The sequence below is a fragment of the Agelaius phoeniceus genome, chromosome 1 (assembly GCF_051311805.1).
Source record: "Agelaius phoeniceus isolate bAgePho1 chromosome 1, bAgePho1.hap1, whole genome shotgun sequence".
Taxonomy (NCBI): Eukaryota; Metazoa; Chordata; class Aves; order Passeriformes; family Icteridae; genus Agelaius; species Agelaius phoeniceus.
In genome coordinates, this window is record NC_135265.1 from 40243635 (window position 1) to 40304582 (window position 60948).

The 60948-nt window shown below is 40.6% G+C and overlaps 1 protein-coding gene across 10 annotated transcripts; it reads left to right on the plus strand.

The window, feature by feature from the left end:
* The first annotated feature begins 12707 nt into the window (after positions 1–12707).
* On the plus strand, positions 12708–57810 carry LRRC3B (leucine rich repeat containing 3B). Of its 10 annotated transcripts, none has more exons than XM_077176912.1 (4): positions 12708–12850; positions 30579–30645; positions 34296–34426; positions 56549–57810. In XM_077176912.1, the coding sequence occupies exon 4, from the start codon at positions 56712–56714 to the stop codon at positions 57489–57491; it is 780 nt and encodes a 259-aa protein (XP_077033027.1). In that variant the 5' UTR covers positions 12708–12850; positions 30579–30645; positions 34296–34426; positions 56549–56711; the 3' UTR covers positions 57492–57810. The 10 variants fall into 10 exon arrangements, with proteins under 10 accessions (XP_077033027.1, XP_054495569.1, XP_054495561.1 ...); XM_077176919.1 differs by lacking the exon at positions 12708–12850 and adding an exon at positions 13457–13599; XM_054639594.2 differs by lacking the exon at positions 34296–34426.
* The last annotated feature ends 3138 nt before the right edge of the window (positions 57811–60948 follow it).

Consider the following 60948-nt stretch of genomic DNA (forward strand, 5'->3'; position numbering starts at 1 on the left):
ATGGGTAATTCCAAGTGTTCCTTCATTTATGCTGATTTTACTGAAACATAAGTTTCAAAAATATGGCATATACAAACCCAGTATTTAACGACAAGGCCACAAGTGCTTTTGGGGGTATCTATGTGGAGTCCACAGACAGCACAACACCTGTTAAATATGAGGAGTTGCCAATTTACAGGAGAAATTTTCAAAATGCAATAATCTTTGTTAAACTGGTGCAGGGTCACACTCTTCCAGGTGCCTTTTTAGATTTCATGTCATGTAAGATATTACAGCATAAGGGATCCCTTCCCAGGTAATACACTTGTTCCACACCTGTATCCCTGAGCTAGTATTTCTCAATCATTCTATCTTCTCTCCAATATTGCATTTTTCTTGTCCAACCACTCTCTGGTCTCCCATTCCCAAGAAACTGAAATATAGTCTGAGAGACTAAATTTGAGCAGAAACCATGCCTGGAAAATTCTCAAGGGTGACACCATCCATCTTGCAAGCATTGAAGTAGTAAGTCATGGCAATTAAAGTGTTGTTTCTTAATGAAAGTGATATATAGTATCCCTGGTTTTATTGCATCCCTTGCTGCTTTTTGAAGTGTGTTAGACAACTCTAAAAGTAGATATAATTGCCAGCAATTGCAAAGGAGCCTGTTTGTGAATGCCAAAGAGATTTAAAGGTAGATACAGTTTGAAAAAATTGAGTTGGAGTACTTTCTTTGTTGTTTGGGGGGATGCAAGAGTAGAGTGTGTCCACAAAGTGCAGTTCTGCCAGCAATCCACAGCAAAAGGGACAGTAAGGTCTGCAGACTGTAGAAATGGGGCTGTTTCATAAAACATATGCCACCTATTTCAATACACAATTTTCCTCCGAAACAACAAATGCAATGGTTTTGTGCATATATTTCAACACTTATGAAAGCTACCAGTTGCAGATACTCATAAAGACTGTCACCGTTTTCCTGAAGGTGGCAGAAATAAGAGAGTTTAATAATTCCCTATTTGTTCCTGAGAAGTGAAAGAAAATGTGCAGTCTCGCTACTTACGCTCCAACTTGATCCCAATCTTGAGAAGTCACCATCTTGTTCCAGAAAGACAAAATGCTTCCTTTGTCCCACTGTGCCTGCTGCCTTTGATGACAACCAGCCACTGATGACTTAGAGGCAGCAGACAGGGTTTGCTAGACACTGGGCATTAATGAAACTTGGGTGCTGTAGATGGATTGGAAGCCAGGGCAGCTACAGTGCAAAGTCTGCACAGGAATATTTAAGTTGTTAGCATGTGCATACTTTGTATTAGCCACAAATGATGTAGTTTGGAGGGTTGCATAAAGGAGCAAGGGGTAAGCATGGCTTATGACAGGGTCACCTGGTGCTCTTCACTGCTCTGCTTTTGATGGGACTGGGAAAATGATCATGCAATATCCCCCAGATGTGACCAGTCACTTGCAATGTGAGGAAGTTTACACTTGGTCCCCAGACTAGTGACTGCCCTGCAAGGCCTGTTTGATGACCTGAGACTTAAGACAGCTCTGAGCAAGAGTTTCACCACAATTGTGGCTAAGGAGCATATTACCTGTTGGCAATAACTAATGGCCTATTACCATTTTCATGAGTCATCTGATTATTTGATTCAAAGCCTATAATTCAAAGTTTTCAGTTGCAAGACTTTTAGCAGTACACCTCCAAATATACTTTTTTCTTAGTTCTGAAAATGTAGGGAATAACTGCCACAGGGAAAAAAAAATAAAAGAAAAAATGCATTCCCAGTCAAGTGTATGCAGTATATGATGCATTTCACATATATATATACACACTGCAACAGTTTTCAAATTCATCTTTCTTGAAATAATTTTAGGCACAAAGATTTTTTTCTTTGAAGACCTGTAATGGCCAAAAATGTGTAATTTTATACTGAATTTTATCTTTCTTAAACAATAACAACTGAATGTAGTTAGGTGAGAAACATGAGTTCTTTAACACTCAAAACACCTTACAAAGGAGCACAGAATGCAATTCATCATCATACCCCACCATGTCAAATGACTCATGTTGTTATCAACAGATATTTAAAAACCAAATTCCATGGAATTTCAACTGTTTACTGCACTATCTCTGAACATTATTTTTGTCAACTAGTATTGGGTATGCCAATATTGCAATGTTTCTTGCCTAATTTGGCCTGGGCATTACCTCAGATTATGAACTCCCATCTTCTTGAGCAGTTAGCTTTTAAAGACAAAGATGCCTTGTGAAATCTGAATGCCATTTCCAAAATCTGAGAACCTCCAGTAGCATTTTTGTTTGTCTTTGAGCTGGGTAAGAGTTGAGCTATTTAATTTTAGAAAACTGTCCAAATAAACCACTCTTGTGCTGGTGGAGTAGTGTGCCAAATACGAGCCTAGAGCAGAGCTGCTTGGCACTCAAACTCCTGAACTAATAGACTCATAATGAAAACAATTCAAACTGACCTGTAAGAAGTATGGAAAGGCCTATGCACCCCTCATTAAAATGAATCTGTTTCTTCATTGCCATTCTGTGGTAACAGGGGCCATGTTTTGACTCACCCTCCTAAGTGTGCTCAGTAATTGTGCACTAAATCTCTCCACAAGGAGATTCCTCAGTGCATATAAATGTAAGACGGGAAACAAGGAACCAGATGTAAATCAGTGCTTGACTTAGAAAAGATAAAGATCCCACTTCAGTTCTGTCTTGAAGGCTTAAATGGAAGAAGACTGCATAGGCCTCTTTCTGCATCATGCTGTTCTGAAACCTGGTGCTGTTTAGCATGCCCAACAGGGAAGAGAGGAATGCTGCATAAGAAATCTGCTTCTTTGTAGGTCAGATACAGATACATGTCTTGACTCAGTGATGACTAATAAGAACTTCAAATTCTTTGAATTCAATTCAAAGTTTTTTCTTTTCCAGTACACAGTTCCAAAAGAGTTAAAGAATTTCTTTCCACCCTGTTTTTTACAGAATCATATTATTTCCAAGATCATGATCTTCTGATCTCATGTATACACAGCGATCTTATGATCAAAATGACTTCAAGCACTCATTTTCCTCAAATTCATTTTTACACATATTTTCATAATGCTTCCATATGATCTACAGAATATTTGTTCTAAACTGGAAAACTGATGTACAGCTGACTCTTTCTTTACCTATTCTCCTTGACTTTTAAAAGGGATCTGTCTTTGGTTTTAGACAAACAATGCTATATCAGAAATGTCTCATTAGTAAAAACAATAATGTAGTTGATGTTTTTGTCCTGACAACGTAGCATCCTATATAAGATCCAATACTACTGTGCTCATGCTGCATTTCTGCAAGCACAAACAATGTATCATCACTGGACAATAATTTTGCCAGATGAAAGCTGTGACTTTGTCCTCTGAGGGTTGTCTGTAAGCAGATAATACTGTTGAACTAGACAGAGGGATTTACAATTAAATTATTTTAAGTTATCATGCATAAGTCCAGGGAGCTTCTGAAAATGGTCCCTCTTTGAGTAATTTTAATATGTTTCTAAAAGATTTAAAGTGATATAGGCTCTGTGTCAGAATTATATGTATGGCTGTTTTTAAATGGTAGTGTAAAACTCCAGCTGCACAGCTTTATCTGTGTTCATATTTTATTAATCAGTCTGTTTTAATGTCCTCACTTCTATCTCGCTCTCATTATCTTCCTTTAAGTCCCTGCCCAGCTATTTCCCAGAGAACATTTTAAAATTAATTCTAATCATTTTAGGCACTTTTAAGATGACTTTCATCATAAGACTATTCTCTTAGTGAACTAAGTTGTTAGCTGACAGCAGTATTATTTGGAGACCTTGCCTTACTGTTTCCCCCAAGCTAGCAAGAGTCAGGCCAAATCCTTGGCCTAATCCTGTTTACTTATTTACAATTTAAATCAATTTAAATGAATATGCCACAGAATAATTGACTCCCTTAAAATATAGTAGGAAAATAAAGAGGGTCCAAGCTCCAGCTGTTTTTCAGAGAGGAACACAGCTCAGACAAATGCTGTGACCAGGCTCATTTCCTGCAACCAGAAAAACCCTGAACTCATGGGGCATTTTCTCTGGCCTCTTGGGAATCTGGGGCAATTTGTTCCCTCTGATTAATGATCAGTATGGCTAACAGCTTCAGATACTCCACTGAATCTGAAAGAGCTCTTGGCAGACCACTGATTTAAAGTGGGATCTCATGTTTTTTTGGGTTAAACACTCTGGATGGCAACCTTTAGTGCCTTTTAACACAATAGTGAATGAGAAGGTTAGCCAGGACTTGTGTTAGTTAACTAGATTAGTTGAACAAGAGTGAAAATGTCTGATCTTATTGACATCCAGAAGAAATGAAGCAATTATGCTTCAAAGATTTCTGGTTACTTGAACATCTTTTCTTTTGTTTTACCATTGTTGTTGTGGATCACTGTGTATCTATCACGAGTCTGTAACTTCAGCTTTGGCAATTTGCCTAAGATCAGTGCCTTGTAACAAAAAAAATCCCTTAGTGGGCTTCTTTGCAGAAAGTCCTGCCTCTCCAATTTCCTAATAAACCAGAAAGACAGTGTTCATGCATTTTCTCTGGACCTCTAGCTCTTTTATGGTGCTTCTCCATCCTGGCTGTACTGGCAAAACTTAATTCAGTGGGAGTTCACACTGGACTTTCTGCAAAAGTCTCCAAATAGGAGACTGTTGAAAGGTGATAATAAGAATCACAAACTGTGTTGAATCTCCACCAGCTTCTTCTCAGAGTTTGATTTATTACTGTGGAGAAATCTCCTTAGGGTTTCAGTCTTGGTCCTCCCTAGTGTTTAGCACAAGAGAAGAGTAATAACAAGGGATGGCTCATATCTGAGAAGAGATGGAAATTTTTACACATAAGACACACACATATATATATATGCTACTTCAGATCATGTCATTTCCCCTGTAATACCTGTTATTACACCATAACATATTTGTCTATATCAGAACACACCTGTTATTACACCAAAACATAATTTTCTCGTGAGACAATTTCAAGGAAGATAAAAGCACTTTTTTCCAAAAACCATAGCTATCTCATAGTAATAACTGCTTTTATGGAGCATGTTTCATTTTGTGAGCAAGCTCTACCTTGATAGTAAATTGCATATACTTTCCCATTTTATCTAGGTGCCTAAGCATGAGGTATCATTTAACCTACATATTTTGTTCTCCTGGTGTTTCTGTAGGTATTGTTACAATTATTGTTATTGTTGTTGTGTTGTCATTCAACACAAAACTTAGACACATAGTTTACTTTAAAACCTTTAAAAGGCTCAATTGAAGTCAATATCAGTACTCTTAGTACTCTTGGCACATTATTATGAGCAGATGTATAAATGCCTGCAGGATCAGTACCTTAGGTTGGCAGCTTCTTTGGGGCACACCATGCTTCCATTATTATAAAAATACCACATAAAAATGTGGGAAAATATGCATTTTCTGTAAATATGCACAATATCCCAGCAAATTTGGCTAACAGTTTTGTACATAACAATAATATATATAATTTAAAAAATTTAACCTAAAACCAGTCAATCAAGCTAATTATTCTGAAAGACTCAAGACAGCACATCCTGGGCACCATGTGAATTTTACCAGAGCAATCAAGTTCTGTAAGTCCTCATGACACTGTACATAAAGAAAGACATATCTTCAATATCCTCTCAAATGTCCACATCTCAGATGACTGAAATGAATAGCTGTTATGCTACTGTCAGTTGTTGCTGGACTACATTTTAAAGTTGTTTTTTTTTTTTTTCTTTTCTGTTTAAGGAAGACAATAAATCCACCAAATTTCCTCATTCTCTGGCCAGACACCCTGCAATCTGCTTCTGGGATAGTGCTGGTTGTTTCTTATATGTCCCATCATAAACAACAATTCTTTATGGAAACATCTTTTCCATCCAGCTACTAAAAATGACAGCAAAGATTATGCAACAGAGGAGTTGCTTGGAAAACATCATTTGCAGTCTGTACATACACTCAATGACACAAGCTCATTTCTTAAATAAAACTGTAGTTTAAGAGAAACCTGTGATAAATCTAAACTGAGAAGAATGAATTGATGAGCTAAGGCTATTATGTGTCCTTTTCTCCTACCCTTCAGCAACAAAAAATATCCACTTTCTGAAATGATAAGCATTATATGAAGCTATACCTATTGTGATTTTTTAGGCTTCCAGGTGCAAACATCTTGGGGATCTATAATACCGTTTTTGTTTTAAATAATTTGCAGTGTCACACTATTCGTTGCACTTACTAGTGATACATATAATATATTTTACAAGTATATTTTTCAGAGGCAGTAAGTCATGGAGATGTGTTTCTACCTTGTTTCACCAGTCTGAGATGGTCTTCTCTCACTCCTTTTTATGACTCTTTGGGTAAGATGCTTCAAACAAGGTTTCCCTAATTATGTTAGTCTACACAGAGAAACAGCTAATCTATGTTTATTCAGTAATTCTTTTCCTGGATGCAACCGCTCACACCTTCCAACCACACCAAAACACCATGGTGTGTTTATAAATGTTTTGCCAGAGAAGGTGTTAAATATCCAAGTTTTCATGCAGGGATGCTGAGCACCCTCATGTCATGAAGATGGAGCACCTCCTAGTTCAAGGCTGGAAGTCTTCAGACACCTGCTTTCAATAGGGCTTTTCCACAACCAAGCTGCCACTCTGTCCTGCAGTTGTGTCTGTCAGCCTAGGGATGGGACTACTGATGGCAGAGGCTGTGAGGACAGGTCTCTTCTACTGCAGGCAGACACCTCTGATAACCTCTTCTGATGCTTGCAAGGCAAATACCTGCAAGCAACTGGCAATATTTTGTGCTTGTGTATTTTTAAATTCTGGTGGGAATTGCTTGATTTTTGAATTCTAACTGAGTTTTTCTATCTCTGATCGGGGCACTGGAGACTATTTGGTGCTTGTGGCTCATGGTGTAACCATGGTCTGAGAGCCCTGGAAATTGGAGGCTGTTGTTATGTACAAGTTTTAAATTTTCTTACAATTTAAGGCCAAGAGAGATCATCAGCCTGTCTGATCTGTCTTGCATATAGGTGCCTACTAAATGTTGTACATGTATGCCCAGGCTGAGAGAACCACCTTCATTAGCCCATAGTATTTTAGTCCTTGAGAAACCAATCTAAAACAGTACCTGAGCTTCCTATGATACTTGAGAACTAATTAGGCATGCCCAGACAACCACAGAAAAAAATACATGCAAAATATCCACCGTGCTTGCCAATCTGAGCTATTAAAATTTCTACTGCTTCTGGGCTTAATTCAAACCCAAGAATCAGATGTCTAAAATAATTTTCTGCATTGCTTTAATCTCTTCCTGGCTACAGCAAGATAAATAATACATGGTTCAAGGGAAGGCAAAAAGTTCTTCTGCAGAATATATGAGACCAAATATCTCTCAGAGGAGTGGAGAAGAGATTCTTCCTCTCTGCTGTAGGCAGCCAACTGGAGCTCTCAAGTATGGGATTTGATTATACTTATTACCTTAATGCCAGCCTGAAAATGTCTGAGTGGGCAGGGTGCAATTCAAGCCATCTTGTTCCAGCCATAATGGAAGAAGTTGCACAGATGCATTGTTCTAATGGATGGGACCAGAGGGATCATCAGGGGATGTAGCCTGATGTGACCCTCCTTCCCTCCCTGAGTCTGCTCTGTCCATTAGAAGTTCTCCCAGAAGATGAAGTAAAGCTGTATTTAAGAAAGACAGCCTTTTTTAGGACAAGATCAAACAATAGTGAGTGCACCACCTCCCTTCATAAGCTGTTACAGAGTTTAATTACCTTTACTGCTAGGAAATTGCATCTGATTTCAAGGTTGATTACATCTAACCTGAAACTTCCAGTCATTGGATTTAGTTGTGCTTTTGTCAGCAAGAGTGAAAAAGCTCACTGTTGTTATCTATTCCCTGCATTCTCTCACTCTTTTTTTAAGTAGAATATGTCCAGCTCTTTAAGCCTCCTATATCAAGACTTGTACTTGACATACAAAATATTTGGATTTTCTCCAACGTTTTCTCATCTTCTTTAAAGTGCAGGCACCAGAACTGTGCTTGATATCTTTGAAACATGCAAGGACTGTGCTGAATGCTTTCCTCACCAATGTACTCAGATCTCTCATGTAAGGGGTGATTAGGATAATCACTTTTTGAGTCTCTGCTCTCTGAGACAGTGTCCATTCCTACAAGCTTTTGGACTGTAGTGAAATTAATTTAGTGCACTGCCTGTTGGACAGTGATCATTTAGCCAAATCAAATTACTGCAGAAATAATATATCTTCTTTATTTATTGTGCTATATGCAAGCCTTTAAAGCAAAGATTCTATCTCATGGCCTGAAATGCTGAAAACAAAAGAAAACAGTATCAGGCAAGACTGTTTCTGATGCTTGGAAATCTCCTCACACTGAATGAAATCTCCCCATTAAAAGGCTACATTTTGAAATTTGTCAGTGAGACACTTCTTAATCCTCACAATAGGTGACCAGTTAATGCCATGTAATGCAAGACTTGAAATCAAAACGTCATGTGGTATTAACTGCCTTGCAGCAATCCAAGTACCTCCTATCAATACAGCTGCTTTTCTCCTGCAGACCTGTAATCTTTTATATAAATCTTCCAAATAACCAAAAATTCCACAAGTGTACGTGTTCAGAACTGCCACTAACCTGTTTTGACCAGGATTAAATAGATTTATTCTTTTTCTAATATTTAAGTATCCCAGAAACACATGCTATTTTGTGAGAAGACCAAAGCATCAGTTTCAGCTAATGGATGGCAGGCACATAGCAGAAAAGTATACTCCCCTACTTATATTGTTCTCTAAATCAGAGCTAGGTGGAGTATGAGCTGGACAAGTTGAGCTTGTTTACAACCACTGTTTGTCTCTCAGAGTTAATGAATTACTGACAGTCTAAGGATCTTCTGTTATTTAAAACAGAAACTTTCTCTTAAAAGTCACTTCATCTCTTTCCTATAAAGGGACTAAGTCAAAGAACAATGAAATGTTCTTTCAAATGATGGAATCTGCCAAATACAGGAAGAACAGAAACTACTGGTGCTTCTTGAAGGGAGTGTTTAATGCCCAGTCCTCAGAGCCTCGTGAGAGTAGCTGTGCTTAGATGGTCTGCACATTGCCAGCACAGAGCTTAAAAAGATTAAGAGACACAATGGATTTGTACTGGCCCTCTGTAGAGAGGCCTTTGATTCATCACTAATCTTCTCAGGGCAAAAGCTCATCACCTATATATGCAGTAGCAGTACCCATGGGCTGAGAGGAGAATGAGGACTGCTGGTACCATCAAGCCCTAGAGAGAGGGCAGAAACAGGTATACAATCTAGGAATGAAGCTATAGTGTAAACATTGTGGTTTGTGTTGCTTTTCATATTTCTAGGTTGCAAACTTCATGCTTTTTGCTGTTCTCCTGGCTCAACACAGCCTACTGCTCTGGGCTCTGCCCATGTCCTCCCTTGGAGTATGGAGTAATCCCAGGGAGAATGCGCCCCTGATATGTCTTTGCACTGCTCTCTACAAAAAAATATCATACTCTAGACCATGAACAGAATATTACCTCTAAACTCCTAAGCCTGTACTACTAGAGTTAAAAATGTTGTGAGATTTAGCTCTTTAATGTACCTACATCTAGAATATTAATTTCATACTACTCTTGGCTACGAAAAGAATTGATCCTGTAATGAAAGGAATATTAGTCAAGGGATAAAGAGAAGGTCACTCAATTTATCTCAGCACTGGAAGAAGTGGTATTCTTTGCTGATTTTGTAAAAAGCTATTAATGTCTCTGAAAATAAAGGCAATAGATGATACCAGATGATTCTTTAATTTAGCCATTGAAATATTTTGTTAATATTTATACATTTTTAAGGATCTAATCCTGTAAAGTCTTGTTTATATGAATACTCCTTACTCACAAACAGCCTTGCTGAATTATGTGGGGTTTTTTACGTTAGAAAAAAATAATTTGTGTAAAGATCAGTACTACTGGGCCCTTAAATATTTACAAACACTCATCAAAATTATTTTATGAGGGAAACCGAAGAACCATCTGCTATCTCCTGTTATTTAATGCTCCCTGATTTTCCTAACTATGTGTAGAAGTCAACAAATATTAACATTTTCTTTCTTATCTGAGGGAAGCCAAATTATCTTCTCCTTATCTTTTAAACTTACACTCCTTCCTAACAGAGGACTAATTCTTTCACTTTTACTTCTGTAAAATGGACAGGCAATGCCTATAAGCCAGTCAGCAAATCTGCTGCTGGGTTTGTTCAAGGAGCAAAGTTTCTTTCACCTAGAATGATAATATAATCTTTCTTCTGCACACAACCACTATGACATCAGCAGTATTTCAGTTCTTAAAAATCTGTGACATTTTTAACAGCAAGTACCTGTGCATCCCTTTACAGTAATTTTTCCCAGAAAAACTACTGTGTCCTTCTTTTCAGAGATTACTAAACAGCCTCTTTTCAACTGAAGTTGTTGATGCTTAGCTGCTCCCAGGAGTGAGTCTTTAAATACAACCCTGCAAACCAGCTACACATGTGCAGTTGGTCAAAAAACTTTTTATTAGGTGCAACTTCAACAACAACAAAAAAGTATTTCTATCTTTTTGTGAAGTTCTGTTTTCCTTGGCAATTGGACTAAAATCATTAGGATGAATGACATCATGGCTAATGCAGAAAGTTAAGTTACGTATGGTAAGATCAGTCTTCTCTTATATTGTTGTGATATTTAACAATGCAAACAGTTCATTCCATAAAGTACCACTAGAGGTTCAATTTTAAAGGGAAATTACTGAATTTTTATCTCTCTTTTTTTTTTTTTAATTTTATTTGGGGGGGGGGGGTGGGAGGGCAATGTGTCAAACCAAATGAAAAGATTTGCTAACTCTTTTTTTCATTAAAAATATTCAACAACAGCAAATCACTGCAAGGAAGTTTGCAATGCTGGTAATGTGGTGTACTGCAGCCAAGTGCATCCATTCTGGGTACTACACCTAGCTGCCATATATCTATATACCAAACAGTAAAAATATGAACACAAGCTGTATTTGCAGGAAGGGATGCTGCACATTAGATTTTGGATTTGGGTTCTCAACAATGATTAATATTTTTCCACTTCCTTAAAATGAATCTGAGCTGGTTTCAGCTAAAGGAATAAAACTCACGAAGCCTGAAAATTGTTTCCCATTGCAAATAATACAGGGCTGCTAATGCAGTCATGGCATCAGTCAGTTTCATCAGCTTTGTGACACAAACACACTACAAAGAGAAATGCATGCTCATGTACTAGGTTTTTAATTTTTAACTGATTGTGTCTTCAAAGCTGGGTTGAGTCAGTCAGTGTGAGTTGTGCAAGGAACTAATGAAAGTGATTTTTATCAAGTTGCTTTTTGTATTTGTTATTTTCTCTTTTACTAATAAGAATTTTAAATGATAGGCATACATATAAGTGTTCATGAACTAATTTGCAAATATTCCTAGGAGAAAACCAGCAAGTTTTGCTATAGTACAAAGGCTTGGTCCTGCATTATCTTGCTAATAAAATTCGGGTTACTCAGGGAGGTAAATATTTTTTAATATTTAAAACAGAAGTGAGGTTTAATGATGAAAATTGACATTTGGCAATGCATTTCTTTTGTCCCCCCCTTCCCTCAAAAGACCACCTCTCTGTGGCCATAGCACTGATCCTTCTGACCTAGAAGTTTCTTTTTGACAATGGCCGATATGGAGATAAAACAGTTTTGTATAGTTAGAGGCAAAAAAAACAAGCCCAGAGGAAATCAATGCCAATTCATTTTCTGTTCCATGCAGCAGCATCTTAGGCAGCTTTCACCTTAATGTAAACCAGCTAAGATGGATCTTTCTAAAACCCATCTGCTCAGGTGCTCTCAACTAGAGACAAGCAACAAAATTTTTGCTGCACAAAATGAATAGAAAGTTTTACTTTGCAGAGCCAGAGTAGAAAAGTGCACAACAGAGAAAGTGTTCGAATGAGAGAGGCAACCAATTGGTGATGTTTCTTAAAGTGTGGTTTATGACAGGCCATGCAACTGCTGCAACACAGCACATTCCACAGAAGCACCTCTTGGAGAATAAAGTCACCCTCGCAGGAACCGCGGTAAACCCGAAGCAGGATGTGAATAAATGGATCAGCACAAAAGGTTGGTGAGGCTGAGCATGGCATAAGTTCACCTATCGTAGCAAGTATTATACATTGGCAATGACAGCTGTTCCCTCAGATGAGGAAAACAATTAACCTTATTCGTATTTTGCTGGGGAACCTGGTGGGCACTGGGGGGAGCAGAAGCACCCTCTGAACGCACCCCAGGGTCCTCCCGACAGGCCGGGCTATCTCTCTCGGGCGGCCCCGGCCCTGCCCCTAAAGCTGGGGAGCGAGAGCCACAGTCAGCCCCGGGAGGCAGACGGGCAGCACCTCCCCGCCGTGCGCTGGGAGCGAGAGGGAGGTCTCCTCCTTCTCTCCCTCCCCGCCCCGCTCTCTCCTCCCTCCCTGCCCGCCTGCCTCCGTGCCTGCAGCCGCAGCGCAGGGCAGGGGAGCGGCGGCGCGGCAGGCACAGCAGGCACAGCCTCCCTGCCCGCGGGCGCCCGGCGGAGGAGCAGGGCGGGCGGGCGTTGGCTGCGCCCGGCCGCGCCGCCCCCGGCTCCGCCCGGCGCTCCCATGGCGCGGCGGCCCCGCGCCAGGTGAGCAGCGCTGCCTGTTGCGCCGAGCGGAGCGGAGCGGAGCCGCCGGGGCCACACGCCGAGAAGTTTTGCGGGAAGGCGCCGCGATGTGAGTTGCGGCGCCCCGCGGATGCACTGGGTGGGGGGCGGCAGCTCCGGGAGGAAACTCGACGGGCAGGGAGCGGGGGGAAGGCGATCAGCGCTGCTGCCTCCGAGGGGTACCGCCGTGCCGTGCCACCTTGCCCGGCAGCGATCGGCGAGGGCCACCGGCGATGCCCCCTCCCCCAGCCCGTGCTGGCGAACCTCCGGTGTCCGTGAGTCCTGGGGGGTGACGGGGTCGGGATTCCGCCGAGGCAGCGGGAGATGGGGAGGGAATCCAGAGGCGGAGGCTCTGGGAAGGGGGTTGACACTCTCTCGTTTGGGAGCAAACGAGGGATTTGAGACCCGCGGCCCCTGATCCCGTACCGGAGCAACATCAGAAAAAGGGGTGGAAAATCCAGCGCCCCTCCCATCCGTGTGTGTTCCCGGGCTCCCGGCCGCTGTCCCTGCCCGGTCGGGTGCGGGCGGGCTGCCGGAGCTCGGTCGCGCTGCTCAGCCTGCGGGCGGCGGCTGGGGCGCCAAGCGGGGCTGCCGGGGAAAGGGGGCGGCGGAGGCGGGGACGGGAGGGAAGACGCCTTGTGTGTTGCCGTAGGATTTTTCCACTTTGAGACCTATCAGGACCAGTCGCTACGGTTCGGGCGGCGGTGGCCGCGAGGCGGGGGGAGGGGGAAGAGGGCATCTCCGTCCGAACGCGAGCAACAAATGGCAGCGGGGGCGGCAGCCGGGCTGCAGGACAGCGGCGGTGCCTGCTGCGCCCAGGTGAGCTGCGACGCCACCGCTGCCCGGGGAGGCACCGGGTGGAACCGGAGCGGGAGGCGCTGGAGCTGCCCCGGGGGGCTGTGACGGGGTGCGGGGTGACCCCGGCCCGGGACAGGAACGGGGGTTCAGGGGTCCCGCGGCCGCGGGGGGCTCCGTGCGACCCGGCGCACCGAGAGGGGAACGGTCGCGACCTCTGAGCCCTCATAGAAATGTGGGGATCTCTTGCAGCAAGCGGGTACTGGGTACTGTGGGAACCGCGGGCTCTTCTCTCGCCTTTCTGGCAAGCTACACGTCCAGAATTTCCCTCGCCAAAAATTTGGAAAATGCCTCAGATGTGCCAGCGAGAATTCTTCTTTCCGTTTTTGCTTCTGCCTTCAAAAATTAGGAGATTTTAGAGTATCGGTTAGAAAATGTGAAAGTGGTTGAGGCTGCAGGTTATCATCCCATCTTTCTGATTGTCCCTAGACAGCAGAAATGGTGTAATTACAGAATGAAAACAGCCCAACAACTTGAAAAGCATAAATAGACCAACTACCTAAAGAGTCAGAATGAGAACCAGGAAAACAACATTTAGTGCTCTCCTCCAATAAGTAATTCTAGAGTTATTTACATAGATATGAAAATGACAGAATAAGCTAAATCTTTTGAGATTATTTGAATTAATTAAAATGTAATAGCCATGAGAAAACGTTACAGATTTAGTAAGGAAAGGAAAACAACCCTTCCTCAAGCTAAAAACTCTGACTGGGGTAGCCTTTTCTGAATGTTGAAAAGACCTGTCAAAAATTTCTTCTTATGGTAACCTAATAATTTGTAGGTTTAAACTGGAAGGTGTGCGTCCCACCCTCCTGAAAGTGGTAGCTTGAAGGCTTTGATATAGAGCACCACAGTGTTCATATAGCTTACCTATTGATATTATTCTTAGTAATTTAATTTAAAAGTATAAGGTCCTAGTTTGATTTAAAGGGAAAGAAGCTGTAGAATTAACTTAATTTGCAAAACCCTTGCTACGTTCAGAGTCTAATTTTCTAGTTTAGTTTCTAAATAGTAAAATTGCTCAGGATTAGATTGTGGCAGCCCTTACTTGTGCAAGTTGCCTGGATTTCTGTGGGATGACTTCTACAGGTAATATTCTGATGGCTCAAGATAGCAGGATCAGGCTCATGGTCAGAGAGTTCCACCGTGCAGCACCGTGTAGGGTTGTGCCCATTGGCGCTAATGAGATGATTTGGACTTTGGCAAGAGAAGAATGTGAGGTTAAGTCTGGATCTCTTGCATTTATTCAGCTATTGCTGGCTGGGTCACTGAACCCTGATCTTGCCATCCCCTGAGATTTGCTGTAAAATTTGCACTGACTTCAGTCCAGCCAAAACGAGCTCCTGTGTGATTGTAGTTTCCAGTTGCCTTAGGGCGGGTTGAAGCTGCTGAGTGTCTTGGACATCAGGGCCTGAGTGAATGAGGATTATACCTGCAGCTATCAAGAATCAATGTGTTTTGCCTCAAATGTGAGATTAATTGAAAGAGAAGTATCATTTAATAGGCATATAAGTCTGTGCTCTGGATCCAGTCCTGAGCTAATAAAGTCCATGAGAGCTTTGCTGTATATAAATGGAATAGCAAGACTTAAGGGTATAGGTGTGATTTGTCTTTTCCATGTGCTTTATGGACCTGTATTTCAAGTCTTTTGGGAGGTAGGAAATTCTTCCTGCTCACACTGAAACAGCATTACAGTAACTAGAGTAACAGAGCAAATGCATGATATGTCAGCTCAAGAAATATCCTCCCAGCAGGAGAACTGGAATTTATAAAATTCAGCTGTATTCAGAAGTGCTAACTCAAGTGTCTAAAGCCAGAGAAAAAATGTATTACTTAATTTCAAAAGCACCTTTAGATGTTCAGTTTAATAATAAGGTGCTTCTGAGTCTTGTTTTTAAGGATATTTCCTGTCACTTCACTAGGAATATTTATGTGAGTAGTGCAAAGGATACATGGCTCACTGGCAGGAAGATTTTAAACTTTTTAATGAAGTGGATGATTTAAACAAGAAGGAATATGGGTTGAAATATTTCTTGTTGCCACTTCAGTTAATCAGAAGATGAACTAAGGAAGGTACTTCCTCTCAGAGTGGAATACTGCATTTGTAATGACTTACAGGATTTGCATGTAGCTACTGTCCTTGTTGTTATCTGCATGCTTGGTCCTTTGATCAGTACTCATTAGAGAATGCAAATTAAATTAGTGTTCTGTGGCTAGCAAAATAATGCCTCTAATTTTGCCTCATTCAATAAACTTTGTTCATAAGCTTAGAGAAAACTCTTGTGAAGCAATTTAGAAACTTATAATAATGTTAAACAGAACCTTATTTCAAAATGATGGTATTTTGAGCCAAGAATAAATTATTTGAGTTCACAGAATATGTGGCATTTACATTGGCTTGTTTGGCCACACATTTTTAAGTTGATATTTTATTTACTAAAAGTAACCTCTAGAAAATGCAATTTTGATAGGGGCACTTCAATACTGGTATGAATCAAATGCCAAAATGCCAGTATGTCTACTGAAAGTACAAGCAGAAAGGATTTAGGAATTTCTCAGCACCTTCAATAAGTATTTTTAAAGGGATTACAGCCTGTGAATATATGGATGAACAAGGTATATCTTTTGCTCTTAAATCCAATGTGCTGTAGGTGAAGTAGCATCAAATTTAGAGATGTTTTGGTGAATTTAATCTCTGCTTCTAGTTTCAGTCCAGCACTTTTCATAAGTGGTTTCCGTGCTTCCGTCATTCTGGCGTGGTTTGATAGTCTGGATGCACAGCAGACCTGTGGGTGCATCCTAGGGGGAAAAGGAGAGTGATGTGGTATTGGCTTTACTCACTGCTTCATCAGAGCATCAGATAAACAGTTGCTGTAGAACTTGCTGTGGAGGAGGATGTCATTAGTTCACAATGCTTAAAGATGCATGATCCTGCTTCATGGGGATTTCTGTGGGTGACTGGTGCCTGTGTCTGTACTTGCCACTGATGACCTGCACTGCTTATCTCCATCAGCACCTGTATCCAGTGCTGGTTTGGCTTTACATGCTTACTTTGAGCTTGGAAATGCAAATGCAATGCTTACTGTTACCAAACAACAGAGCATCTTTTATTTCTCTCTCTGGGCTCCACTGAGATCCTTCACCAAGCAGATCTTTTTAAAAAACAGGCGTATTTCTGACTGATTTCTGCAGTGGATGTGGGGAAGTCCTTTTCATAAGGATCATCCCTGCTCCTGAGTTCTGTTTTCCATCAGCAAGGAAAAGGCAATGGTTGCTGAATTTAAATGGTGTTTCTTTCTCTGGAGAGTATGAACTTTTGTAGTGATGAAAAAAAGAGAGGTAGACAAATGGGAACAGATGAAGAAGGCCTGATGCCCACAAAACAAGAGAAGTAGATGACAACAGGGAGAAAGTAGTGGCTGATCTGAGTAGTTTGACTCTTGAAGTTGAGGTGATCTGGGCTGTACCATAGCCCTCTGGCTTGGCTCCGTGCTGTGCCATGGATTTGCCATGCCCCTGCCATGGGCCTTCAGAGAAGATGCGTTGGTTGATCTCAGTGGGACTAGAAGCCTTGCTGAGGAATTGAATTTGGCTTTTTGTATCTCAGCTCCACTGACAGAAAGGAGATAAAAATGCCTCTTGAGGAAATGGGACTGGTAAAAAGCCTTTTCAGAGATACATTGATCTGGATAATTGGACTTTTTACTTAAACAGAGATGAAAATTACCACTACAGATCTTGATATACTTGATTAAGGTTTACTTCTGCTTTTCAGCTAGCTAGAGTGTGTGTTTGAAATTAATTTGGCACTTCATTAATAGCCATTTCATAAAGCTGCTAACTTATCCTTTGAGAAGAAGAAAAAAGTTAACCTCTGCTTGCCAAATAGTACTATAAAGATTCGCTAATAGGAAAAAATGAAAAGTGATAGAAGTGAGTGACATACATAAATGGGATGCTACTCTGGCCTGGAAGCAGGAAAGCAAATGGACACTATTTAATTATTTAAGGAACAATAAATGAGAAGTCCGGTTCTCAAGTGACAGTAAAAGAAGAGATGAACAGAATTTTAAAAGGTTAGGAGCAGGAAACAATGTATAAAGAAAATAGAAGGTGGACTTGAAGGGAGCAAAGGGTCAAGTGATGGACTTAGGATTTCTATGGAGTTTTCAGTTGGAAAATATTACCTCTATATTGTGGTGCTTGCATAACAACCAGTATTTCTCTGAAATTGTGGAAGTTTTAGCACACAGTGTCCTCCTGGGAGGTCACTTCATGTTCCCACTTCATCCTCTGGATGCACAATCTCAGTTAATAGGGCATGTGCTTTTAAAGATGGCATGCCTTAGGTGTCGGGCTCTCTTAAGGGGCTTACTTCATGGATGTTGTTAGTTGTAGTGCTGCTGTCACTTCTGTCAAAGTTGCTTCCTCCACCAAACAATAGCATTGGTTTTAAACAAAGTATTTTTTGCAGTTCACCAAAATTGGGTTACACACGTTCACAACTTTACTCACTAAAGATACGTTGTATGTAACGATCATAAGTATTCAGCATTTCGTTACAAAAGTTCGCATTGGGAGTTAGTGGGATACATGAAAAGCATGTGAAGGCTGTTTCCCATATGTAGATTACAAATGTGTATTGTTCTGGTGGAATTTGCTTCATGCAAAATATTCTTGTAATGCTTACAAAGCGTACATTTTTGTGTGCTTGTGAATAATTTGCAGCAAAAGGGTGAAGCCTTTGGATGTGGAAATAAATCCATGGTGCTTGCCATTGTAAAGGCATTGCAATTAAAAGAAAAGGAAAAGCACTGGGTCAACAGTGTTGAATTCCTGCTAGTATTCCCTCACCTTTAAAAGCAGAGACAAATGCTTCTTCCTCTTTAAAGAGGATCTGCAACAAAAAATTTTTATGAAATTGCTTGTTAGGTCATATATGGTTAAGCAAGCAATAGTGGTTATATATCTTAGTGATGAAATGTCATCTTATCAGCATTAAAGCCAAAATAAATTTACGTTACCGGTGTTTTAATTCTTGATTTTTTAACCTGTTTCTAATCTGTGTTTGTAAATGAAAATAGGCACAATCTCTTTAGACTTCCACTTCAATTATTTTTATTTTTAATTCTTCACATAGTTTGTATATTGCTTTCTATACACTCTTTTATTAAAAAAAAAAAAAAGAAAAAACCCAGAAAGCCTTTTCTTACACTTGTGAAAATACTTCTGTAGTGCTTTTTTTCATGTGAAGATTTATTTGGAAATGTTGATATTCTGTTATAATTATCTCCATCTATGAAAAAAAAAAAAAAAAACAAAAAGGGCATTTGCCAGCAGCAAAAATTGTGGAATCAATAGGAGTTGCAGAAGAGGGAGGGCCCTCAACAACAGGAGACTGACTGTTTACACTGGAGGTTGGTAAATCTAGGGGTCAGTCTTTATAGTAAATCTTGCTAGAGCTGGATTTGGTTTTTTGGGTTTTTTTCCCTAGATGTACTGCAAATGGTCTTTAAAATTTATCTTGATTCTTACATTTTATTAATGCAATTATTGTTATAAATGTCAAAAGAGTGACCCTTAGTTCTTTTCTCCTAAAATGAAGATAACAGGCTAATTCTGCCATTGCAACCTTCAAATAGAGTGATAGTGTTTCTAAATGTTTTTTTGCCCTTGTTTTCAGCTTTGTTGACACCAAGTCATCGAGATGAGAATTGGTGACTTTTAAACAGTCTATTTTTAACAAAGTTTGTAATAGAGTATTACTGTTCATGAATGTGTGTCAGTCCCAGTTTGCACAAGCACTAAAAGGGAAGGCTTGTACCAGAGGAGATCTGCTTCTAAGTCCTCATTTTCAGTTTTGTTGTTCTCTGGGTGTTCCTGGTCCTGTTCTTCAGGTGGGAGTACCAGTTTTACTCTGCTGCTACAAGGACATCTCCTCTTTTTCAAAGCTGAAATATTTCAGACCGAAACCTTTTTCAAAGGAATGGTCTAAATCCTGTTATAAAATGAGATACAAGTGGGAAATTTTGGTTGCTAGGCTCTTCTAACTTAGAGTGAAATAACTCCTCAAACTTCAGATCACAGTATTTCTTAGACCTTTAGTTGTCACTTCAAACACACTGCATATAACCAAAGCACACAATTCAAATAGAATAAGAACATCTCAGCTTTGATTGAAAAGCAGCACATGGATGACAGCATGCAATCCAGGTAATCCTTTCTTTTCCTGTGTGTTTTGAGGCTGCAGAGCTGACACTGTCATGTCCCTATACACTGGATTTGTGATCCCTTCCTGGTTATAAGCAAGACCATTGTCATTGAAGGGTTAATATTTTCTGTTCAGAAAATGTATTGGTCATTTTCTCTTTCCAGAGTCTTTCACAGGTTTTGCCCTTTGACAGAAAACATTTAATCTGTATTCTGCTCATCACTTTCATCAGTTACTTGGTGTACTTATTGGCATCTCTGATGCATAGTGGGTGTTAGGAATAATTTCTTGACAGAAAGGGTTATCAAGCTTTGGAACAGGTGTTTGAGTCACCATCCTTGTAGGTGTTTGGAAGATGTATAGATAAGGCACTTAGGGACATGGTTTAGTGGTGGACTTGGCAGTGCCGAGTTAACAGTTGGACTCAAAGATCTTTTCTAACCTAAATGATTCTGTGATTCTATAAATACTTTATTTTGCTAGAGTAGGACTTGACAGGATTTAGACATGCAAGAAACCTAAATCTTTGGCTCAGGAAACAATCCTGATAGATACAAATGGTATTTCAATAACTTTCGATCCAAAAATGTTTCTTGCAAAGCGACAGGACTGTTCTTCTTGCCAGTCATGGCAGGTGCTCCATCTGTACAAATACCACCTAATTTGAACGAGTCAAGCTTAACAGTTTGGTTTTTTTTCCCACTATCTGCCACATTTTCAACAATTTTTTCTCTATTCCTTAAACAAGTGTGAGGCAAGGCAGCAGTGTGGAATGAAATGGACACAGGCCAACCAATTACTTAATTATAGTAGGTTTTTTTTCAACACATTGAAAAGCAACAGTCAGTGCAGTGTCAGTGGCATTGCAACTTCCCTTGGTTGTGGGCAAAAAAAAGGAAAAAAATTGCATGAATCTGTTAAAAATGGAAATGCATGCTGTTGTGTTGTCTAATGCCATCTCAGCCCTTCCCATTGTTATGCTGTGTGAATAACTGTGGACATATCAGCTGTGTGCTGTTTTTTCATTCTGGTTTGTGCAGCAATAATTGATGTACCCTCTTGAATTCAGGGTTTTTTTTCTGAGAACAGCCCTTTCTCACAAGCTTGCCATAAGGGATATTTGCTATTACACCTTTGCCACTGATTTCAGCTATAAATGCACATCTAATTTCACAGATGTGTATTTATTTTTTCCATGTAAAAAGCGGTCATGCTAGGGATCTTTCTGGAGGTGAAATCTGACCACAGGTCAGATGCAATAAAATATGTTTTACATTATTTTCAGGATTAGTTTGTATAAAAGTACCATTCCAATCTGGACATTCCATGACTGTGTTATCACCACAAACATACTTTTACAGACCCTGACCATTCTCCAAAGAACTTCCCTGAGAGAAACAATCTCTATGCTGTGTCAGCTCCATGCACTGTCATCTTAGTGGTTTTTTTCACTGTGGCATGCATGACTTGGCAGTCAATGCTTTGATGATAAGTAAGTGGATTTTAAAAGCTTATGGACGTTTGAATTAACTGGGAAATCATTAGAATAATGTAAAGTGAGTGAGGTTGTACAGGTCCTTTATTTTCCCCTTGCTGTGGGCTTGCAGAGTAGGTGTTCTGTGGGGTCCCAAAAGGTGTCTTGTTGACTGGAGTTAGTGTGTCTTGTTCCATTGCAGCAGTATTTTATCAGTGAGCTGAGACTGCTAGTTTTAAATTCTGATTCTTGAAGCTGTGGAGTGCAGCTTTGAATACCGAGTAAATGCTTGGGCATTTGCAAAGGGAGATTAAAAATATTATCAGGCTTGCAGAGCAGTTCTTCATTGATGTAAAGCATTGGTGGGCTAGGGGCTGATTCTGTGACCTCATGTGTTTTTCCATTCACTTGGCTGCTCCAAGTAGCCTCCTCCATTTCCTATGCATCCACCGTTTCCTCAAATTATTTTTTAAAGGTATTTTGTTGCCTTTCTTCTAAAAGTATGTAAGACCAGGAATTTCTTCTAAAAGTATGTAAGACCAGGAATTTATTAAATATCAGTATTGAAGTAGAATTGACATTTTTGTAAATGTAGATGTGATGTGTGTATGAGGAGTTAATGTGAATTTAAAAGCATTTGGTCTCAGCCCTTCCCACCTTGTTTCTGCATTTTGGACCAGCCACTTGCAGGTAAAGGGCACTGACAGGGTAACATTTTTGTGACTTTAAATACCACAGCTGACAGAGAAAGATTGAATTTTTAAGGATCAGCTATCAGGGAAATGCACTTCAGTATTCCCATCTAGGAAAAAAAACAACCATGTTTGTTTTTAATTACAGATACTGAGCTTGTTGTGGTCAGTTGATGCAGAGATGAAAATTTTGTGGTAGTGAAAACTGGAGATTGGTGAGAGGTGAGCTTCTTGCTAACATTGCTATTACTCAGATTCACTGTTTTTACTCATACACCTGACTGTTCTTGGAATTACCTAGCAGCATTTGGCATGGAAGTGTTGCTCCTGGAAACAGTTTCAATCAGAGAAATTAGCCATAAACTTTGACCCTTTTCCAGTATAACTTAGACTAGATGGCTTTATTTGACAACTTAATAGCTGTACCTAAGCTGCCTCTAAAAATATTTTGCACTTGAACTCTATTAGTCTTGAATATATTACTTTTTCAAATGAATTTTTATAGTTCCTACTAAATAAAGGTTGAACCTGGAAAAGGGAAATTAAAAGCAAGTGATCTGTATCTTCACTTACAAAACAAATACAACATAAATAATTACATTCTTCTCAATATTTTCACACCAGCATGGGAAAAAAGAAAAAGCCCATCCGTGTAAACCTTCTGAAAACTGTTTCCTGTGCCATTGCCTGTACTCCTTCAGGTTAGAAAGAAACACTGTATTCTACAGATGCCGTAAGGAGAACATTGCTATTCCGTGGTTGTGGCAACAAGCAAAGAAAACACTGGGCTGTGCTGTAGCTCCCCATAATGGTGAAAGCCTTTAATTTTTCATTTGGGATTTGACCCTTGGTTCATTTGAAGGGTGAACTTGATTTCTTTGCCCCTGCAGAAAAAGACCCAAACCAAACAGACTAAGCAAAAGCACTGGCTGCTGTCATTACTAATTCATCAGGTGTGACGGGGTTGGTGTTCTTCAGCTTGGGTTTGCGTGTCAGGATTTAGGGAAAATGGAATGAGAGGGAAGTGATGTCTATAAAGAGCTGGCAGGGATGTACCAGATAAAATACCCCTGTAAGAAGGCACATCTGAAGAGATGAAAGGCAGAGTAATCAGCACCTGCAGAAACGTTTCCTTTAAGGTTTGTACTTCTGGTGAGAGGTAAAAGATAAAACATGCCACTAATACTACAGCATGTCCTTGCTAAGCCTACAGCTGCTTTCTTGGCAGCCCCAATGGAGGTATCTTGCTGGGCCCTGAGAAAACGAGTGTTTTGGACATACACAGGTCATGAGGATTTGTCAAGGCTGAGACATGAGCCCTGGTGCAAGGGCCAAGTCACGGAGCCCCTAATGCATCCAGGGAGGCATCTCAGACAGGAGCTCAGTGTCTGGGCTCACAGCTGTCAGCAGTGATGGGCATCCCTTAAAAGTTTGTTCAAGAGCTGAACTTTTCTACAAAAGTAGAGTTTCTTTATAGGTTGGGTGGCTGGTCCAGGGTGAAAGAGGAATGATGGCAAGTTTTTAGTACCTGCTGCTGCCAGATTCAGTTACACTTACTGCACTCTAAAACACCAGTTTGACTGTTAACATGAGTATTGTCAGTGTAAGTAGGCAGTGTTTTTAGTTGCTGTTGTTTTCATGAGGCCTTCAAGGGTGTGATTGAGAACTACATGAGGGCTTTTCCAAAACCTTACTGAGCAAAAGGGCTCGATTCCTTTTCCCTAATGAGTGGCATGCTGCAGGGGTGAAATGGATAGATGAGATTTATGTTCTCAGCACTGGGTGGAAGGGAGTCCCCATGTGATTTTCTCAGTATGGGTTTGCAATATTTTCTAACTTGCCAGGCACTTCTCCTTTGTTTTGTTTTGCTTCCCCAGTACTTTCAAAACCTTGTTCTAGTTTTCCTCTGGACCAAAGTGATGTTTAAAGAACAAAGTCCAGGAAAGATGTTGGTACAACAAAGAAAAAAATCCTAGAAGAGGCTTAGGAGGTCTGAAATGGGAGGTGAATAGTTCTTTTTCTTTCTTAGGGGAAAATGGTCCTTCTAAATAAGAAGGTAAAGTGTTCTCAGGTGACAGAAGAGTCTTCAAAATGCTTAAACAATATAAAATCTCTGTTTCCCTATCAAGGGGAGGAAGATGTTTTATTATAACATAGACCTGTAGTAAGGTTAATAAAAAGTAAATTTTGTGTAATTTTCCTTGAAAATATTTTGATACTAATGAGAATCTTTACAGTCTCTAAACTTTCTAGAACTTTCTTTTTATCCTGCTGTCTCCCCTTTTCACTTCTGTTGCTCTCAGAAAAAGCTGTTTACCCTCTCTTCGAGGTGTCAGCTACAGAGAACTCTTCCAAGGCACCAGCTTGACCCTTTATGTGGGCTAAGGGTTGCATGAAACAGGGCAGCAAGAGTCTTTCAGTGCAGGTGCCCAGAGCTGGCCTTCCTGTACCCTTGCTGGAGCTGGTGGGAAAGAAATTGGATTTTTTGAGAAGAAGAAACCACAGGAATGTGCCTAGGTTCAGACCTGAGACTGGGGTTGTACAGAGGTTGTGATTAGATTGGTATTTAGTTTGGAAGCATCAGTATTATGGATTTATTTTTCCTTTTTTGCTTGAAAATCACTCATATTTAAAGATTTCAGGTAAACCTGTGTCTGAGCTTGGTGGAATTGCTTTGATTTATGTGGGTGTAAGGCATAATAGATTTATGTCCATAATGTGCATGCTGTCTCAATTTTTTACAGACTTATGCAAAATAATAATGAAAACACCTTGAGAATGGATATTATTTGTACTGATTTGAACACAGGATATTTCCAGATGGAAAGTGAGGTATTGTTCCTAACTTGCAATATAAAACTACTTGAAATAACTGTTTCTGGGACTTTAGTATCATCTATTGAATTCATATCTACCCTTGTCATCTGACAGACTACTAAAACAAGATTCTGCTCAAAATGATAGAAGTGACAGTCATACAATGCATTTCATTCCTGCTGAGCTCTGTTAGGTAGTTAGTCTGGGGAGATTTGGATCTCACTTCAGTCATTCAAGGGCAGTCCTTTGGAAGCAATTTGCAGAATATGTAATTGTGCCCATAAATCCCTCGCTCCCCCCTGCAAATAGGGTAGAATTCCTGTTGCCACCCTACTGTGTTGAGGAAATAGCATTTCCCCCCCCCCTCCTTTTTCAAAGCAATTGTGGTGAATTCCCTCTGCCACTGGCCATGCTTTCATTCCTCTGCAGTGTGGTTACATAGAATTGCTTCTGTGTTCTGTCAGTGTTTGATCCCTTCCAGCTGGCAGTGAATCGAAGAAATCAAATGTATGGACACCCAAACTGCCCTTAGCTACACTTGTGAAAACCTGTGGCGTTATATGCTTGGCTTGGAAAGGCTTAAGAAATCCCATGAGATCTGCTCTGCTGAAAGTCGCTCTGTAAATGTTAGACAGGGCTGTTGTTTTTGTTCTAGTACATTTTACTTTAAAGCTGCACCTGAGCTGCAGTTGATGATACTGTTTCATAACTTTGAAAAAGAGGGACAGATTTGGAGTATGAGATGTGCTGTGCTGTCAGTGGAGTTTGTCACTGAAACTGTCATAGCTGGGTGCCATGGCAGTGTCTGTGCTGTGAGAAAAACGCGCTCAGTGGGGTTCTGGTTCCTGGCAGCGTTCAAGCTACTGGTCACCATGCAACCATCCTCCTCAATGTGGGAACTCAGCACATCGCTCCGGATGTCCAGAGTTGCCAGGAGAACCCTTGGGGGGTCTCAGAAATCCTGGAATGTTGCCAAGAGTGTTTGGTGGCTTGATTTTGATCCATCCACAGAAGTGACAGCAGTTTGAGGACATGAGAATCACTTTAGAGTGAAGGGTGTAAGAGGGACACATTTATAGGGTGAAATATAAACTTTAAGGTTTTTGGTACAGGGGGGTTATGGAGACAAGATGGAGGGATCAGGGCGTGTCTCGTCCTTCTTCTTTCTTCTTCTTGTCTTCCATCTTCTGCGGTGATATTGGCACTTGGGGATTGGTTTATGGTGAAGGTGCACTTGCCAACATGGGTGAAAAGTATTGGAAAATAAAAGTAAATATCATGTACGTAGATTTTAGTATAAAAAGACATGACCGCCCCTGAGTGGTCACGAGTGCCCTTGGCTGTCTCGCAGATCAGACCTCTGTTGGGCAGACAGAAAATTTTGTAGATAAGAAACAATAAACAATCTGAAGATGGAAAAGCTGAAGAGTCCAGACTCGTCCTTTGAAACGCGTGCCACCCAAGAACCACCCTACCCGTGTCGGGGCAGAGACAGACAGCCGAACCGGACACCTCAACAGCCTGATCTCCTTTGGGAAAGAGCCATGGCCATCTGCTAGCAGGGTTGGCAGCAGTGGTGTCCAGCACCCTGGGGTATCTTGGTGGACCCTGATCTTGCACAAGAGCGAGTCCCAGGCAGCAGAAGATGTTTCTTCTGAGCCAAGAAAACTGTGTTTAGGTCTGACACGTTCCTAGCATCATCCAGTATAGAGGAAGCACAGGTCTGAGGAACCCCTTTGGTCTTCTGGATCTGGGGAATCTCTGGGTACTGGTGGTGTAGCTGAGTGCCCTGTGACTGTGAAACGTAGCATAAAGGAGATGTACCTTGGTGAATGGAGGGGCCCATATGATCCTTTTGCTTCATGTTTAGTGCAGAACCACAGGAAATAACGTTCAGCCAGATACTGTACTGACACAGCATCTTTGACTCAAGCTGATCTTTGCCAATATGGAGGATACTTCATGCAGCTGGTCCACAAAGAACCAAAGAGCTTGAATAGTTGTATATACTTCTTTTTAAAAGTGTTGCAGTGACCTGAGCAGATTGAAGTTGCAGTCAAAAAAGTCCTGCCCTGAGTCATTTACTTTAATTCTTGGTTTCTGTTTCTTGGGATCCTTGGGAGACAAGGAAACAAATTATGAGATGTGAGGAAGGTAAGCAGAAGACAGGATGACAGGTATTACACACACCTCCAGGACTGTCATTGGGTATTTTTATCTACTTCTAAATTGTGGAAAATTTTCAGAAAAAGAGTTCTCTGTATTTTTTTCCTAGACTGAATGGAAATTTTGCCATTGGTTAATATAGAAAGGAAGTCAGAAATATCAGAATTACATGTGAATTATTTATGTATCCAATTTGCTGCTGTGAATGGAGGAACAAGGATCTTAAATGCTGTTAATTACTGTGGATTTTATTTCACTGACTATGGTCTAGCTGCAGGCCATGTGACCTGGCAGTGACCTGGGTGCCATGCAGTTTAAGGGCACATCTGGAAGGGAGGAGGGAATGTGCAGAGCATTCATTGCTGGGTAGTCAGCTGACATCTGGAGGTTTTATCATGTTAGCAGAGAAAAGTGATGTTTTTCCTTCAAGTCCTTAAGGATTAACAGCTTTGTTTATACTTCTTCTGGTATGTCCAGAACAGAAAAAATAATAGAAAAAAACTTACATTTCTGTAGTACAGCATCTTCACATTTTTATTCTGTGCTTCCTATATTCAAGGGATTTCCTAGCAAGAATAGAAACATCTGCAATAGCAGCTCCTATTTATGTTAATCTTTTCCAATCAGCATGCAGCCTGAAATAATTACAATAAATGCACTGTCTGCTCCAAACACTCACAACTTCCATTTATTTCAGGCTTCTTTGCTTCGCAAGTCTGAGAACATAATCCTTCATTCTGCTCTGCTTCATCCCCTTTGCATGAATTTATCCAACAGTATCTTTTGTCAGCTTCATTAACAATGGTCATGCCATGATAAATTACATAAATTGAGAAGTTTTTAATTAACTAAGTTAACAAAACAGCCCCACAAAGCATAATAAATTTAATTAGGTAACGTTTTCCTGTAATAAGTCTGCACATGAGGTGTGTAATGAAGTAGACCAAAGTAAAATCTGTAACCTGAAGGTTTTTAGATTTCATAGCTGCAGAAATAGTTTCTTTTTGAGAAAGGTATTTTTATAAGATCATGTGCTAAACGTACCTTGTTGTGCAAAGGATTATGCAAACTTGGCAGAAAAACAATAGTTACTGACAAAGACATGACTAAAAGTATGTTTAAACAGAAGAAGACCTCTTCCAGTCTTTCCCCCTCTGCTTCTGCCAGAGCTGCCCCCCAGGTCAGGGTCATTCTCTCCAGCTTGGCAGTGGTGCTTTGGCTCTGGTTGGGTGAGGTTTTTTTTTATTCTGGACAGAATTTACAGGTGTTTTTGGTCAAATTGGCTAACATATGTGGTATAAAGAGCACATTCAGAGCAGAGTCTCCTTGCTGGTGCTGTGTGCTTTTAGCTGGGCTGCTTGCCCAGGTATGTGGGAAGGAAAAGTAAGATCAGCCTTGGCTCGTGTAGAGTGCTGTGGATCGACTTCTCAGGTGTCCTCTGCAGTTAACAGCATCTGTCTTTGCTTTTTCTTTCCTAAACTTGCATCCAAAAATATTAAGATTGTTATCCCCTGCCTCCTACCCTCTTACACAGCCCAGCCAGCTGGCTGCTTTTGCTTGGGCAATGCTCCCACCTAAGGAATTGGGTTTAAAAATAAGACCTTTGCTTTTCCTTTATATCCAGGACAGCTTTGTGACAGTAAATGGTACTCTGATTTTGATGGTGAGATAAAGAAGCAATTAAACAAAAACCAGTGGGATAGGACACAGAAAGGAACTCTTTAATTTATCAATTTTGGTTTGCATTTCTCCCAGACTCTCTGCAGTCACAGAGAGCAGTGCAAAGGGAGTACATGGGTACATCCATTTACTGTTTTGGTTTGGTGATGTATAAAGTCAGAGTTGGGTTTTGTAATTGTCTTTCACAAGTGCAAATGAGTGTATATTGAAGGCTGTGAAAAATAGCTATCAGTATTTATTATCTCTATGAAGTGTCCTTTTTATATTTTAATTTAGGGCTGATTTAGAGAGGCAAGTTTGATCTCAGCAACATCAGTATACAGTTTGGGGTGGATCTCTGGTTTATGGAGTCCACTCACATTGTTTATCATCAAACTCTGAAACCAGGGAATGGAACTTTTGGACATTCTGTGAAAAATACATAGCACTGTGTCATCTGATGTGTGTGTGTATGTAATTATTCTGCTATCTGCAAGAGATATGTAGTATTTAACCAGGTGAGGTCTGTTGTGAAGATGGAATGGCAACTTACCTGAGCTGGTGAATAGCTCCTAACCAGAAAGGTCACAAAATTGTGAGAGGTAGATCTCTTACAGTTTTCTGACTCACAGACTACAGTTAATTGTCCATCAGAAGACATTATAAAGCCTTTCAGCATGTGTATATATCCTATCTCTCTCTGCTCCTGCCTTTTTACAATCAAGAGTGAAGCAGCTGTAATTCTAGAGAAGGTAGGAGGGCATAAAGTTTATGTAGCAGAAACACATCTATTTTACAGAAAATGTCCCACTTAAATTTTAGGGTTCTACCTAAACAGTTTGAGCAGTTGCCAGACACACTCCCAAGCTTGTAGGGTATTGCACAGAAATCATGATTGTACTCCTTTGCAGAATTCAAGATAACCTGTAGCACTCATAGTAGTCTGATGGCAAATAGGGGCACACAGATCTGGACAGCAAAACAAAGTGAAAGGAAAGAGTTGATAGGAACAAAGAGTAGGGGGAAAAATTAATGCACAGAAGCAGAGGGGTGAAATTAGTGAAGGAAATACAGGAATTAAAATACAAAGTGTTGGGTGAGAAAAGCAGCTCACCAGCAGTCACTCGCTAGGTGAGAACATTGTATGTTCAGGAGGATACTAAAGCAGACCTTCCCCGAAGGTTTGTGAATCCTCCAGGTGAAGGACCTTGGGATGAACAAGGAGACCCTTTGCTTCCTAAAGTATTACAAGTTAGGTAACTGAGGCAGAGGAATTTTCTAATAGTATCTGGAAAAGAAGATATTAGAAATTAAGGTCTTGATGACAGGAGTATGTCAAATTAATGCATGATGTATTTTTGGAATTATACAATGTGTCATAAGCCAATTTTGTTCCAGGGGAAATGTGACATCTTCTCCCTTGTGAGTGAGGTTTCCAAAGGGCTGAAAAGCAAGGAAAATGGAAAGGAAAAAGCGAAGTTGTCAGGTGGAGGAGAAAAGCATTGCCTGTGGTATTTAAATTGTATAAATTGGTGTTGATGTATCCTGCTCCTCAACCCCTTCTGATAGCTCTGTGTGTTTCTATCTGTGACTGCTACACCTGTTTTCCATTTTCAGTCTGTTTCAGGACAGTAAATTTTACCTTGCCCTGTGAAGCCAGTCATATCCTTTTACACAGCAGTGACTTCCCAGGAAGCAGAAACATGAGTCTGTACTGTTGCCATGAAATACATGCTGTGCCTCACAGCAGATCTGTTTCTTCACTGACAAAAATGTGTGCAATAGGATTTTGCTGGGCTGCTGAAAACATTTGAGCTGCAGTTTTACATACTGTATTCTTGTTTCTTCTTCTTTCAGGATCTGGACTGTTTAGAAAGAAAATGTAGAGGTAACATCTGCAATCTGATGTGTTCTTTCTTTTCAGAAAAAATACTGTTTCTGGCATTCATGTTGGGAGAGAGGAGCCATCCTTTCCAAGACTTTCAGTATAGGTATGAAAATGTTCAAAGAGCTGACAGTTAGTAATTATTATTCATTGGTGCTACTTTGCTTCTAGTACAGTGAACATATTTTTGAAGTAGAATTAAATCCAAGTCTCTCCAGGGGCTGTTGGTATTTTGCTAACGCTAAATTAAAGCGTGCCATGTGCTGTGCACTAGAGGTGGTCAGTGGTGGCTTGACAGAACTTAATTGTGTGTGTGGCAGGGGTGCTCTGAGTCACTGCGTGGTAGGTGTGATGCAGCTGCAGTCTGGTGGGAAGTCACAGCCCCTTGTGTTTTCATGAACAGGAAGGAGACATTCCCAAGCTGCTTTCCATCCTGCCTGCAGGTTAGGTGGTCCAGCTCCTGGAGTGGTTATCCTGCACAGCCAATTTTTATTCCTTCTGCTCATCACTTATCCCATTGCTTTTTCAACTCCCAAGGTGTAAATACTTAAAATGAGAAATAAGCTAATTAGAAGCCATGAAATAGAGATGGAAGCTGAGCTTTCTTAAAAAATCAGTAAGTGAAGAAGCAGGTCCGGATTGGAGAAGAAGGGATGTAGTCTTTATAATCTTCAAATTTATCATCCTATTAAGCTGTTGAATCATGTGTTTGGATTTATCAATATAAAAATTTAGTAGTATTCCATCCTTGGGACATTCTAGTATGTGTTGGAAGTTTTTAAATGGCACTGCCCTGTTTTGAGCACTCATCCTCTTAATACATTTTTGGTATTGCTTTCCTTGATGAGGTCCTCACCCTTCTCAGCCAGACACTTGGAGCATGTTCACCGTCCCTAGATGATGCAGTCAGTGCTCAGGATGTTGCAGCATGACTGGGCTGAAGTGTTAGTGGGGAGAGAGCCACCACAATTTAAACTTGTGAATGGTGCACCTGAGCCAGCAGAGTCACTGTGTGGGGAAGTTTCCTGAAGAGCTGAGCTGAAGGCCTTACTCCCAGGCTCTCCTTCTTCCCACTCTCTTTTCCTTCTCTCAGTGAGGGCTGAACCAGCTCAGGCAGTCATGCACTGGGTGTGGGTAAGGTTCCCTGGAGATGGTAGATATGATCTCTGTAGAGCATGCAGGAGCTAAAGGGAAATTAATGGGATGTAATGCTCAGGTGCAGGTGAAGGATGGGGGGGGAAATCCCCCTGATGTGTATTGCACCCTCGGTGATCCTCAGTGCTGCCTTGGAGCAGAGAAGGAGAAGGAGCTGTGGCTGAAGCTCAGTGCTGTGGCTGGTTAAGTGGAGACAGAGCAGAAGACTTCAGGAGAGCAAAACATCTGAAGATTCACAGGGCTAGCGTGATATTTGGGAATTGATGTGTGGAATGGTGGCATTTTGTCAATTTGTTTTGTAATCTGTGATGACAGTAAACTGAATATTGAACAGCTTAAATCTAAGCAACTGTCATTTCATGCTTTGGTGAAGAGGGAGTGGGTGAGGAGATAGTAGGGGTAAATTGTTAATAGGAGTGAAACCAATATGTGCAGCTTTCTCTGAACCTGCCCACCTCTTTTTTTTTGGTGTAATATTGAGCAGCTGGGGCTATGCTATCTCAGCTTACCATCACTAATCAGGCTATAGATCTCTGGGGACATGCTTTCCTCTCAGTTGCTGTGGTAGAAGTCTAAGCTTATTACCTAGATTACTTGCATATAGACCAGCAAAATCACATAAACAGATTTTGAGCCTTTTTTGTCAGTGTGGTTCATGAGACATACTCTCATTTTTTGAGTGCTCTTTGTTCAGTCAGAGAAGAAACCACTTGTACTCTAAATGAGAGAGCATTTGCACTATTGCTTTTTTTTTCTTCTTTGTGTAAAATTGTATTGCTTTTAGTAGAACTAAAATTAATAGAGTTCACTGGAAATTAAATTATTCACTTTGTTTAAAAATGACATAGTCCATAGTTTTCATAGTCCTTAGTCTTCATGCCTGCCTGTAAAAACACCAGACACAAACCTGACCAACTTAGTTACGAAGTGTTTGCTGCTGTAATTGAATTTCTTCAGCTATTTCAAGCATTTTTCAGGGAGACTTTCCCCTTCCTTGAATTCCATAGGGCTTTTATCTTAAGTATCCCACTGGTGACCCTATATGTATTTTTTAATGCTGTGTTAGGTAGGTCTGTTTATGAGTTGCTGTTCTAGACTGCTCTCTCCAGAGATGTAATTTAGAACTGGTGTTTCATTCAGTACTATGCTTACCTTGGTCCGAATCTACAATTTTGTCTGTTCCTTAACTTTCAGACCGATGACTCATTCCTTTGCTTCATGGGACTGCTGCATGTGATCTTATCCCACTCTGAGATGAGCTTTGGAAATGAGCTAACAAGAAATGTTTACAGCATTCAGCATTAATCACAATTCCACAGAGAAACTTAAGGGAAAAAAAATGAAAAAAACCAGCTTCCTATAATTTGAAGATGAATCTATACCTAAGGGACTCCTTGTTTTCTCCCAGGTAGCAAGTGACAGGACCAGAGAAGATGGCCTCATTACACCAGGGGCGGTTTAGACTGGATATTAGGAAAATGTTCTTCACTGAAGTGGTGTTCTAGGCATTGAAACAGGCTGCCAGGGAAGTGGTGGAATCACCATCTCTGGAAGTGTTCAGAAGACGTGGATGTGGCACTTGTAGACATGCTTTAGTGATGGACATGGATGTGGCCAGGTTAATGGTTGGACTCAATGATCTTAGAGGTCTTTTCCAACTTCAGTGATTCTGTGATTTTAAACCATTTTAACTATCTGTTTCATATGGCTCCCTTGAGTCTTGGTATAAGCAAGAAGATGCTCTCTGCCCCTTTACTAACCTTCATGAGAAGGTGTGCAGAAGCAGATTGGTGCTTCCATTCAGGAACGGGGTGTAGCAAAACCACCTGTGGGAATCCATGTGAAAGAAGAAATCTTAGTGAGATGTCCATTGTATTTGCAGGCATTTTCTTTAGAAGAGCAGTTCCCTGCATGCCATGTCCCCGCATGACTTAGCAGCATCCTGTAGGTGTGAATGCCTGTCTCTGCAGAGCAGGATATGCAAAAGATGAGGGGATGGGTGGTGGAGGTAGACATGGTGACTAACTCTTTATTCCTGGAAGTGCACCCTCCGTGTGGAGGACGGCATTAAGTGTGTCCCAGATAGGCTTCTCGCACTGCGTCATTGCTGGGGATTAAGCCATTTTCCCCAAGGATTCTGTACTTGGCAAAAAGCTCTGCAGGAAGTGCTAGTGTGCCTCCAGATTTAAACATATCAGCACTTGCATAATAGGTTTATTCTTTATTATCCACCTTTATTTTCTGTTCTGTGGCACGGGCTTCAGATACTGCACATGATGATTTTGCTCCTGCTGCCATGTGGTCCTACCACATGGTGAAGGAAGGATGTCCACACTTGCATTATTTACTGTTCCAGAATCCAAGAGTTTTACATTGTTGCTTCACTTTGCTTTCTTCCTAGTATTTCTTCTGGTAGTTTTATTTTTATTTTTAAAAAAATCAAACATTAAGGCTAGTGATTGTTGCCACAAAACTGGTTGTTCTTATTTCCAACTAAAAGACAATTAGTGAACTCCAACTGAAAGAATTATCAGGGTGTAATTTTGCCTTTTTTGAGGAGGCAGAGGGAATTCGCTTACATCAATCTTTCTGTTTTGCTAGGTCTGTGAAGACCACAAGGCTTCACTTCTCTAGGTGATTCTAACATGTTCATGCTGATTTTGAATGATAAGGGGAAATTTGCAGTGAAGACTTGTCATGAAATTTGAGGAGTGAGTACCTTTATGCTCAAGGTAAATGAATAATCTTTTTCTGTATTTAGGTACAAGTCCCAGCCATCCCTCTTGCTGATGGTATCCTTTAGAACTAACCTGGGTTATTGTATGTGCAGAGTGCAAACTGTGAAATGATACCAGGCAATGTTTTTGTGGTTATCTGTTTGTAAGGGGTGTCACGGTAGCTAAGGGCAGTGTAGAGTTTACACTCAGCATGTTCAACTTGTCTTCCAAAGGCTGTATTCATACCCCTTTGTAGCCAGCCACCTGGGACCTCTTTTCACCTGGTAAATGTTTCTTGTGGCCATTTGGAAGGTCTGCATGACTACAGTCCACAAGATCTTTCTTCATCCTGGCAAACCATGTTTGCACAAGTTAGTAGCTAGGTGGTAAGGGTCAAAGCTAGGATTTCTCAAAAGTCTGTGTATTGGGTTCCTTCAGAGCACAGGAAAAATGTGAAAGAGGAGCATGGACTAATTCCGTTTAACAGCTTGTGCAAAATATATGTAGGAGTGTAAAGAAGAAACTGTCACTACTGAATCTCAGAAGAAGTAAATGTAAGAAAAATGTTTAGAATTCAGGGAAGAAGGAGAAAATAGTGTGCACAGATATAATGTGAAGCATCAAGTTCTTGTTCAAAAAAGAAAGCCACTCAAAGGCCATTTGGGAAATTTGAGTAGTTTTCAGTGGGCACATTCTGTTGTATCTTGCTACCAGTTAACAAGTCTCTAAGTTTTTGGTGCGTGTCATAGTTTTGGCACATACCACTGTAGCTTGCTGACTAAGGCTAGTGAAATTTGTTTTTACTGAGGATGGGTATCCTCATAGGACATGCATAAAGAGTTTGGCTGATTTATTCTTCACCTTTTGAGGGAGCTAAAATGTTCATTACAAACAGCTTGTAAAATAGCAAAGAGCATTTTGTTGTTAGTGTTATGTGAACACAAATTTTCTGTGTGATTTTATATGAAGCAAACAGAAAAAAAGCACAGCAGTTTACCCCACGTATTTGGCTTCTATCAGTATAGAAAAATATTTGCTTAAATGGATGTGACTTCCGTTTGGTGTTATAAGGGAAAATATGTTTATACTTCACTTCTATTTGCCATACTGTTTAATCTTGCTTACTTTATGTAGCCATGCTTAAATATACCATATTATATAGTATTTTTATGAATTATCTGGGCATTTGAATTTCCTCTGCATGGCCCTTTTCCACCACGAGAAAAGCAGTGAGCAGTGGTTTTCAGTACTCAAAATTAATGACTGTGGGCAAGTATGTGGTAGGCTCCTTTTTATTAGGCTTAGTACCTAAGGGAGCTTCTCTTCATTGTAAAACAGTAGTAGAAATTAAACTTGTTGTCTTGAAGTGTAAAACCAAATTGTTCAAGGCATTTAAGAGGAATTTTTCTGCTATCAGTGCTATTACTACATGAATTTCAAAAGTGTTTCTGTTACTGTGAACTTGAAAATTCAGGTGGTAGTTGATTTTTTTTTTCCCAAGGCAGGAACTGCATGATCCTGTAGGTCCTTTGCTTACATGTGGAGGTTATCCTTAAGGATGACTCCCTCAGTGGCTTTGGAAAAAGTCTGGTCAAGCAGAGGTGCCCCCCTTCTCACCTCCAGATTATCTGGACCTGAGAGGTATTGGGCAGAGATTGCCTTGCTTCTGCAGTGTCTTCTGGTGCTTGAGCTTTCCTGCAGAGCTCGGACTCCTGGGGAGCTCTGGGATTTCTGGGTTAAGCAAATAGCCTGATAGAGGGTTTGCATCATGCCAGGAGATGAAAACAGCCCTGCTGGATCTGCTGGAAGATAGCAAGAGAAAGCCACACAGAATCCCTGAGCGAATGCAGTGACAGACACCAAGCACACCCGAGGGCTCTTAGTTTGGCAAGCTGAGGGCAGCATTAAAAAGCCTTTTTTCCTTTTAAGGCTACAAATCCCAACAGGAAGCTTCAGGGAAAACCTTGGTGGCTTGTTCCTGCAGAGTTGTTTTTTTCTTTCTCTTGGCAAATGTCATATCCCTGTAGAGGGTTGTGAATTGGCCTCAGATGTTCTAAGAGAGTATTGTAAATTAAGGATGGAAAAATGTATTTCCTATTACATCCATTTGACTGACAAAATTAATAACAAAAGTTGGAATTTTAGAAAGCTTGTTCAGTGGTCTTGTTTAATTTTGAAGCTTTCTAGCTACACTTTGAGGATTATCTTCTGTAATTTGTGTACAGAAAACAGAATGAAAGTTTCCCCTTGTTTTCTTGCCAGCTTGAGTGTCATTTTGGTGCTCAAAAGCATTTTAAAAAAAACGCTCAAACTTCTTTTTTTCACTCTGTTTGGTTTCTTTAAGAGCAGTGTTTTTAAAACAGCTTGTATGAGAGTAGGCACCTAAGCTGGTGTTTGATGCATTGAATTCAGTTAATCACTTAATTGGTCCATTAGGTTCTTAGGAATTTATTTACCTAAATAAATTGACTGTGTGTGACTTGTTATCATTTAAAAAACTTCTCCTTTCAAGAGTTTACAGATAAGTTTATGCATATTTACTGGGGATATTGTCATGCTATCAATTCAGTAATTCAATTTGTTGACTTCAGTTACAAAAATGAATAAACAGTTGCAGTTTTGGTCCTTTGTTTTTGGATGCTGGTGTGAGTTAAAAAAGAAGAATACTATTTTGATTTAGAGTCACAGAGCAACATAGTAATTGTGTCTCTTCAGTGTTAGTTGGCTAATATAACTGTTTCTCAGGAAGCACTGTTCTTGTGGAAAGGAACTTCATTTCAATTAATGCTTTACACCATGTTCCTTTCAAATAGTGTTTTTAAAAGAGAACATCTGTAATTGAATCTGCTTACTTACTGTAGTCATAGTGGAAACTGTACTCAGTGGTAAGATATTTCATAAAATCTGAGTGATAGAAAACATCTTCAGCCAAGTTCTTGTTTGGAATATGTGTTTATAACTAACTGTGTTGCAAGTGAAGAACCCCATGAATTGCATCTCTTCTTTTCAGACCACACAGGTTGTACAGTCTTGTGTAACATAAAGAGGAAATAAAAATGTGCATCTGTAGGAGTTAAGCATTATGCCACAAAGCCTAGAATTACCTCTGTCTTAAGTTCTGCTGCTTTTGAGTATTTTCCTCTTGAACTGTAGTTCTTTCAGCTGTTCTGTTTAACTTGATTGGAAGTAATCATGGAATGGCTGAGGCTGCAAAGAATATCTGGAGATTACTTAGTCCACTGCTTAAGCATGTTGCTCAGAACGATGTCCACCAGGCTTGGATGGAGATGCCACAACCTCTCTCAATAACCTGTTCCAGATGTGACCACCCCCACAGTAGGGAGACGGGAAAAAAGAAAAGTAAAATATTTTCTTGCTTTCAGATAGAGTTCCTTGTATTTCAGTTTGTGCCCATTGCCTCCTTTTGCTGGGCACAACTGGGAAGAGTCTGTCTTCATTATTGTCTCCCATCAGTTGTTTATACATACTGATGAGACCTGCCCTGAGCCTTCTCCAAGCTGAACAGTCCTTGGAATCTCAGCCTCTCATACATCAGATCTTCCAGTTCTTTTATCACCTTTGTGGCCTTTGCTGACTTGTTTCAGTCCATGTTTTGCACAAACCAGGAAGCCCAGGACTAACAGCTCTGTGCAGGTGTCTCACCAGGGCTGAGTGGAGGGGGAGGAGCATCCTTAACCTGCTGGTGATGCTCTTTCTAAAGCAGCCCATGATGCTGTTACCCACCTTTCTGTGAGGGCACACACTTTGTGTCTGTCAGGACCCTGATGTTGCTCTCTGCAAGCCTGCTTTCCAGCTGATCAGGCCCCAGCATGTAGTGATGCATGGAGCTAACCAGACCCAGGTGCAGAACTCACCTTTGTTGAGCTGCATGAGGTTCCTGCCAGCATGTTCTCCAGCCAGTCCAGGTCCTTCTGGATGGCAGCACACCCACCTGGTGCATCAACTGCTCCTCCCTGGTTTTATCATCAACCAACTTGATGGAGATTCTCTCCCACCCTCCAGGTTGGTTGTGAAAATGTTAAATGATGTTGGTCCCAGTACTGACCCCTGGAGTGCTCCACTAGTGATGGGCCTCTTGCTGGACTTCATGCTGCTGTGCACAGCCTTTTGAGCCAAGCAGTTCAGCCAGTGTTCTCTCCACCTCACCATTTCCATGTTTAGTCTGTACTTCATCAGTGTGTCAATGAGGATGTTATGGGAGACAGCATCAAAAGCTCTGCTGAAGTCAAGATAAATTAACATCCACTTCTTTCTCATCTCAGCAGGCATCTCATTGCAGAAAACTATCAGGTTGTTCAGATGTGATTTCTGCCTTCATAAATCTATGCTGACTATTCCCAGTCATTTAATTTTACTCCATATGTTAAGGTAATTGTTCCCAGATTTATTTGCTGATCACCTCCCCAGGGTTGGAGGTGAAACTGGCCTGCCTAGTTTATGGGATCCTCTTTCTTGAAAATAGGACTGGCTTTCATGCAGTCCTCAAGAAATTCATCTGATACCTATGATCTTTGAAAGATCGTTTAGAGTAGCCTCCTGTAAACTTCAGTCAGCTCCCTCAGCACTCATGGATGCATCCCCCCTGGATCCATGGGCTTGTGTATGTCCAGTGTGGTTAAATGTCCCTTCACTGGATCCTTCTCTGCTGACAACAAGCCTTTATGGTTCCAGATTTTCTCACTGGGCCCTGGATTTTCTGAGCATAGAATATTGAAGGAAGAAGTACCTTTTCAATTGACAGCCTTTTTCCTAGTAGTCTGTCTTTCCAGAGACAGAGATTCACTTAATGTGCTTTAGACACAAACCAGTCCTGTGCAGAGTGCATGTATTAAAAAAATTTAGAGTCTGTTGATAGACCTGTATTTAAATTAAGCTATTAATGTCTTTCCATGATTACACTAAAAAAGAACTCTGCACAAAGCAGTATGAAGGTGCGAGTTTTTCCTGTGTGCTTCTTTCCTGTGTTGGCTTGGCTGAGTGCTGACTGTGCAGAGATGTGTAACAGGAGTGACTACAGACAGTGCAGCGATTTCAGAGGTGGTTTTCATGTGTCAGAACAACAAGGGGAATTAGTCTGCAGTCACATTCATGTTGCCATCAAGAGCTGTCGTCCATGCCTGAACAAGGTTGTTTTAAGCCTGCAGGGGTGTAACAGTCCCAATCTACAAGTGTTTATGTGCAGTTGTCAAATGGGGAGAAAGAAGGAGGAAAAAAAAAGCGAAGCTTTTATTTCCAGCTCAGCAGGAACCTGACAGCTCCTGAGCTCAGCAGGACCAGAAAATGCTGCTTCTTGGGTGAAGCCATCAGCCTAAGGCAGGATTTTGGCTTCTGCCTTCTTCTGAGCTCCAAGCCCGGCAGCAGTCTGGGCTAACAGGTGCAAAGCACAGATCACCCCTTGGCTGCTGAGCATGTGCCACTGATGGGGAGCAGAGGTTGGTCAGCCCTGCCCTCCAGAGAGACATGGGGCATGCACACTGAATGCAGTGAGAGCTGAGGAGCCACTCGTCCTCAAGCAGTGTTCATTTACCTTTCCAGCATGGCTCCACCAGATTTAAGTTCATCGTAACTTTTTAAAAGCCTTTCCCTTTCTTAGATTCCAGAAAGAGCCAGTGACTCTCAGAGGGTTGCGCAGCACTTAGGACTCAGCCTAGCAGCACATGGAGATCTGCCAGGGTTGCTCCTCCTCCTGCATGGAAGCAAGAATGGCTGTGCATGGCAATTGTGGCACTGCCTCAAAATCAGTGGGAGGCTAGAAGTGTTGCAGTAATTATTCCCAAGAGTAGTTGTACCAACTTCTGGGCTGCTTTCTGCTGGCACTGCTACATAAAAAAAGGTTGTTTATTTTCCTCAGCATATCTGCTGCTGTCATCACATCTTGTGAAGTCAGAATTGCAGTGTGTGTGTCTGTTCATGGTGGACTGTTCACAACATAGCCCACATCAGGTGTCTCCTGTGAAAACACCTTGCAGGACCTCACCACAACCATCTGAGCTTCTGCTTCAGATCATTGCTCACCTCCTGAGTGTGAGCCCAGCCAAGCAGCATTCAGTGGGGCCACCTTGTTCACAAAGAGCTACAACCTTTAGTGCACCAGAGAATCACCTTCTCTTTTTTTTGAAGAGAGCTGACTGAAAGCTCCAGAAGGAGGAACTGATAAAGTACCATATTTTTATAAAGACAGAAGAATACCAGCATGGTTTAAATTTTGTATTTTGGTTGAAGTTTTTCATGTTGTATAATGTTTTTAATTTTTCCAAAAATTTTTGATATTCATATTTAATAAAGAAAATATGTATGTTCCAGTGACACTAAATATCCATTAAAATTTTAGTAGCAGTATTGATATGGGTGCTATGAAAAATGCAGCAGAAATAAGAAACTTCTTAACTGAAGGAATGCCACTGTATAGGAAAAGATATTATTTTTTTTCCTCTTCGTTAAACTTCAGGCCATGTTCTGTTTTAATGAGTAAAGGTAGGGTGTAGCATTTTGCCTGGGAAATACTTGGGTAACTTAAAATAAAATATGTACTAACATCTTATAATTATGAGTCTTTTTTCCTCTCATTTTACTACTAAAATTTATTCTAAGAGAAGCCTAGCTATTTATTTTGTTATTAATAAATGATTGCCTTACAAAGGCAGATGTTAAAGTCATTTATGGAGAACTAATAATTCATTCTTAATGGAGCTTTTTGTACAGCCATTAAAGTAACTTTATAATATGAAATGATGATGTGGTGGGTTAGTATGGTAGATGAACTTGGAAGACACCTCCTGGATTGATGGTTGACTTGCCCATTCCTCCCTGTTTGCAGAGGTTGCTGCATTTTTATGTGCAACTTTGAAGAATTCTAGAGGAGCTATTTGCAAAATGACAGTTTTTTGGTGGAAAGAGAAAGGAGAGGTTGAATATATTAATCAAAAGGAAAGCAGACCCATCATAGGAGCTTTTTGGGGCTCTTGAGGCTCATTCCCCAAGGAGCCATGGGCTTGCCAGCCTGCAGTCCCCTTGCTTGCCATGGTACAGCCATGTGGTGGCTGGTAACATACACTGGTAACCATAGCTGTGGTTGTCTCCCTTTTGTGTTCTGGGGACACTTTTGAGCTCAGAGCACTGTGAGAGCCCTGGTGGTGCAATAACATGTCGCTGTTACCACTGTGAACACCCTACTGCTGCTCACATATCATGGATCAGTGTGAAGACAGGTTGACAGCACTATATTGACTGAAGTTTAACACTGGGCTGCTCCTTGGGCTAGCAATGGTTTTAAATGTAGGATTGCAATTCTCTCTCCTTGCAGCTGGAAGAGATGGAAGATTTGTCATTTTCAGAAAGCATCCTTTTGGGGTGCATGCAAACTGTTCCTGGACCAGAACGAGTGACACTGAAAGGTGTATGGCACCACTTCTTTACAGAAGCTTAATCTGTTTTAATGTGCTTGAACTAGTCTGTGGGGAGGAGTCTGTGAACTGTCCAGTGGGGAAGGGCAGGATGGAACTGGAGGATACCTTTGCCAGACTGAAAGCAAGAAGGGAAGCAGTCAGAAGTGCAGCTGTGCTCAGATCTGAACCAGCTTATGAAGATGGCTGCATGTTGCTGCAGAACTGTGGCACTGCATCTATGGCAACTAAGGAAAGAAGAATTAGTAAGATAATGTTTCCCATGATGGTAAGCACAAGGAAAAAGATTTGAAAATGCTGTTCTCAAGTGATACAGTTTAGTTTACTTGTTGTTGTGGTGTTCTTCATAGTACATAACATGGGACTCAACAGTGTTGTTTAGGCTGTTTGGATTTTTTTGTATGTCCTGGACTCCTGACCTGTATTCAGATGTGGGAATTGAATGCATAAGAGGTAAAGGTGCCTTTGAAAAAAGGCAGACAGTTAATAGGGTGCTTTTCATTATTGACTCTCATTGCGAAGGTGTGTAAATATGGGCAAAACTGGTTTTTCCACCATACCAGTGTATCTCTGTCTATTTTATTAGTCAATAGAATGCTGCTGCTGCTGCTGGGCTGTTTCATGGTTTGTCATGTAGCTCCCAGAAAGATAGTATAATTTATAGAACTTGTTAAGGCTTGGCAGTTTCACTGGGCTCCGGGCTGTAAGTAGTTCACCCATGGGCTGGTGAGCCAGTGTGGTCTCTCATGTGAAACTCTCACATCTGGCTTCCTCCCTTCATGGTGCCTGCACAGACCTGAGATTAACTCCTACTTCTCTTTATTCTTCGCTATTCCTGCAATTCCACAGGCTTTTCTGTCAGCCTTAAACTTTCCTGTAGATAACACTATTCTTCTAGCCTCTATCTTTTTTTCCTTGAATTAGTAGTCCTCTCTGTGAGACAAAGACTTTTCTTTGTAGCTGGGCCATCTCTCTAGGTGTCCCTGAATCATAATATTTGCTTCTGACAGAGGAAAAAAAGTGGGTGAGTTGCTTTGAACTCACATGCTTTTATTTGGGCCAAACAAAAGAGCAAACGAAAGAAACAAAAAAGAGGCAAGTGACAAATAAACAGATGAAAATGTCTTAATTTCAAAAGAATATCCATTATTTATTTGTTTTGCCATTATATTTCATTATTTCTCCATTACATTTTTTTTTGAAGAAATTGTTTCAGGAGAGGAAATAGAAGTCTCATTTTACCAACCACTGCCCAGACCATTTTGGGAAAGTGTAACACAAGGGATGGTTACTGGCAGATAAAGCCACCATCATAGTTGTGCTGAGCACACCTCACTGAGAGTAGCTGTTGCTTCAGGAGCTCGAGGAGAAGCAGGCAAGAGGGAGGGTGTATGTGTGCCATGTCCCAGGCACAGATTCCCCTTGCTTTGATTTGACTTTTATACATCTTACTAGAAATGAGTGGGTTAGTGACTGGGCAGGGATCGCAGGTGACACGCTGGGGCTTGGCATACCAAGGAAAACCTGAGGCCATTTGGACTCCTGTACTGAGTGAAAGAATTCAGCTTTATGGCTCTCCTGGAGTCTGACTGAAATAAGACTGGTAGTAAACAACTTATGTGCTAATAGCAGGGTGCCTTAGCGTGCAGGTGGTTTGGAACAGAAGTGAGTGCCTTTAAGCATTGTTTTATGGTGTTGTGCGTTTCAGACTGAAAAATGGCCACAAGCTTTATTGCTTCAATATTAACACTTTTTCATTACTCTCTCCCTCCCCCCTCCTGCAAACTGCTGCATTCATCCATTACAGTGACTCTTGTTTCCCCTTCACCTGGCGTTTTTCACAGCGTGGGGGACGTGGGTGGCAGGAGGGGCAGCTGAGGACACCATGGACCTCGTCTGTTGCCAAGTGCAGCCAAAGGCCAGGCTTGGCCGGATAACCTGTTGAGGTACCTTGCGGAGCCCTCAATGATGACAACATCCCTCCTGCCATTTCTGCTGGTTTCCAGTGCCCTGCAAGGGCACTGCACCTCTTAGGAGACCTTTTCCCATTAGGTTTTTCCATCCTCCCTCCTGCTCCTTAATGGCAGGGGCTTCTCACTGCAGATGTTGTTATCCATCCTTTCCCAACCCTTGCAATCAGCTGTTTTCACTGCACTTGCCACTGAGGGCTGTGTGCCAGGATGTTTTAAAATTGGGAAACAAGCAGCCTTGATTCACAGGATTGAATTTGCCCTGTTTTCCTCTGCAATGTGGAGAAATGGTGTTAAATTTTTTTTTTAAAATCCTATTCTTATATTCTCTTTCCCATTCCAAGTGTGTCAAGTTAAGTTTATCTCAGTGCCAGTGCCAACAGTAACCAGAGTTAAATTAGCCTTCCTGTTTGCTCTGCTTGGGTTTCACTTTTCAACAAGCCTTAGTAAAATTAATTGTGCCCCACATGTCTTTAAATTTCATTATCATGACCTAACTTAATTTGCTATAAATTATTTCTACCTGAGCTTCTTCAGCTGTGAACTTGCAGCCTCAAGTGTCTTGCTTATTGGATCATTGCCCAGCTAATCAAGATTTTTTTTTCCTTCACAACTCCTGTTTTTTGTATCACCTAGGTCTGCCAAAGTCAACTTGGCTGTATAACCTCAGAGGTTATACAGAGGGGACACACAAAGAGCTGATACATTCTTGTCTTTAAAATAAGGGTTTTATTGAACCAAGTTCCTTTTGTGCTCTAGTGTTGCTGATAAAGACCTCTTTTCCTTTAGTGACCTCAAGGGTTTGTTTTCTTCTTGGAGGTAGCCATTGCAACACTTCATTTTGGCTCTTCCTTCCTTTTGTTTGTTTTCTCCTTGGGAAAAACGACTAACTGGAAGATCTCTGCACACTCGGTGTCAAGCAGCTGTGCCTTGCTTTTGTTTTTTGCACAGCTAGGTTCCATGTCTATTAAAGACTGGTGCTTATTTCCACTGAGAAAAGCAGATTTATTTTTTTTCTTAGAGCTGTTCCTTTCATTTAGCAGTTGGCGATAACTTTTATTTCAGTGTGGTGAATGTCGAAGGCTCTCTTGCCCCTTACCAGCTGATGAGCTGCAAACAGGCTAAAGATTTTTGCTGAGTAATGGTCAGAGAACCAACCCTTAAAGGATTTCAGCCTGCAACGTCAAGTTGTAATAATGACTTGCTATCATTTTATGTCCTTAGAAGAGACACTTAATACAGCAAGTTTTATTATGACTTTGGAGAAGTCCTACTATATGGTTAAAAAAAAAAAAAAATTACCTGACTTCCTGAGAAGCCTTGGGGATGCTCCAGAGCACTTCTTTCAAAACGAAAACATGCTGATTGTTGCTTAGGTGTAACACATGTAATTTGAACTGTTCATTAATGGCAGCTGGGGGCCTGATGTAACTCACCAGCAGATTAAAAAATAGCCAGTTTGTTTAACTTTCATTTGGAGAAAGTGGTAACATAGAACTCTTGATGCTGAACAGTGGAACATTATCTTCCAGTACAGCCTTTCTTTTGAAAACAAACACTCTTTCTTGCTTGGTGTCTGGATCCTGGTGGAGCAGATGTGTCTGCTGGAGTAGTTTAACTCTTATGGTGATTGTTGACACAGGGTGCTGCAAGAACAGTGGGCACAAAAGGTACTGCCCTGGGCACACAGAAGTCTTCTCAGTTCAGACATACTTCAGTCTGACCTAAATTTTTGGGCTCAATATGAGGTTTACTGGTAAAACGACACGTCATGTGGTAGGCAGGGGGTCAGATTAGATGATCTAATGGCTCCATCTGGCCTTGAATTCTTAATTAGGGAAGTGCTGCCAGCACAAGATGGCATTGAAGCTTTACACTGCTAGATTTTTCTTTCTTGGAAGATCCTCACCTGAAGCAGGGCTGCAGAAGTTGTACTTGGGCTAGTTTTTTCCACAGCTTCTAATGGTAGTAGCAGCCAGCAGAGCTAAAAGTGGGTCCTGATGGGAACCTACTAGTCTTGCTTTCATGAAAGTACAAAATCTCTGAGTCTGACTATTTCAGATTACCACATGTTGAGCTTTTAGAGCTATAATGATACCTAAATATAGAGGGAAAATCTAGTATTAGGACAGAAAAAAAGAGTAAGTTTCCCTCGCAAGCTAATGAAAAAGAAATTACAGTTATTTGAAACTGTTCATGGATTGAAATATTAGAAGTGGGGATGTGGTTTTTGGGTGGATGGTTTGATACAGTAGGTTATGATACTTTGCTTGACACCTTTAGTGCAGAAGTGGAATGCTCTTGGCTCTCCAGCTATGCAAATGGCAGTGTGCAGGTGTAATAACCATTGGCACAGTAAAACCAGCATCACTGATCAGCCAGGTAAGGTCAAATGGCTTGCAGCTAACTCAGTGTGTCACTTGATTGTAGGTTACTTGAATGTCTTTTAAAGTTGCTTAATTGCTTATTGATCTCATAATTATTCCATACTTGCTGTCTCTTTTGCTGTTTTCTGAATTATATTGTTAAATCACAATTTTAATTTCATTAGGAGAAGCTTGTGGTTTTGAGCATTCACTCTTAGGTTTAGAGCTTTTAATTGGAACTTTCAAACTTGATTGGTTTCTTTTATATGCTGGTACACATTTTATTTTTCTTGCATTTTTCTAAATGAGTTACTCTACTTCTGCATGCTTCTTTAAGGTCCTGGTAATATACAGGTAGCATATTTCAAAGCACAAGGAGCTGAATTAATAACTGCTGAGGTACTATATTTTAACTGCTGTCCCCTTTTGCTAATTTATCTTGTGGGGTTTTTTTCTCCCCTTTAAGATTTTTTCAGAGTAATTGCTCCAGAAGTATGTTCTTTTTCTTGCTAGTCTCATCCTGTGTATTAGTATTATTCAGGTTGCTTCATTTTAGTAATAGCTTCTGCTGGCTTCTTTCCTTTCAAATTCTTTGTGCCATGAATTATTGCTCTGTGTTTGTGTCACTGGGAAGAGTGACAGGAAGAGAAGAGTGCAGGAAGAAAAGCAGCCTTGGCTTCCTGGGTTTTAATGCAGCAGGGTAATCTAGACCCAGTAAAAGCAAGAGTTTGTGAAAGTGGGTGCTGAACTGTCACTGTGGCACTTCCTCTGCTCACATCGGTATTTCCTGTTAAGCTGTCTAAACCAAGAAGTGGTTTCATCTGTGGTGACCCATTGTCCTGGGAAGCTGCTCTGTGACAGAGGGTCAGCTGGGAAAAGCAGCTTTCAGCCATTCTCTGCTTTGTTTTCCTTCTCCCTGTCGTGCTTCAGACTCCACAGCCCCCTCTTGCAGCATTCCCTGGTGCCCAGGTTTTTGCTGCCAGCAGCTGTCCTGCTGTCCTGCTGCTGCTTTGGGCATTGATGGCAGCTTTGCAGAGCCACCAGTGTGTCCCTTGCTGAACAGTGCCCTCAGGTCAGCACGCTCATTTCTGCCTTGCTGACTTTATTATCAGCACAGCCTCCCAGCCTAATCACAAGCCCTGTCCTCTACTAAGTTGCAGGAGCATTTGGGTGAACCTCAAATGATCCTAAAGATCACAGTACACAGAACCAAATAAACACCCTTAAAAGAGGAAGAAGGGTCTCTAGGTGGTCTGAATCTTGCTTGACTTTGCAATAGCCTTAGTTTCTTAAAGGTCTGTCGGTTTCTGATAACACAGTTTTGTTAGCAGGGATTAGATTTGCACTTTGCAAAAATAGAATGAGGTCTTCAACTGGGCAAGGACACCATCTGCAGTCACCAGATGCAGTTATCAAGATTAAATTGCAAGACTTGCCACTGATTATGCTGGTAATCATTGAGGTAATCAGTGTAATTATCTTGAGATCAAGACAAGATTTTCTCTGATCTGATAGATTCTGCCTAATTAAGTTGAAGGAGCATCCATCATTAGCTACTGGAAAGAGTATGGCTCCAACTGGGCACTTGTCTGTTTCACTTTGATCATGTTATTTTATAATATGGGAGAAAAATCAATCGACGAATATTGTGAAATTGACATCTCATGATGAAAGCATTTTCCATTGGGTTGTATCAGATTTCTTGAAAACCTACAGCATTCCTTATTCATGAAAGGCTCCTAGGTATTCTCCTCATAACCAGACTTTAGAAAGGACTTTAGTCTGGATCTCTTTACCCAAGAAAGATGAAGCATTTCCACTTCAGGTTATTTTAAGCTTTCAGAGTATATTTTTTTCCTACTATAGATCATGTGGAGGATTGACTCAGCTGCAACTGGAAAGGATTTTCTTTCCAAATAGAATGGTTGTTGATGTTTTCTCAGAAAATGTGACTGAGACTTGCTAGAATATAATCCCAAACTCTGATACACACTAATAATCTAGAAAAAAGTGATGAGGCTTTGGAGAGCTCTTCACAAGTAGTTGTTTATGTGTGTTGGAGCATTTTCCTTTAGCATCTGTAATGTGGTTTTTCATGTTCTTATATGGTAGTAAAAAATCTTTTTGCAGATGTGTTTGCTGAGCAGTAACTGGCATATCTTGATCTTTGTTCATTTCTTCTATAGGTTGTCAAGACAATTTCTTCTGAATGTAGTGATAAATGATGTTAAAGATTATAATGTATCCTACATCTTGTGCCTTTCATTTTTAACTTGCTTTATGTTGCAACTACATATGCAGTGTAAGTCTATGTAACTTTTTTTTTTCAAATGGCATAGGTGTGCACACAAAATGCTGTTTATATTTCCCATCAGGGTATATTGCTCAGGGAAGGGACAGGAGCCATCTATTGTCTATGTCAGATGAAGAGGATGCAGGAGATAACAAAGAGAAGTAGGCAGCACTGAATGCCTTCTAAAAAGCACGTGATTCAATCTTTGTTAAGGCTCAAAAGAACGAGGTCTAACAGCATCCCCAGCAGCTGTTTCTTTAATTTCCAGCAAGTTACCAAATTTCATTCCAAGAAATGTGTTGCCACAGAAGACTTCCAAAAGCAAAGCATCATAGGAGATGATTGGTAATATTTTTTATGTCATCAATCTGTTATTATATCTGCTAAGTTTCACACAATTATTTATCAGCTGAGACTTGCGAAATAATTCCTGACTTGATGTGAAAAGGAAAAAAAGTCAAATACATTTCTGAACATGAACCCAACCCATCAGTCTTAAAGTGCTGATTCATTTGCCCACACAGTATAATTAAGATGTTAATCTGTAATAAGGAGTGATACATTCAGTGATCTCACAATCAGAAAGTAATTATAGCTTAAAACGTTCATTTGGCTCTCCTCAACCATTTTATTACTCTGTGACAGGTAAGGGAGGGCATTCATAGCTTAGGATCTATAAACCTTTACCTACACGCTTTGCTTCTACAACTGGAAAAGGTTTGCAGTTATATATAGATGCCTATAACTGGATGTTTTTTGGGAACAAAATGTCGATTGGCATTCTGAGTCCTGTCCTAGGGGAGAATATTTCAGTTTGAGTACATTTGGTGTTTCATTAGATAATGAATCCATTATGTAGTTTAAGTTCAGGCTCACACTGATTAATCATGACATTTCAATTATTCATAGAATCAGTGATCTTTTGCACCCCTTTTTTCCCACCTCATTTGCCGTTGGCTTCTATTAATTTCTCTTTTTACTGCTTTAGGATTTTTCATCTTGCCATATTCTGAAATCCTGAAACTCTTCCACTGCTGGAGACTTTCATCTGGGAATTGAAATGACCTGGCACCTTGTAAGCAGGTCATGGCACCTCTCTGGTTTGGTGCTTCATAGCATCTTAACTGCCTACCTTCAAGGTGGCTGAGCTGTGGAGCAGCCAGGCCTCCACAACTGAGGAGTGACAGGGAGAGATGTGTGAAAGGCACGGATTGTCTTGGGAATCCAAACCAGGTTCTTGTTTCATCTGCTGAATGGAAATTCTTCATGAAGTCCTGGAGCCATGGAGAGGGTTGAGTTGCCTGACTCTCAGTCCCTCTGTGCAGCTAGTGAGATTGCCCTTGGTCCTGGTGGGCTAACAGCACATAGGTGGCGTTATTTTAAAGGATTGTGTTGTTTGTTTGGAGGAATTCACTTGGTACCCATGCAATTTGATATTTGATAGTGCACAGACAGCACAGAGGTCAGAAGTGGCTGCTACGTTCCCCTTTGGGTCCTACTGCTCCTGTCCAGCTCCAGCTCTCAAGTGTGATCACTTTTCAGCTCAGTGGCCACTCGTCAGTCACATTGCCATGGTGTAGTTTTATCATATATCCATAGGTGTGTAAAAAAAACCCCTCAACTTCTTATTTTTACATCAATCTTGGGTTTTTAAAATTTGTGGGCTGATTCAGCCTGCAGGTGTTGGTGGAGCCAGGCAGGATTTGATGGAGGTTTTTCCCCAATGTGCATAGAGTCTGCTGGCCTCCAGAGGCTCAGATCTCTCCAACCTGGTGCACAGGACAGCCCAGTGTGCAGCTTACTGGGAAGTCTGTATTTACCAGGAGTGTAAGATTCATTAAGGGTAGGATGTGTAAACAGTTCTTTCTCCAAATATCTTCTCTGTTTTAACTCTTCCTAAATATGCCATTAGCAATTGTTTGGGAGTAGTGGTGGCAAATCTCTTTCTTTGGGTTCAGATAAAATTGTCCTGTCCTTAGTCCTCTAGCTAACTGGACTTTTCAGGCTGGAAAATCACCTGTTAATTTTAGCCTATAATCTCCATCTTATGGCTGTTTTGTCAATACTAATTGCAAGGTAATATTTTTAGAGATAAAGTGGTACATGGCTTTTATGACAGTGGGAAAAAAAAAACAAAGTCATCAACCACAGCTCTGTGGATGGGGGATAGCAGGGTGGGGAGTGTGTGTTTTATAAGAAGCAGACTGGCATTACAGGAAGCAGAACTCATGGAAAACAATGTATTAGAAAGGGGCATATTTTCTATTTCAATGGTTAATTTGCTAAACCAAATGTAACCCAAAAATACTCAATATGGCAAAGTCAAGACCTGTTTTAATAGAAAATAGAAAACTAGATTTATCAATGAGCATCTTTTCTATTAACCAACATAGTCGATGTCTTAAAGGAGGGAAAAAAGTTATAATAATGTCAGGTCTTTCAAAACTATAAAGCATTACAGTAATTTTCTGGAAGGTAAAATAATGATATTTTTCAGTGCTCCATTTAATGGATTTTTAGTTATAAAATTTTAATATTTATTCAAAGTGCAAGTTTGCTTTAAAGATGTCTAAAAAAAGAGCCCTGTAGGAGTCTCATTTCCTGGACTTTTCTAATTCTGTATCAAAATTCCAATGCTGGCACGCAAGAAAGTTGTTACTCTGAAGGGTAGGACTTTACTTAGACCAGGCTTGAAAAGTTGAGCTCTTTTTCAGGGATCTCCTGAGGGCTTACTGGGAGTTGAGAGCTTCTTTTGAAGGCAGCAGAGCTGCCCATAGAAATTGGAGCTGTCTCTAGGTTCATATGTGAGTTGTACGGGCTGTACGAGAGGAGGATGGGAGGCACCCTGATAGGTGCAGTGCATCTCTCATGTGGGGGGCTGCAGTTGTTTGTGGGGATACCTTCAGTATTAACTGAAAACACAGTGATGTTTGTTGTGGAATCTGTGATCCCAGGGATTGTGGAGCTCTGCAGTGCCATTTGGGATCCATTTTCAAATGAGGGCTTCTCTGGGTACCGTGCCTAAATTTAGTAGCAAAGTCACTTAAGCTTTACAGCTGTATATCCTTGGAAGCATGGTAAGCCTAGGCAGGTGAATTGTGCATCAGTCCCTATGATCCACATTCTTAGGAAGCTGGATTGTTCATAATTTTTTCCAGTTTTTCTGGTGGTTGAAAAGTGACAGACCAGACAGATTGAGTATAGTCATGATGCAGCCAACAGCTCACCCCCTGTGGTTGATCCATTGGCTTCTTCCTTTTCCCTGTTCTGGTCCTGCCTGCTCGTTTGAGCACACTGGTTACAGTAAAAAGAAATTCCTTTCTAATCATGGAGCCTTCAGTAACCTTAAGTACAAATTGTGTGTGCAGTTGCTGAGCATTAGTAGTTAGCTGTGACCCCTTTGACATTGCTGGAGTTATAGATGAAATCTTTTTCATCAGTGGGTCCAGCTTTGAAGAGACAGCAGAGAGCTGCTGCTTATTCTTCCCATGAGTGTTTGACAAGCAGGCAAAACAAGTGAGGATGTTGTATGTGAGTCTGGGGGCTCTTGTGTTGGCATGTACCTGTGTGATCCTGTTCTACAGACTTAATTTGTGGCCCTCATTCTGTGATTTACAACAGGAATCTTCCCATAAAAACATTTATATTAAATACATTACATTAGGTCAGGGTTTTGTCTTTATGTATGAGATCTTGCTTGATAAAGAACTGTCAGGAGAAGGGTAATGGTCTTGATTTTTCCTCAAAAAAAATGTTTGGGAATTTACCTGACACCATCTGAGAATTCAGGTGAAATTCCAAGTGTTGTCCTACTGGAACAACTTGAACAAAGATATTTTACTGTCACAGGTTATTTTGGTAGTGCTAGAAAGTAATCTTTGAAGAAACCTACTAAAATGTAGATACACAATGCCTGGAGAAGCCATCTGCTGAACAAATGGAAAGTAAATCCCTCTCTTGCATCTGAAAGGTACAAATTTGCAGGAAGAGTGTCATCAACAAATGGCACCACTGATTTCACCTGAGGGTTTGGGGGATTGTGTGTGTGGCTGTGTTCAACATACTGTAGGCAGAATACCTCTCAACGTCGGTTGTAGTTTCTGCTTTTGAGTCCTCTGAGACCAGTGGCTGGCTCTCAAGTAAGGATTTGGTATCTGTTCCATTCTCTTTTATGAGGCAGGGGATGTGTGAGTACTTGGGTGATGACCAAAGCTGCCATGTGGACTCTGAAAGTCTCAACACTGCAGTAGAAACCCCTTCTCTTAGTCAGACATATTTAACTAAACATATATGATGAATTGTCTTTTTCTGCACCTTTTGTTGCCTTAGTATTGCCCTAAACATCGAAACATCTCAGCCTGTGTCGTTTTTTGTCTGTTCTGTGTGGTGGTTATAGGATTTCCTATCCTCCTATGCCTTTCTTTGAACACAAAACAGGATAAATTAATATTGCAGGCTGTCTTGTCCTGGACTTTCTGTTAGACTTTCTTGAGTCTGTGGAGCCTTTTCCCATGTCAGTAGTTGGAGGCACCAGTGCTTCCTCACAACACTGGTTCTTGTGGGGAGAAGTTATTATTCAATTAGATAATTTAGTAGTGTTGCATTCAGGAGCTAAGATACAGTCTCTGCACCTTGTTTGTAGTAAAGACAAACACTTGCAAGTACCTGACGCCTGAAGCTCAGTAGAAATCTCACTATGTATTAAAAGCAGTGTGTTTTCCCCAAGGATTTCAGGATTTGTACATTTTCCTACATTGTTGGATGTAGGCACTGAGTGAATGGTCTTGGGGGAACTTGAGAAGAGGAAGTCTTGGAAACCTGTTTAAATTGTAAGACTGTAAAGAGCTCTTCTGTGCAATCTTTTGTCTGTAGTATTATTCCCCTGCAACATTTGACTTGGTGTTTGTACTTGTATTTTAGAAATGTGCACAAAAAGCCTTTTTATACCACAGTGCTGCAAGTGCTCCTGGTATTGCTGTCATTTCCCTGTGCCTTCATTCACTTTTTAATTTCTTTTTTTCTTTTTGCTTTATTTGCAGATTTATAATTAATTCACATATTTATTTTAATTCCGTGTCTTTCATCCTTTTGTCTGTAGTCATTACTGCTTCTTCTGGTATATCTCTATTGTGTTTGTTCCAACTTTGACACCTTCTTTATTTATTGTGTTCCAAGCAAGAGGAAATTAGATACAGCTCAAGAAGCCACAGATCTTCCTACTGGCATTAAAAATATGTGAATCCTAGTTTTCTTTTCTTTTCTTGCAGTCACTAGAAGTAAAGAAAGTTCTTGCTCTAAGTTTATTGTTGAAAACAAACCTCAGATATCCCTTCAAGCGCATATTCTGAAGCAAACGAAGCTCTGTTTACCCTGACTGATGCTCAGTCCCATTGTGTTTCTTCTGGCTAATTTACTGGGAATTTGCTGAGCTTTGTTCTTATTCAGACGAGTTTTGTTGAGTGGGTTGTTAATTGCAGGTTTAAACTTGTATTTGCTCTATCTAGCAACTTAAAACATTGAGAGTTCTTTCCTCTCTATATTAATTTACTTAGTTAGGCCTTTAGAAGAGGCACTGCTTCATTAAACACTGAGACTCTAATGACTCTACTTCTTTCTCTAAACACATTAATGCATTAAATAGATTCATTTGTCTTCTGTGGGATCAGGATGTTCTACAAAGGGGCTTGGGGCCTCTGATACATGCTCTTTGGTGGTGTAACTAGTGGAGGACTCAGCAGAGTCTACGCTGTATTTCCAGGTTGACTGGGTTTTTTTAGCCTGTAATGAAGCAAATTTGACATTCATTTGTGACACTCTGATGAGAACAGTATCATTTTTGTGCTTCAATGCAATGAAACACCCGAGACTACTTCAGGTCTTTGCTCTTTCCCCCCAGTCCCTTCCTGCAGTAGAGCTCCAGTGGTGGTGGTGGGAAGCCACTGTGTACAAGAAGAAGTGATGAGATGATGCTCCTTCTGTGGTGATGAGATGCACCACTCATCTACTCTTCTGGTGCAGCAGCACAGTAGTGAGACACATGAACACGAAGGGAAAAGAAAATAGGTGGCTGTTTTTCCAGGGGACAGGCTGTCCTGCCACAACACCCGGGGCTGCTGGAGGGAGCAGCAGATTGCCGGCTCCGAGTGCCAGGGGGAGCAGCTGCCAGCTCCAGCTTGGCCTCCGAATGGGCTGCACATTTTAGCAAGTACTTAGCGCTTTTGGGCAGGCTGGGAAAAAACAACTTCTGGAGCTTATCCCCTCCTGTAGCATATTTCTGTCTGGTCTGAAGAGCAGGCACTCCAGTGACCAAAGAGCCAAAGGGAGAAATGGGAAAGATGCACCCACTGCAACAGGGTTGTTTCATGTAAACCCTGTTTTTCCCACAAGAGGTTATGAAGGATTTCCTTGACTCAGGAGGTGCTACCTCACCTCTCTTTCCTCAAAGGGAGCTTTTCATGCTCTACTTATTTCCCTTCTAAGCAGTTTCACATTTCCAGGGTTAACTTCACAATTTCTCACATTTCTTTTTAATTTGAGAATAGAAGTTTATGGAATCCAAGTGGAAGCTTTCTGTTTAGGTTCTTGGGCAATCACTGATTTGAACAATAGGTAAGTTGAAGATTAGTGGTGATACATTACTCTCTCCAGTAGTTGCAGTGAGAGTATGCTGAGCTTGTGTGAGCATTCCCGAGCCATACAAGTAATATACATGCTGTTAAGATTGGTTTGGGATGTTTTATTTTTTCTTTTCCTGGGGGGTTACTGACATACAGAGCCTCAGCAGAAAGGGTTAAATAGAACTTGAGCTATGAGTTGCAAATTATGCTTGACACATCCGATCCATATTACTGCAATGTGTCAGCAACTGCAGTTGGTATGTCAGTTCTGCAAGTAAAAAAGTGATTGCAATGCAATTTCTCTCTTTCCATGTAAAATCACACATATCCTCCATGCAGGGATTTTCTTGTTCAGTGGGCTACAGTGTGGATTTAGAAAAAAACATAATTCATTTATATGTAAATACAACCTGAAAGCTACACATATCTGAGCTTCTACAAAGACAGAGAGCATGTACATGAAAACAAATGGACCTGTTGTTGTTTTAAATTCATAGTTTACCATAATAGGGGTGGTGGTGGGCAGGAAGGGTTGTCTTTGAAACCATATAGGTCAGCATTTCAGACTTCTCTATTTGTATTCCAGTTAAAGGAGAAAATGGAAAAGCTTCTGGATGTTTCCTATTTTAAAGCCAGCTTAAGGGGGGAGAAGCAGAAACAGTATTTTTCATATGTCCTATTAGCAAATTACATGCCATGAATAAGATATTTTAGTGTTTGGCTCATATGAGTTTTTTGGGTTTTTTTTTGGAGGATGGGATATGTGAGTTTTTTGCAATTGTTCCATTTCTTTTTGTTACATGAAAAGAAAATTTTCAAAACAAATGGAGGTAGAAATTATGTCTGTGGCTCTTACCAAATGCTGGGACGTACAAGAAATCCAGCATTCTAAAGCAAAAGAGAAGGAGGGGGAGACAAACAAGGAGGTGGTGGGTGATTGTGGCATCTTGTAGCAGCATTTGCTTTACCTGATTTTTGTTCCTTGATATAGTAAAAATATTTCCTTGCTGAAGTACTTGGATTTGGACTTAAAATAGCATAAATTATTTTGAGACAAGTTCACATTAACCACCACAGATTCCTCACTTAACCTGTCACTGTTGCTGGAGATACAAGTCTTAGCTCCTATCGATGCATCTTCTATTTCAGAAGGGAAAATGCAATTTAGTTTTATAGCTGTTTTAGAAGAGTCGGTGATAAAAGCAAACCAGTGCCTTCTCTAATAAGTATTAAAGACCAAACCTGTGCAATTTGTAGTAAGTGTACTCTATCCTCTTAAAAATGTCCTGGGGATTTATGCACTGAACTCAGATTAATGCTAATAGGAGTTATTTAAGATAATAAATCATTCCTTTAGTGTGGTATTTCCCTTTAACATCTTTTTATTTCTTTTTTTTTTTTTTAATGAAAACAAAGTTAGAATTTGAGTTCGTGGTATAAAAAACCTTTTTTCCTTCTTCTCTGTAGGCATGCTTCTAAGAAGCATATTGACCATGAGGAAGCCCGTGTGCAAGTAACCAGTTTTTGCTAATCCCGCCGAAGAAAATGAAGCCGCGTTTCAGCTTTGCCGATCCTTTTCCCACCGTCGGCTGAATGAGAAGTGGTCGTGTGATTATGCTGACAGCCCAGCATGCATTTGGTAGACCTGTGGTTAACTCGTTCCCTCTCCATGTGTCTGCTCTTACAAAGTTTTGTCCTCATGATACTGTGTTTTCATTCTGCCAGTATGTGCCCAAAAGGCTGCCTCTGTTCCCTCTCCGGAGGTCTGAATGTCAGCTGTAGCAATGCAAACCTCAAGGAGATACCCAGAGATCTTCCTCCAGAAACAGTCTTACTTTATTTGGACTCCAATCAGATAACATCTATCCCAAACGAAATTTTTAAGGACTTGCACCAATTGAGAGTCCTCAATTTATCAAAAAATGGGATTGAGTTTATCGATGAACATGCCTTTAAAGGGGTGGCAGAAACCTTGCAGACTCTGGATTTGTCCGACAACCGGATTAAAAGCGTGCACAAAAACGCTTTCAACAACCTGAAGGCCAGGGCCAGAATTGCCAACAACCCCTGGCACTGTGACTGCACGCTGCAGCAGGTGCTGCGGAGCATGGCCTCCAACCACGAGACGGCCAACAACGTCATCTGCAAGACCTCTGTGCTGGACGAGCACGCAGGGAGACCCTTCCTCAACGCTGCCAACGACGCCGACCTCTGCAACCTCCCTAAAAAGACTACTGACTACGCCATGCTGGTCACCATGTTTGGCTGGTTCACCATGGTGATCTCCTACGTGGTTTATTACGTCCGACAGAACCAGGAGGATGCAAGGAGGCACCTGGAGTACTTGAAATCCCTGCCAAGCAGGCAAAAGAAACCAGATGAAGCCGATGACATTAGCACTGTGGTATAGTATTCTGAATACAATGACTGCCTTTGTGATGGAAACTAGAGTTGGATCACACTAAAACCAGAGGTTTACTTCTAACGTTCATTGTAAACATTAAGACTTTTGGGGCTTTCTTTTTCCTGTTTAACTGAATTACGCCACTGTTGAGCTTTCTAACAGAAAGTTTTGTCCAGGTGGTAAACTTCAATTATTTCTCTGGTGGTATCCTAAAGCAAGTGAATTAATATGTAAACATTAGTTTAGACCCATTCCACTATTTAATAACGAAATTTATTTTTTTAATTTAAAAACCTAATAAAAGCTTAAATTTGAACCATGTAAAGCAGAGTAATTTATTGATCAGAAACCTGTCCAGTGCCAGAGCACCTTTGGCTTGTTCAGTGCCCGTGAGGTAGAGGAGAGGAGTGATGATGAAGTGGGCTGTGAGAGGTACAGGATTGGAGAGTCCCCAAAGGGCACATCTCACCCATGGGTGCAAGGTGAGTAGCCGGTGAATGGTGGCCCATTTTGTGGGCTGCCTGCCATGGTGGGCAAGGGGCACAGTGTGGGCAGAGCAGAGTGCCCTGACTCTGAGTGTAAGGGACTGATGCTTGCTTAACCTCTCGGAGGGCATTTTGGCAGTGCTGCGGAGGAGGCAACCTGGAGGAGCTGCACTTCAGGACGTCGAAGAGAGGTAAGCCAGGGGCATGTGGTGGTTTTTATCTTAACACCCACTTACTGCCTTGCATGATCTCCAGGCATGACCTCGGCACTGGGGAGTACAGCAATAAGGCAACAGCAAGCTTAATATGCTGCTCAAACTGGAGTATCACCAGTGATAATTAAAAAAAAAAAATCTGGTGGGTTTAAGCTATATATTGCTTCATTAGTAAATGTGACTTCTTATTTTTAAGGAGTAGCCTTTGAAAAAATTGAAGGAAGTAAATGAATATATAGGCTAGGCATATTCTGTTGTGTGTTAGGATATATGTATGGTTTTGTATGATTTTGTGGCTAAACGTTTGGGAAAATAGAAAGTCCACATGAAGTTAAACTCAGCCTTGCATATGAAATGGATATTTTATATCTCTGCTGTCTTTAAAAACACAGTGTTTTTCTCTTTTCATAGATAAAATTTTCAAAGGGAACAAATCCACAAGAACGTATTCCTCCTGTCCTTTATTACTATAATAAAATGATGCTTGTCTCTGCATCCCTATAGATCCAGTCTAACTGACAATTGGAATATGTATTACAGAAGGGTGGAGTAAAAAATGTATAAAACACTGCTTTGCAAGAGAAAGTGTTAAAGGTCAGCCTTAAAAAAATGTAAAAACCCTCCAGAGTAATCTCTCAGATTAGTTTATCTATTATTTCTGTTACGGTTCTGTTACAAGGGCAGAAGCTTGTTTATCTTTTTTTTTTTTTTTTTCAGAACACTGCTAAAATAATAGCTAAAACTTGTTTCAAAGCAATTGACAGAACAGGAAAAAAAATTAAATGGACATAGAGTCAACTTTTTATGTCTTTTTTTATCTTTGCACCCTTCATAGGGTGAGTCCTTGTGACTGACTTAGCGTTTGCGTACCTCCATGAGCAGTTTTTGGCAAATTAAGAGAATGTTAATGTTTGTAAAGGGCACAGTCTGTCCATAAAATATCCACTGTCTGATATTTCTGTCCCTGCCACCAACTCCCATAAGTAAAAATGTTATTTTCTAAGGAGAGGCTCTTGTTGATGACACATCCTCCTTAGATAACATTTTATGCTTTCCTGTTTCCAAGCTCTATGTGACTATCTACCCAAGCCCCCCAAACTCTGTGTGGCCTTCTGCAGGACCCAAAAGCAGTAGGGTTAAATACACATGTGAGTCTGAAGAGAGCAGATAAAATGTTACACTGTACTGGCAATATAACTCTACTGAACAGGACATGTAGTGTCTCTGTGTAGGCTGAGAAAAATTACTTCCTGATGTAATTCCCCTAATTTCTCTAAAATTTCCTTCAGAGTAAAATTGGTCTCATTTCTGTCACTGTGTTCCCCAAGCGATATTTAGGATCACAAAATATGCTACTGTGGGAAAAAGGAGGGGGAACTAGCTAAAAGATTACTCTAAGCTGGAGGTACTAAAAATCAAGAATTTGGTGTTGTTTATTCACAGCTGAATGCAGGAATTTCTCCACAAAATTTGGACAGAATTATTTAAGCTACATTTAAGAAATCCTGGTCAATCTTAAAACACTTCAAAAACACTTGGAAGGTTTTAAATATTTAATTTCAAGCAACGTATTCAAAAAGAACCCCTCCTCCCAAAACTGACTAAGAAAAATATAAATAAGTTACCTTTAGGTTTTCTGGTTTTTTTCTTTATTACGTGGTCCATGAGACAGGATCTGGTATAGTTTTACCCCAGCTGAACTTCTGGCTTTCCAGCTTTAAATTCTGACTCAAACAAATGTGAACAAAGTTAAGCATTACTCTGTAGAAATGCTTTGGAGGGATGGTTCCAAGAAGATAAGAAGATGCTTTTTTTTACTGTGTTTACTTCACACCTTTCTTTCCAAAACTACTGTCTCTACAGCCTAGGTGCTGCCCTTTGAAGTCAATGGCACAAACATTTAGACTTTTATCAAAGTTAAACCCTTCAAGGAGTTATTTCATTTACAAAACAAATTTTGCTGAGAAATGAGTAATTTGATATCTTTTTATCTATAATACCTTAGCATGTAAATACAGATGAGAGGAAATGGATGTTTCCTTACTCACAGGAGATAGCATATGGTGGAAAATCAAAAAGGGATATACATAATACAGTGATTTTTTTTCTATTAAGATGCTTCAGGAAAAGAAGAGCTGGGACTTAATGGCTTAAATGTGATTAATTTCTCTACCCTGATTTTCTTACAAAAAATCCATATTTTTGTTTCTAAATGGTAAAAGATAACTGTCAACATTATTTTTTCTTAAAAATAATCATGATTTTTCTCTGCTAGTTTTCTAGTGTTATGCTCTGTGGGTAAGATCTGTGGTAGTGCATTTGTTCTGTGTGTATTAAAGCTCAAGCTTTATGTGTTTATTTTATTCTTGATTTGGTACACTGTTAGATACAGATATCTTCACTGTTAATGTACATTATATTCTTAAGTCCTTGGTAGCAAGATTTTGCATTGCAATTGCCATGAATTTCAGGAGTTGAGTATGAACAGAAAATGTGGTGATCCACGTTCTGGTCTTCCCAGGAAAAATAGATGCCATGCAGAAAATCTACCACATTTGTTTTTCAGCTTAAAAGGGGACAATCAGAAGCATTAGAAATCAAAAAAAAAGTAAGTAAAAGAAGCAGCTGTAGGCTTAAACACTTGACGGTGTCATGGAGTCTTGCAACATGTTTAAAAGTGCAGTGGGGTCTCAGAGTGAATCTAAATCAATTTTTAAAAGGATGTCATTCCACTTCCACACCTAGAAAAAGAGCTAAACAGGC

Coding starts and splice junctions, on each gene's coding strand:
- LRRC3B (XM_077176912.1), top strand. CDS start 56,712: ATGCATTTGGTAGACCTGTGGTTAACTCGTTCCCTCTCCATGTGTCTG.